This window comes from Acipenser ruthenus, unplaced genomic scaffold (assembly GCF_902713425.1).
Source record: "Acipenser ruthenus unplaced genomic scaffold, fAciRut3.2 maternal haplotype, whole genome shotgun sequence".
NCBI classification, from domain to species: Eukaryota; Metazoa; Chordata; class Actinopteri; order Acipenseriformes; family Acipenseridae; genus Acipenser; species Acipenser ruthenus.
The window spans coordinates 67,135-139,223 of record NW_026708142.1 but is presented as its reverse complement, the minus strand read 5'-3'; the positions used below and the strand labels follow the sequence as shown (position 1 = coordinate 139,223).

General features: G+C 43.5%; 1 long non-coding RNA gene across 1 annotated transcript; it reads right to left on the bottom strand.

Moving 5' to 3' along the window:
* Positions 1-34,130: 34,130 nt before the first annotated feature.
* On the bottom strand, positions 34,131-59,809 carry LOC131729785 (uncharacterized). The gene is made up of 4 exons (XR_009323718.1): positions 59,668-59,809; positions 47,673-47,785; positions 36,053-36,113; positions 34,131-34,936 (listed from the first exon to the last, which is right to left on the bottom strand). It is a non-coding gene; the product is annotated as an uncharacterized LOC131729785 (long non-coding RNA).
* Positions 59,810-72,089: the final 12,280 nt, after the last annotated feature.

Sequence of the window (72,089 nt, the reverse complement as noted above, 5' to 3'; positions counted from 1 at the left end):
GGCATGTTACGCCCAGTTCTTTAACGTCTGTTTCAGTGCCAGTGGTCGATGTAACTTTCGGGGTGGGGCCACATTTGTATGTTCGCTATGAGTGATTTCGATGACGGTGCAGATCGGGGTGACTGCGTTTCAATCTAACCAGGTGAGGGGAGGTTTATTTGAAACACAGGCGCTGTCGACCCTCCTGATCTGCTGGCAGCTTCTGACTCCCACTCTTTCTTCATTGGTCAGCGCTAACAGAATTCCACCAGTGCCAGCCAGCTCAAACTTCCTTCAAAATCACAGCATGAAGGGGATGCGCAATCCAGGGCAAATGTAAAGCACTTTGCCCTTATGTTTGCCTTATAGCAAGTTTCCTCAAAATTGGACCCTCAATCGTAAACTGTGATATTGAATTATAATACCTACAGTGATAAGCCACCCTGGATTTTATTAAAGCACTGTACAGCACTGGGGATCCCCCTGGATTGCATCATTGATTTTATTAGAGCATGGCACAGCACTGGGGATCCCCCTGGATTGCATCATTGATTTTATTAGAGCATGGTACAGCACTGGGGATCCCCCTGGATTGCATCATTGATTTTTAGGGATAATCCCGGGATAAGCACAGATAGGTAATGGATGCAATCCTGGGGGATTCCCCAGGGCTGTGAAATCCTCCTTTAAAATCCAACCGTAGTTTATCAGGGTACAGGTTAATCAAAATGACCCCTATATCTAGTTACAGTGATGAAGGCAGTAGCTGAACCATTGGTCTACTTGACTTGAGTTTCTGTTTTGTCTTTTATAGTTTTGCTTTTTTGTTTTTTTGTTTTTTTTTTATAAATGTAGATTGCCTGTGAGACGTGAGAGAGATAGGAGTTGCAATGCTGCACAGGTGCCCAGGATTTATTTACAGTGATTCACCATTTAACTAAATTACAGGTAAAGGCCAGCAATGGAGCCCTAGCCATGGTCAATGCACACGTGGAGCGGATACACAAACACGGCGTGTGAAAATGAACACAAAAAAATCAAAACATAGCGAAAAAACACAGGTAATAAAACAAACTTTGGCCAATGCAGGTGACCATGCAGAGTCCGTGCAGAGACTTTTGGGCTCATCAGCCCCTAGGGTATGCCAGCAGCTTCCTTTTATAATGAGACGCTCTGCTGAGACACGACACTGTCCGGTCAGGGATCTGCAGCCGACTGACTGCCATTCCCTGTAAACTCACACAGCCAGCAGCACATCTCAGTCAGAGCGTCTGGCTTCCTCCTGCAGATAGAAGCTAAGGATAGCACGGTGTCCCTGTTACAGTGTTCAATTCGTTTATCCATGATTTTCACTCCAATTTAAGATGTCCAATTACGCTCCCTCACCGCAGCAATTCTCCACAACAGCTCAGCAGAAGTGGAGGTGTCCTCCCATCTCACCAAGCCAATTCCCCTTTACACCCAGGAGTTTGAGAGCGGATGTCAGTGAGCTACTGGCCTCTGGTGAACAGGACAGCCCTGCAGGTGTGTGATTGAGCTCACTAAGTGCCTGGCCAGTAGGGTCCGTTGCAGCACAATGATTATTTTAAATCTACCTCTGAAATCCCCAACAAAGACCAGTGACTTCTCAACCCCCTGCTAGCGTGATTTATGATTCACCCTGCACACCATGCGGCTGTGCTTTTACAAGGTGAGCCACACAGTGTCCCCTCATTGATAGTTTTAAAAGTTATTACAGCCAGGTGTCATTCATCCTTGCTCACTCCAGTGGCATTCTGGGGGATGTAGGACCTGAAGGACTACATCTTTCTTGCCCCTACTCTGCCACAATAGTTACAATGTACTTAATGTGTACATCTTTTTGCACGATATAACTCTAACCCTAAAGTGTTACCCTTTCTATTTATGTATTTTGTTGTTCCTTTCTGGGGGTTTTCTGTCCATATATCTAAGTTTGTTAGCCAATCAGAACACTGCCCAAGTATTTTTGTTTACAATCACTTGACACAAAACAGTATCAACCCGTTTCAGAAGCCAGTGTTTGAACTGAAAATCCCATAACAAAACGAAAGGAATAAACACCTACAGCAGATTTCAATATAGTCAAACCCTATCACTTCAAAGGACTGAGAGTAAATGGGGACAATAAGTGCTGTTGACTTCACTTCACCAGTAACCAATATTGCAATTATGCTGTGTAACTGAAATATATTACTATACAATACTGTTCATTATTAAAGTGTCTTCTCAACCCCTAGTCTGTTAAACAGTACATGTGTAGCACATTCTACTAATTAAAAACAAAAGAAAGCTTTAAACATGTGCATCACAGTGTTCTGTGTGCTATACTGTGCTACCATACATTTAAATCAGAGCATTGCAATACTGTACTGCAACATGTAAATACAATCACCCACCCCCATAATGAGCAATTAAAACATGGTGCTAAAGGCATTAAGATGAGCTCAGATATGCCCCCCGCCCTCCCCCCAAAATGAAGTCAAATGTATTTCCTGTGCACCCCCTCCCTACTTGTTGGTTGATGGATCCTGTCCAGGCTACTAAATGGCGCAACAAAGCACTATACCAAGCTTGGCTGCTGGTAAATGAGCAAGTCAAAATACATCTGTAGAATTACATAATCATAATACCCTTTAAAACCATGTGACCAGCAGAGAGGAGGACACCAGAGTGAAAGCAGAGGTAAGCATGTTAAAGTACAAAAGGTACATCATATATGGTAGGGCTGGTAGAAGCATGGGAAAACTGCAAAATTCACAGCACGGTTACTATGGGACACTTTTCATGAGACTGCAACAGCTTACAATCTAGCAGACTTTAAACATGTTATTCATAATCATTTGAAAAGCTTGAAATAAAAAATCAAATAAATGTAAATTTAAAAAAAGTTGTTTTGAAGTTGTGTTGGTCCAAATGAAAAGAGCCATGCTGTCTTGAAGTCTGTGCTTTAAACTTGCTTGTTGAAAACCTTTACTCAAGATGAAAACAAATTCCAGCACTGTGATATTTCTTAAAATTGTGAAAGTGTTTCAAAGCTACAATCCTGTGTGCAATCTGTATGGAACTGTACCTGATTGTTATGGTATTTCAGGCTGGTATGTACCTGAAGAGATTGCATTTTCTATTGTGGATTCTTACCTGTTCATTCTACATTGTGCACATGGCAGTGTTTGTAACTTACACAGAGTGTTATTGCAGACAAGTACCTGATGCAAGTCCCTGATGCATTGCAGTACCCTTCAGTTAAGAGGTGAGGGTTATCCAGCTTGTTGGAGTATTGTTGAACACAATGGGGCTGATACGATCTGTTTGCAGAGTGAGAAAGCAGCTGACGGCAGACTTGATAAAGTTCAGTTGAAGTTGCAATAATGTAGAGAGGCTAATGTGCAAGTAAGAGCAGCCAAATCCTAAATGATCATTTCAATTGACTTTTCACAGTTGGGGAATTTTCACATGAACCACTAGCATAAAAATGAATAAACATAAAAAAATGTGATTGTAGCTGAAAAAATAATTGCATACATTTCCCACACCATGGACACCCATTTACAAATAGATCTCATATGTTTTAGCAAACACATCTTTTCATTTTAAAGAATCAGGTACTACACTAGGCTATATAAATCTGTTTGCAGCAGTGCTGTTGTCAAGGGTATATGCAGGTAAACAGCGTTTACCCACTTCTCATATAAGGGATACAGAGTTTACTTCTACTCTCCTATGATATGCAGATCCTGGGTCAAAGACAAGATATTTTAACAGTGCGCGTCTGTGTTGTGTCGCTGCGCGCGAGACTGACAACTGAAAGCACCAGTCAGAACAGTGGTGTGACCACTGGACTGCGTGTTCTGTTTGTGTGTGTGTGTGTTCTGTGATTGGTTGTTTATGTTCTGTTAATGTTCTTAGGCACACTGGACCTGCAGGGCGGTGCTAGTAGCCTTCATCCTCACCCATGAAAGGACGCTCACAGAACTGTTTACGTTCACTGTTCACACATGAACACCTGAGAGGGGAAATAACTGTATGGGGGGCTCTGGCTAGCTGACAGCCAATAACAATATACAGTAGATTCCCGTTAATCCGTGTTTCAATAATTTGTGTTTCGATAATCCATGCGGTTTAATACAGTACATTATCAAAATGTATCAGTGCAGAATTTATCTGTGCAGAAACAGGTATTGTGGAAATCAGCGTATCTGTACGAAAGCGGACGGTCATCATTTAATTTAATTCAATTAAACTGAGTACAGTCAGTGCAAGCCAACGGACAGTGTTGTAGTGTAGTTACTGAAACCAGTGACAAGCGAGCAGAAAGCAGACTTCAGCCTCTCTTAGCCTCTCTTAGCCTGGCAGTCTGCATATGAAGAGTAGTTATGACAATTAAAGACTCCAAGCACTCATATGACATTGTGGGAGGGTGCTCTGCCCTGTGTGGATATATATATATATATATATATATATATATATATATATATATATATATATATATATATATATATATACAGACGTGCTCAAATTTGTTGGTACCCCTCCACAAAAAACGAAGAATGCACAATTTTCTCTGAAATAACTTGAAACTGACAAAAGTAATTGGCATCCACCATTGTTTATTCCATATTTAATAGAAATCAGACTTTGCTTTTGATTTTTTATTCAACATAATATTGTAAATAATAAAACAAATGAAAATGGCATGGACAAAAATGATGGGACCGCTAACCTAATATTTTGTTGCACAACCTTTAAAGGCAATCACTGCAATCAAACGTTTTCTGTAGCTCTCAATGAGACTTCTGCACCTGTTAACAGGTAGTTTGGCCAACTCTTCCTGAGCAAACTGCTCCAGCTGTCTCAGGTTTGATGGGTGCCTTCTCCAGACTGCAAGTTTCAGCTCTTTCCATAGATGTTCGATAGGATTCAGATCAGGACTCATAGAAGGCCACTTCAGAATAGTCCAATGTTTTGTTCTTATCCATTCTTGGGTGCTTTTAGCTGTGTGTTTTGGGTCATTATCCTGTTGGAGGACCCATGACCTGTGACTGAGACAGAGCTTTCTGACACTGGGCAGTACGTTTCGCTCCAGAATGCCTTGATAGTCTTGAGATTTCATTGTGCCCTGCACAGATTCAAGGCACCCTGTGCCAGGCGCAGCAAAGCAGCCCCAAAACATAACCGAGTCTCCTCCATGTTTCACTGTAGGTATGGTGTTCTTTTCTTTGAAAGCTTCATTTTTTCGTCTGTGAACATAGAGCTGATGTGACTTGCCAAAAAGCTCCAGTTTTGACTCATCTATCCAAAGGACATTCTCCCAGAAGGATTATTGCTTGTCAATATGCATTTTAGCAAATTGCAGTCTGGCTTTTTTATGTTTTTCTTTCAAAAGTGGAGTCCTCCTGGGTCTTCTTCCATGGAGCCCACTTTCGCTCAAAAAGCGACGGATGGTGCGATCAGAAACTGACGTACCTTCACCTCGGAGTTCAGCTTGTATCTCTTTGGCAGTTATCCTTGGTTCTTTTTCTACCATTCGCACTATCCTTCTGTTCACTCTGGGGTCGATTTTCCTCTTGCGGCCGCACCCAGGGAGGTTGGCTACAGTTCCATGGACCTTAAACTTCTTAATATTTGCAACTGTTATCACAGGAACATCAAGCTGCTTGGAGATGGTCTTGTAGCCTTTACCTTTACCATGCTTGTCTATTATTTTCTTTCTGATCTCCTCAGACAACTCTCTCCTTTGCTTTCTCTGGTCCATGTTCAGTGTGGTACACACAATGATACCAAACAGCACAGTGACTACTTTTATCCATTTAAATAGGCTGAATGACTGATTACAAGATTGGAGACATGTGTGATACTAATTAAAGAAACTAATTGGTTTGAAATATCACTATAATCCAATTATTTATTATCTTTTCTAAGGGGTACTGTCACAAAGACGGCCGGAGTGGGTGGCGTCAGACCAGAAGCAGGAAATAAACAGACAGAGAGGTGTGGTTTGGTGAAGCTGAGCGAATGCTTTCGCTCAGCATTTAATTAAACAGAACAGAAAATAAAAGGTTTTAAACACAAAACAGGACACGGCACTTCACGCCAAAATAAAGAGACAAACAAAACGGACTATACAGTGCACGGACAGACACACAAACAAACACGGTGAGTTTTAAATAAACAAGTATCGTGCTGGTCATACCAGCACGTAATAGCAATTGATATTTAAACTTATTTCTCCTTCTCTCTCACCTGTTCTCCACTCTCGAAACACCCAACCACGAGTGAAAGAAAATGTGTCTATATATACTGTTGTGCTGGGATTCAATTAGTAATTAATTATTCACTTGAATCCCAGCACGTTAATTAATTCTGTGCAACCCCGTGCTTCCATATTACATTTAACCAGCACGTGAAGTGATTTGTGCTCTCCTCGTGCCTAAATACAAATCTACACTTTTTAAATACACATGAAACACAGACCCGTTTATATCCCGTGTACCAATGACTATACACCAACATTAACACACGCACGCAACATACAACACATAATATGCACAGAGGGGCAGGGCACATTGCCACAGGTACCAACAAATGTGTCCAGGCCATTTTAGAATATCTTTGTAGAATAAGCAATAATTAATCTCTTTTCACAGCTTCTTTGCTTTATTCTATGACATACCAAAGGCATGCAAGTGTTACGGGTCTCGGGCAGAGAGTCCATAAACAGAAGATAAAGTGTTTAATCTGTTAAAATAGGAAAAGTAAAGACAGGACTAAATCAGTTGTTGCTTGCAGTCTCTCGGTTTTACTACTGAAAAGTTTAAAAACATAAAACAATCCATTACTTCATTGAAGAAGTGCAGAGAATAACAATAATAATCATAACAAATAACAAGCCTTTTGAGATAGTCTTCATATTGGTATTCAATAGCTATCTCAGCTGTAGTCTATTAAAATAAAACATGACAATCACAACAAAGAAGCATTCCACAATGGATAGTCTGTGTCATTTCTATAGTTATGCATTCTCCATATACATATTATATAACTAGCATCACTATTTTAACACGTTCAGACTACTTCCATGGCAATGTTGCACTATTATTAATCATCAGTTCAACTACAAATATCATTCAAGTCTAAGCATTCTGAACGCAGTGTTAATAATAGTACATACAACTCACAATAAGGTATAGGTCTTAGTAATTCAACACATGTATTTACATCACGTTATACTATGCCTAAATTCTACCTTTTATTAATTAGCAAAACGAAACACAGAATAACAAACATCACAGAAATATCAGTTTACATTTATTATTGGCATCAGGATAATATGAGCTTAAATTTATTATCAGAACACCTTCAAACGTAGTATTTCACAAGCATTTTATATATCTTTTAAACCAGTTTGTTTCACTTTGAAAACATAATCGCCATCTTGTCTTCACTGACTAACACTATCTGCATTATTATCCCCACGTGGTAATCTCCACTATAACGGCCGATTCAAAATGTGCACTTTTATATAATAAAAATACATATTTAAACCACCAAAATAATGTACCAAACCCACAGAATAATAATCTACAGCATTTAACCTTGTGATTTATGGCGTTTTAATGTTATATTGACTCTTACTAACCTGTTAAAATAGGAAAAGTAAAGACAGGACTAAATCAGTTGTTGCTTGCAGTCTCTCGGTTTTACTACTGAAAGAAAGCACGATATCACTACTAACTGATAGCGCTGTCCTGCATTTAGACTGCTCCACCTAGTGGCTGTATCAAATAGTGCAGTTTACTAGGCTTTTCCTTTAGGTTCAAGGAGGACTTGACGTGTTCCTATTTTAAAGGTACAGGTAAGTGAAAAAAAAATAAAGTGTCCATACTTTTTCATGTATGAATTCTCACTTTTTGTGTGCGTCACACGCTCCCTGACAAAAATAAATGGCTCCTGACATTACTGAACAGTTTTAACTTATTTACAAATCTTATAGTGAAAAAGAGAAACTGAAAATTGCTGATGCTTTTAGCTTACTTTAGTATACACTAATAGGAAATGGAACTGATACCAGTGTATTGTAATAGCGTGTTTGGTATGGTGCAGTTCCCCAAACAGGTAAGGGTGGAACAGTGTAGTGAGCTAGACCCATGGCATTAACCATGGTTTGTGGCTGAAATGATGGCTGTCCCAAATGATTGTAAGTGAAGACTTGTCTAGGTCTTCTTTCCCTAGTGGATCTTCTTACTTGATCAGTTGGACAATTTCCATGTGGAGACAATGGCACTGGTCTGCTTTGCCTGTCTTCTGGGGACTTGGGCCTTCCCTCGTGATCATGGTCACTTCCTGCATCTAACAGTTCAGGTTGAGCTGGGAAGTCCTCTCCATCAGACTGTCCTTCCTGTTCTGGTTCTGCCTCTTTCATCTCTGCATTGTACCTTTCTTGTAATGACGCTCTCCTCACCAGGTTTTCTCTGGACATGATGCTTCCATGTTCATTCATTTTCTGAGTCCTATTACCTTGCGGTGCTTGATCTCTTCGAAACCTCAGCCAGTATTGAGTGTTCGTGTCTTCCTCATCATCAGATTGCCTTGCGGGTGATATGGTGTTGTTCTTGAATGTCCCACACCGGAAAGCTGACGTAAAGTTCGGAATAGTTCATTTTCAAACTCACGTCCCTGGTCGTGGTGTAATTTAGATGGATATCCAAAGCGTGGAATAAAGTCACTGAAAATTCTCTCTGCTGCAGTTTTGCCTGACTTGTTTTTAGTAGGATAAGCCTGTGCAAATCGCGTAAAGTGATCCACTACTACCAAGATGTATTCAAACCCTCCTTTGCTAGGTTCTAAGTGGAGGTAATCAATCGAAACAAGCTCGAAGGGTGAAGTGGTAGTGATACTTCTCATAGGTGCTTTCACATGGGTGGTAGGCTTTTTCTGTTTAATACAGGAACATCTTCTTGTCACATACTCTTCAATGTCATTCTTCATATATGGCCAATAGAACCTGTCCCTGGCCAGACTTATGACCCTTTCTGTCCCGACATGACCCATGTCATCATGAAGATGCTTCAAGACCATCTGTTTGAACCTTCCTGGCAAGACTAGTTGTTTTCTCAGGTTGGTCTTTCGATATAAAAGTCCGTCTTCAATGTGGAGCTTGCCCCACTCATGCAAGAGTTTCTTAGTAGTGCTGCTCACACCACGTCTTGCTTCACCCATCAGAGTCCTGCTTGTCTCTTTGAGCCGGAGTACTTCTCCAATAGCAGTATCTTCTCTCTGGGTAGTTCTCAGTTCACCTGGATCGATGGCTGACAGTGATCCACTGATACAGGGTCCTTCAGGTTGACTTGGGGATGTCATATTAATGACTGCAACCCACGGGACTTCCTTCCCTTGTGCCATGTGATGCCCTTGCCATGCTGCATGGATGACTTCAGGTGATAGCTCCTCTGTACATCCTGCCACATACCTGTTTATATCAAGAGGACACCGGGACAGTGTGTCTGCATCCACATTGACTTTTCCAGGGCGATATTTTATGTCAAATCTAAAATCAGCTAACTCCCCTACCCAGCGGTGACCAACAGCATTTAGCTTTGCTGTGCTTAGGATGTAGGTTAAGGGGTTATTATCGGTATAGATAGTGAAGTGGGGAGCATAAAACAAGTAGTCCCTGAATTTCTCACAGACCGCCCACTTCAAAGCTAGGAACTCAAGTTTTCCTGAGTGGAGGTGGTAGTTTTTTTCGGCTGGTGTTAGCGTCCGAGACCCATAGATGATGACCCTCAACTTCCCGTTTTTCCGTTGGTATAGCACAGCTCCCAGACCGTCATTTGATGCATCGGTGTGCAATACGAAAGGCAAGCTGAAGTCTGGATATGCCAAAATAGGAGAGTTGACTAACATATCTACCAATCTTTCCACCACACTCTGATGTTCTTCGACCCATCCAACAGGGGCTCTTGATGAGAATTGGCTTCCTTTCTTCTTTCCTTGGAGAGAGCCTCTTGTTGGAGTTTCAGGCTTGGTTGTTTTCACTTGAAGTAGTTCATACAGTGGTTTTGCAATTTTGGAGAAGTCTTGAATATAGGTACGGTAGTAACTCAGAAACCCAAGGAGCTGGCGGACTTCACCTACTGTGCTGGGCCTCTTATCTTTCAAACTAAGAACCGCTTCCAGATCTTTAGGGTCTATCCGTACTCCCTCCGCTGAGACTAACCGTCCTACATATCGAATTTCTCGCTTGAACAGCTCACATTTTGTTGGCCTCAGCTTGACACCATGGCTCATCAGTGATTTCAGCACCCGACGAACTCCAGCCACGTGATCTTCAAAACTTTTGGCATAACACAGAACATCATCCAGGTAGGGTAAGCTACACTCATCCCGTAAAGTGCTGAGCATCTCCTCCATGCCCCTCTGAAATGCCGCTGGAGCATTAGTCAATCCAAAGGGGATCCTTATCCACTCATACAGCCCCCAAGGAGTGATGAATGCGGTCAGGTGTCGAGAGCCCTCCACCATGAATCCCTGGTGGTAGGCTTTGCCCTGGTCTAAGATAGAAAACCAGCTGTAACCGCCTAAGGTGTCCGTAAGATCCTGAATCCGAGGCAGTGGATGTCGATCTGGCACCGTCTTCTGATTTAGCTGCCTGTAATCAATACATAGCCTCAACGTTCCGTCCTTCTTACGGACGCAGACAACTGGAGATGAATAAGAAGATTTGGACTTGACTATCTACCCTCTTGCCAACAGATCCTGTATGTAATCCTTCACTTCTTTATAAAGTGGTTTTGGTATGGATGCATACGTTCGCTGCACAGGGATGTCATCCTTCAAGTTGATCTCCATCTGTAAGCTTGGTATACATCCAATGTCATCTTCACGTGCAAAGGCTGCAGATTCCTCATACAGCATTTGGCGGACCATTTCTTTCTGTTCTTCGTCGAGGTGACTTAGATCTACAGGAGGGTTCCATAGAGTCATTGCTGAAACAGTGTCATCATCCCCAAAATTTGCTTTTGAGTCCATACCAATGGTATTTACATCAGCTTTGCAATCATTAACCTGGGCATCGGTCTGAGGCAGCATAGAGATAGGCTGGATACACCCAATTACTGTTCGGCGAGGCAATGTTATATCGTGTCTAGTATAGTTGCCAATTGGCACCTCAATATAGGGGGCTTCTACATTGTGGATTTCAACAAGACCATCAACAATGTCTAATTGTTCTAGATGCATACCCTCGTCTTTAGGCTCAAACAACACGGCAGTCTTGTCGGTCTCTGGCTTAAAAGGCACTCTGCATTTAACATAGACAACTTGGCCTTGTGGAATCACAACATTCTGTCTCCCTATTTTTACCAAAGCGCACTCCTCATCTACAGTGCACCTGTTCTGTACAACATTTACTATAACACTGGCTGCTGCTTCTTGAATTCCCATAGCTCTGCTAAGGAGGTTGGCTAGCATTGTCATGGCTTTCTGTGTTCCCCCTGCATGTCTTCTAATCACTTCCTCGATTACATTTGAATCCTAACAGTGGCCTTTCTAGCACCATGCGACTCACTAGAAAAGGTACCCGAATTGACGGATTGGAGTGGCCATCTCCTGGCAGGTCCACTTGCACCTCGATCCAACCATCAAACGGTATCACTTCCCTGTTCACAGCAACCACATCAAGGCCTCTCTCGGCTCCCATCAGTTCCACCAATGGTCTTACTTTATGGTTAGGCAGGTATCTCTCCCTCCACGCATGATCCAGAATGCTAACTTGGGCCCCTGTATCAAGTAATACACTTACAGCATAGCCATTCATGTAGCATTTTAGCAGACATTTGCCACCAACAAGTTGAGCTATACTGTCAGGACACATCTGTGCTTCTACTGGGAAGACTTCAGCTACAGTATTACCACAGACTTGGTCATGTGTCCAAGCATAAGCACGTTCACACTGGAAAGAGCAATAAAGCAAAACCTTACACCTGGGGCACACCTTCAGCCTTGGTTGGGACTGACAGAAAACACACAGCTGGGACTTCTCAACTATTCCGATCACTGTTTGTCCCGCCGCAGTGACCGGCTCCCGTTTCCCGATTTGCCTGGTGATTTGAGGCAACCAACCGCTCTGTGTCCCTCTTCTCCACAGGCGAAACAGTGGTTACAATTAGTGGTGCCTTGTTTCACACAATTTGGACAAACTCTACGGCTCTCCTTCTTCAGGGTTTGTAAAGTACTGGCGTTACACTGACATGAGTGTCCCAATTGTTGTGAATTTTTCAAGGTGTCTATCATGCTTGACAAGGCTGCGACCTGAGCACTCAATTCTTCAATAGTTCTACAGGTCCTTTTGGAATCTACAGCTTCCTTCCCTACCGTCTCAGCATTACCCTCTAATTGAGCACTATGTGCATGTGCCATCTTGTTGCGAGAGACTTGGCCAAGCCTCCGCTGCCTTTCACTTTCCTCACTTGTAATCTTAATTACATGCCTCAATAGTGCTTCATCAGCAACGGCAACATCAGACAGAAGAGGTTTTAAATCTCTTCGTATATCGTTATGTTTTGTACCCAGCCCCTGGTAGATAGTGTGCAAAAACACGCCCTGGACTGTGGTGTTATCATACCTAATGTCTGTGTCAGCTTGTCTGGAAGCGAAAATGATCTTTTGTTTCAACCCAATCATTCTGTACAGAAATTGTTGGGGAGTTTCATGGTCATACTGCTTAGCGCACATCAGCTCCTGGAAAAGTTCAGTGCTATTCTTTTCCCTTAAGTGTGATAGGAGAAAGCTTTTCAGTTCAGTAAGTGTCATGTCATCTTTGTTTATCAGCATGTCTTTAAAGTTTCCTGGTTTGATAATACGAAAGACACTCCTAATGATCTCACTCTCACTGTAATGCTCTTTAACGCCCTCTCCTATTTGTTTACATAAGTTGTTGAAACTAATATCAAAGGTAGTGTCACCTATTTGACCCCCGTGTATCTTAAATTCCCTACGCTGCAGGAATGGGACCTCTTTTGCATACACAGTATTTTCACTCCTAGTATGTTGGTAATGTTCATTGCTGGGACTACTATCCATACTAGTGCGCTCCCTTGTAGTAGGGCGAACTGTTGTGAGTGTTGCTGTAGTAGTTTTGTACTGCTCCAATTTTCTACCTAGTTCTTCATAACTAGCTACCATTTGTTGAAGCTCAACACCATGAGACATTTCAGTGGCATCGCCAGCTAGATCAATTGGTAAGGATGGCATTTGCTGGTTTTCGTTTAGCCCCTCAATCTCTTTAGTAGGTTGGATAATTTCTGGGCTTTTCTCACGGTTTGCGATCAAATCATGTATCAAATCTTTTAGAAAAAGCAATTGTGCCACTCCTTGATCCTCTTGGTCTAGCAATGCTTTGCTACATACATGACCATACACATATTCCAAACAACTTTCCTCATTGTTTTTATCTAGCTCATACAGGTTTCTGTCTGGTACCTGACCAATGTTTTCTGCAAGCTGATAGAGTTCATTGGCAGTCAGTCTGTGTAAGTCCTTCCGGATCGTCCACACCAACTCTTTTCTTTCAGGATCAGCCATGTTGTGGTTCTTCAATGGCTTGGGTCTAGTAGCAGCGCTGCGTCTCTGGAGCCAGGGTCCCCTTTCACCTCGACGTTCTGCCAGTCAGGTCTTGATTGGTCCCCCCCTCGCCGTCTGGATGCACACTGCTGCCACCCGCGTTGGTCTCGCTGTCTCGGTTTCTTCAAATCACTGAATCAGTTCCGCAAGGCGTTGGAGACTGATCCCGGACGAGCCCCCATGATTCTGTTACGGGTCTCGGGCAGAGAGTCCATAAACAGAAGATAAAGTGTTTAATCTGTTAAAATAGGAAAAGTAAAGACAGGACTAAATCAGTTGTTGCTTGCAGTCTCTCGGTTTTACTACTGAAAAGTTTAAAAACATAAAACAATCCATTACTTCATTGAAGAAGTGCAGAGAATAACAATAATAATCATAACAAATAACAAGCCTTTTGAGATAGTCTTCATATTGGTATTCAATAGCTATCTCAGCTGTAGTCTATTAAAATAAAACATGACAATCACAACAAAGAAGCATTCCACAATGGATAGTCTGTGTCATTTCTATAGTTATGCATTCTCCATATACATATTATATAACTAGCATCACTATTTTAACACGTTCAGACTACTTCCATGGCAATGTTGCACTATTATTAATCATCAGTTCAACTACAAATATCATTCAAGTCTAAGCATTCTGAACGCAGTGTTAATAATAGTACATACAACTCACAATAAGGTATAGGTCTTAGTAATTCAACACATGTATTTACATCACGTTATACTATGCCTAAATTCTACCTTTTATTAATTAGCAAAACGAAACACAGAATAACAAACATCACAGAAATATCAGTTTACATTTATTATTGGCATCAGGATAATATGAGCTTAAATTTATTATCAGAACACCTTCAAACGTAGTATTTCACAAGCATTTTATATATCTTTTAAACCAGTTTGTTTCACTTTGAAAACATAATCGCCATCTTGTCTTCACTGACTAACACTATCTGCATTATTATCCCCACGTGGTAATCTCCACTATAACGGCCGATTCAAAATGTGCACTTTTATATATTAAAAATACATATTTAAACCACCAAAATAATGCACCAAACCCACAGAATAATAATCTACAGCATTTAACCTTGTGATTTATGGCGTTTTAATGTTATATTGACTCTTACTAACCTGTTAAAATAGGAAAAGTAAAGACAGGACTAAATCAGTTGTTGCTTGCAGTCTCTCGGTTTTACTACTGAAAGAAAGCACGATATCACTACTAACTGATAGCGCTGTCCTGCATTTAGACTGCTCCACCTAGTGGCTGTATCAAATAGTGCAGTTTACTAGGCTTTTCCTTTAGGTTCAAGGAGGACTTGACGTGTTCCTATTTTAAAGGTACAGGTAAGTGAAAAAAAAATAAAGTGTCCATACTTTTTCATGTATGAATTCTCACTTTTTGTGTGCGTCACACAAGTATACATGATAAAATAGCTTTTAATTTCATCACTTTTCAGCAGGAATGAAGCATTATTTCAATGAGCTGTAAGGGTACCAACAAATTTGAGCACGTCTGTATATATATATATATATATATATATATATATATATATATATATATATGTGTGTGTGTGTGGTGTTATAATTTATTATTACTGTTATTATATGATGGCAAAAAGCTCATATTATTATTGTTATAATGTGTTATGTATTATTTACAGAGTGGATGAAAAGCTGTCCACCATTATCTGTTCTTGTTTAGTGTTTGTGTAGCCTGCTCTCGTGCGAATGCGTGACTCATCAGCTACTGATTATTGAATTAGCTGACAGTCACGCATTTAGATTTAAACTAGTGCAAAGTGTGGTCGAGATGTTAATAAGAACTAGTTAACCCCTCGAGCACTACTATAAGAACCTACCGTTCAGTGCACGGTTGACGAGTGTCAGAGGCGGAACGACAGGTGTGTTATAGGAGAAACATAATAACAATTGCTAGATTTAGATTTATACTTGCTGATTTGTTCCGTGTTCTGTTTTGTTTTGGCCCTTGTGCCCTTTTGTTTGTGTTTGTTAAAAGTCTGTGTTTGTTTCACCGTCCGTTTATTCTTTAATAAATACTGAGCGCAGCCATTGTGACTCAGCTTCACCCCATATTCACTGTGTGTTTGTGGCAAAGTGGTTTGCAGTGCACAGATGTAGAGGTGATGCAGTGCTCAAGACAATGACAAACAACACAGTACTGGTGAAATGATGGTTTATTTATAATCTGTCTGATGACAACAGTAAAGAAATGGAGGGCTGTCAATACACAGCGATGTGTATTGCACAGTTCAATAAACAACGGCTTGCAGTCCCGAAATAACAGACACAGTTAAACACACACACAAAACACAGACACAGTCACAAGTCCAGAGTGAGTGATGTAGTGCTCGTGGTGGAATACAATTTGAATCCATGAACAATGGTGCAGTGTTGTCTGGGTTTGTGTGGCCTTAAGCGAATGCTCCAGATCGTGTTAGCCGTCTAATAAATAACAAGCAGTACAATTAGAGGGTACAAACAAACAAAACACTCACTGTTATATTTCACTTGTCCTTTAAGTTCTCTTAACTATAAACAAAGGAACAGATCACCTAGCCACATCCCCTATTTGTACCTTCAGTCACGCCCCCTTGGTTAGCGAGTGCAGTCGTTTCTCCTCCAATCCGCGGTTGCCACATCGCTTTCCCTCTGGAGTGATGACTTCATGTACCGCAGCTGTGCCCTCTTTCTAGATGGCTGACTTACACCTAACTGTGCGAATGAATTGTCAGGCCATCCAGTCCAGGGCACTCTGTTCCCTTTACACAGCAACCTGACAGGTCGGGAGAGAGATTAATCATGAAGAATCATTCTGTCTCTGTCACAGTGTTTCATTTACTTCCTGGTCTGACGTTACCCCTGCAGTTATCTTCCACAGACATACAGCACAGTCAGTGATTGGTTACCAATAAACAGCAAGGTTGCCTCTTAAAGCAGATAACACACAGGGCTTTTATTTTAGCAGTGATTGAGGAAATGTTTTGGAAATGAATAAATGTGAACTTGCATTTTGTTAGGAGGCAGTAGCTTGCTTGTTGAGATGAGGTTTTCTGCAGTGGAGTGGATTATTCATGTTTTGTAAGATGGGCCACCCCCTCCACACAATGATCATCACTGACAGGAGGTGGGCTCTCAAGCTATGTGATTGAGGCACATATCTCAGGCTTTCACAGCACTTAATCAACACCGATTAATTCTAGCTGTTGTTTTGTGTTGAGTCTTTGTCATAAACTACTGGTGACTAACCTATGTAATGATTTTATTTCCATTCCTGTGCTACGCAGACAGGTGGCAGAATGATGTATAGCCAATATTAATTGAGGATCAATCCACTGTGATGGTACTTTACAGAATTGAATGGAGCTGCTGTGTGATGCATTGCCTATGAGTATTCAGACCCATACAGATACTGTTACAATCTCTAGAACTGCTCGGTCAAACCACCCTTTAGTGCAATGCTTCTGACACTGGCTTGAGGAGGGCATGGTCGCTTGTTCAATCCCTGCCTCCACCGTTACACTACACAGGTATTTACCAGACCTCTTTGAGAGAGTGTGTTGGGGTACTGTATAGAATTTGTAAGAGTGCGGTGGGGTAGAGTCCTGCATCGGGTCGGATACCCGCAGGGCCCACGGGTGACCCGGAAAAGTGGGTCGGGTTCGGGTCGGAATGTGAACGTTTTCGCGGTTTGCGGTTTGGGGGCAGGTAAAAAATAAAATCATTTTTGGGTCTGAATTTGAATCACCAAATTTTTTTTCTGTGTACTCGTCAATCGGAGGCGATTAGGAAGGAGTCAACTGACTAAGCAGCATTGTTCTCGCTTGTTTGATACGTTGCAAGATCTTTTTATAACATCCATACAGATGACACACAAATTTATATTTCTTTTAAAACAAACTCTGATACAGCAGTTTCTGTCTTGTCACATTGTATTGCTGATATAAAATGTTGGATGCATGACAACTTCTTACAGTTAAATTCTGATAAAACAGAAGCTTTGTTGTTAGGATCTGGGAAACAATTGAGTAAAGTCCCTACACTGTTTTTAGATGGAATTACTATTAAAGCTAGTTTTACTATTAGAAATTTGGGTGTTGTTTTGGACCCTTCTCTAACCTTTGAGCTCATGTGTGCAGTGTTACTAAGACTGCTTTTTTCCACCTTCGTAATATCGTTCGTCTACGTCCTTTTTTGCAACTAGTTGCTGCCGAAAGACTAGTTCATGCATTTATTGCATCGAGATTAGATTACTGTAACGCATTGTTGTGCGTCCTTCCAAATAGTACTCTAAGAAGGCTCCAATATGTTCAAAATGCTGCTGCTCGTGTTCTAACTAGATCAAAATCCCACCACCACATGACACCCGTTCTCTCTGAACTCCATTGGCTGCCTATAAAGTTTAGAATAGATTTTAAAATTGCTCTTTTAACTTATAAAGCCTTGCATGGCATGGCACCTGCATACAATGCTGACTTGATTGTCTCCTACACCCCCTCCCGAAATGTACGTTCTTCAGAGGCTGGTTTGTTGGTTGTTCTGAAATCTAGGCTGCACACTCAAGGGGATAGGGCTTTCAGTGTCTATGCTCCCAAACTTTGGAATTCCCTCCCAGATATTGTAAGAAATTCAGACACTTTAGTGATTTTTAAAACTCGTCTTAAGACGTACTTATTTGATTTGGCTTTTGTATAACTCTCTTTTTTTTCCTCTGTGAAGTGCACTGGGATACTTGTTATGAAGGGCGCTATATAAATGAAATGTTGTTGTTGATACATGACAACAGTCCCTATATGGTTGGGACTGTCCCGATTTCCTAGCAAATGTCCGGTGTCCCAATGCATAGGAAGAAAGCCCCGATATTTACCCATAGAAAAATCATTCTGCACAGTAGATTTAGTGAAAACCACACGCTGTGCTCTTTGTGCGGCTGACACATCTGCTGATCACTAACTTACCGGTATACAAACGTAAGAACACTTCATTGTGTCTATGTTTACTGTCATGCTGGTCGTGTGGTGTTGAGTTGAGGGGATACATCTATTATTATATGATAGAGTGTTTTTTTCGTATGACCCCTCCCATGTGTATGATGCGTATAACCCCCCCCCCCAACCCCAGGGGACTAGCGTCCTGCTGAACAGTTTCCAAATGTTGGCAAGTATCCACATCTGCTTGGTGACATTAAAAATGTTTGTGAACGAGTTGAAACAAGGGTTTATATCATGTAGTGTGAGAGGTAAATCAGTGTGGAATTATTTTGGAATCACAGCAAATGAAAATAACAAACATGTGACTGGATCCGTTGCTTGTAAAACCTGTCATTATGTTTTTGTGAACGACAGGCACAAAACTGGAACATCTCTGCGAAAGCACAGGTGTAGCTCCCTTTCAACTGGTGGCACGAAAGGAATAGACAGGTATTTTATAGTAAAGTAAGTAGAGATAGTTAATATGTTACAATGTTAAAATATACCCAGACCACTAGAGAAAGCTACCACGCTGTATAGCCTATTGCGTAAACTCAATCTGTGGAGAATGGTAGAGATATCTGTGTGTGAATGTGAGAGCGTGAGAGAGTCAGTCGACGCAGGCAGTAGGTAAAGGACAAACACTTGCGGGTTTGGGGCGGGTTGCAGGTCTTATTAAAGCGGGTCCGTTCGGGTCGCGGGTAAGAAGGTGTTGCAGCGGGTTGGGTCCCGTAGTAGTGGGTCCGGGTCAGAAACGGGTCTTAAAAATGGGACCCGTGCAGGACTCTATGTTGGGGTACTGTATATAATGTCTACATAGCAAACAGGCGATCAATAGGACATGCGCCTCAACACCACATCCCTGTTTCATCTCTTTGCAGCTTTATTATAATTATCTAAAACTGAAGCAGGTCTTTATTCTGGCGCCCTCAAACTCTCTAATGTATCTGATTAAGAAAACCCTTTTAAACAAAGAAAGTCTTGCAGTCAAAGTTTGGTGTAAAGCTCATACAGTCTGCCATGGTTGCTTGCATTGAAGTTTCATCTACAAATGCAGCTACCAATCACCTAAGCAGCACTCAATCGGAATATTTAGATGGTCTGTCTTGCCCATCATAACTGAAACAGACATTTTACAAAAGGCCAGTTTGGGTTTTCTGTTGTACAGAGTCAATTCCAGAATTAAAAAGGTAATGTTCTAGGAATCCATGTGCCCAGAGATGAATAAGCTGTTACCTGCTCTGATTCATACGTGGTGTCTGGTTATTACCTTGGCTATTTCCCTGCACTCCAGAGTGCTATTTCCCTGCAGTACAGAGTGATATTTCACTGTAGTACAGAGTGCTATTTCCCTGCACTACAGAGTGCTATTTCCCTGCACTACAGAGTGCTATTTCCCTGCACTACAGAGTGATATTTCACTGTAGTACAGTGCTATTTCCCTGCAGTACAGAGTGCTAATTCCCTGCAGTACAGAGTGCTATTTCACTGTAGTACAGAGTGCTATTTCCCTGCAGTGCAGAGTGCTAATTCCCTGCAGTGCAGTGCTATTTCCCTGCACTACAGAGTGCTATTTCACTGCAGTACAGAGTGCTATTTCCCTGCAGTACAGAGTGCTATTTTCCTGCAGTACAGTGCTATTTCCCTGCAGTAAAGAGTGCTATTTCCCTGCACTACAGAGTGCTATTTCACTGCACTACAGAGTGATATTTCACTGTAGTACAGTGCTATTGCCCTGCAGTACAGAGTGCTATTTCACTGTAGTACAGAGTGCTATTTCCCTGCAGTGCAGAGTGCTATTTCCCTGCAGTGCAGTGCTATTTCCCTGCACTACAGAGTGCTATTTCACTGCAGTACAGAGTGCTATTTCCCTGCAGTACAGAGTGCTATTTTCCTGCAGTACAGTGCTATTTCCCTGCAGTACAGAGTGCTATTTCCCTGCAGTACAGAGTGCTATTTCCCTGCAGTACAGAGTGCTATTTCACTGTAGTACAGAGTGCTATTTCACTGTAGTACAGAGTGCTATTTCATTGTAGTACAGAGCGCTATTTCATAGTAGTACAGAGCGCTATTTCATTGTAGTACAGAGTGCTATTTCACTGTAGTACAGAGTGCTATTTCCCTGCAGTATCTGAAGTTTACGCATGCTGCCCACACATTCATTAATAGAGGATCAGTTCCTCCAAAAGAAATCACAGAGCTGTTCAGGATTGTTATCAGTGTAATCATTTACTGATTACTGTTTGAAAACCCCTAAATGTTATTGTTTTCATTTCCAATCAGTGCTTAAGAGGTCACAATGTTTGGTTAAGGTCTGTGTGAAAGCTAAGGCCTGGATGAAGCCTGTGGGGACAGGCCTACAGAAAGGTATTTGATACTTTGATGGTATTTGGTCACTGGTAAACGGCGAAGCAGTCCGGTTCATTAGTTAAAAACTTGTCAAATTAGAACTTTTTAGTGGAGTTAGGATATAGTTTTGTTTTTGTGTTGTGTGAATAAATATACAGGCACCGCCCTGTTTACACCCTATCTGTCGTTGGAGTTCCTATTTTAGTTCCTAAGACAGTGATAAAGGTCCCTGAACGTGGCAAAGCACACCCACTTTGCCACACTATGCATAATAACATTGTAAGGATGTGTAAGTACACATGTATTTACTAAGTAACTGCTGTGTAAATACATAGTGATTAGAGACACTTCATGGAAAGTGTTATCATAAAAAGCTGCGTCTGCCTATAAAAGGAAGCTCAGTCTGGTTAAGTGTCCAACTCTCAGAGCCCTCGTCTGCAGCTGCTGATCTCTGTCTAGTTCAGTAAGGCTGGAGATGTCCTAATAGGACAGATTGAAGGCCTGCCTAGTGCTGCTGGCTTGTGTTGCTGTTTGTTGAAAGTAATCTACACTGAATAAAAATATAAACGCAACATGTAAAGTGTTGGTCCCATGTTTCATGAGCTGAAATAAAAGATCCCAGAAATTTTCCATACGCACAAAAAGCTTATTTCTCTCAAATTTTGTGCACAAATTTGTTTACATCCCTGTTAGTGAGCATTTCTCCTTTGCCAAGATAATCCATCCACCTGACAGGTGCGGCATATCAAGAAGCTGATTAAACAGCATGATCATTACACAGGTGCACCTTGTGCTGGGGACAATAAAAGGCCACTAAAAAATGTGAAGTTTTATCACACAACACAATGCCACAGATGTCTCAAGTTTTGAGGGAGCGTGCAATTGGCATGCTGACTGCAGGAATGTCCACCAGAGCTGTTGCCAGAGAATTGAATGTTCATTTCTCTACCATAAGCCGCCTCCAACGTCATTTTAGAGAATTTGGCAGTACGTCAAACCGGCCTCACAACCGCAGACCACGTGTAACCACGCAAGCCCAGGACCTCCACATCCGGCTTCTTCACCTGCGGGATCATCTGAGACCAGCCACTCGGACAGCTGATGAAACTGTGGGTTTGCACAACTGAAGAATTTCTCCACAAACTGTGAGAAACTGTCTCAGGGAAGCTGTGACAGGATGGCTGCAGTGGTGACGTCACACCCAGAAGAAGACGTAAACACACAGCAGCTGCGGGTTAAAAGCCGAGACGTGATTGCACTTGGTTTCTTTATTAAATAATAATGAAATCAAAGGTTTTTACACAAACCACAAAACAAACAGGCACAAGGGACAAACAAACCAGACAGACAAACAAGTAAGTGTCGTGCTGGCTAATCCAGCACGTTTTAGCAATTGTTATTTTTAAATTCTGTCTCCTCTCTATCTCCCCGTACCTCCTCTCTGTACACCCAACCCCGAGTGGGTGAAAACATGCTGCTTTTATGCAGCTGTACCGAGACTCAATTGCTAATCAATCATTCAATTGGAATCTCGGTACAACTGCACATGAATTAATTAAGTGCAATCCTGTGACACACAGTATACACATTTTATCTGCACGTGAAGTGATGTGCAATCCTCGTGCCTAAATACAAATCTACATTTGAAATCACTTGTGTTACACAGACCCATTTATATCCAGTGTACCAATGACTATACACCATTTAACACACTACATGCAACATATAAACAAACAATATGCACAAGGCGGGGTCACTCTGCCATAGAAGCTCATCTGCATGCTTATCGTCCTCACCAGGGTCTTGACCCGACTGCAGTTCGGCGTCGTAACCGACTTCAGTGGGCAAATGCTCACCTTCGATGGCCACTGACACTCTGGAGAAGTGTGCTCTTCACGGATGAATCCCGGTTTCGACTGTACCGGGCAGATGGCAGACAGCGTGGTCCGTAGCATAAGCTATGGACAACGAACACAATTGCATTTTATCGATGGCAATTTGAATGCACACAGATATCGTGACGAGATCCTGAGGCCCATTGTCGTGCCATTCATCCGCCGCCATCACCTCACGTTTCAGCATGATAATGCACGGCCCCATGTCGCAAGGATCTGTACACAATTTCTGGAAGTTGGAAATGTCCCAGTTCTTCCACGGCCTGCATACTCACCAGACATGTCACCCATTGAGCATGTTTGGGATGCTCTGGATCAACGTGTAAGACAGCGTGTTCCAGTTCCCGCCAATATCCAGCAACTTCGCACAGTCATTGAAGAGGAGTGGGGCAACATTCCACAGGCCTCAATCAACAGCCTGATCAACTCTATGCGAAGGAGATGTGTCGCGCTGCATGAGGCAAATGGTGGTCACACCAGATACTGACTGGTTTTCTGATCCACACCCCTACCTTTATTTTAAGGTCTGTGACCAACAGATGCATATCTGTATTCCCAGTCATGTGAAATCCATAGATTAGGGCCTAATGAATTCATTTCAATTGACTCATTTCCTTATATGAACTGTAACTCAGTAAAATCTTTGAAATTGTTGCATGTTGCGTTTATATTTTTGTTCAGTGTAGTTTGTGTAATCTTTGTAATGCCAGGTGCATCGCCACCTACTCCTGTACCACTGCAATAGGAATCCTTGCGAGTGTTTAAAGCTGTCTCCACTGCTGATGGAGTCTGGGCAGGGTGAGGGACAGAGGCAGGGGAAGAGGTCCTAGAATAGGACTTTGTGAAAAAATATTCACTAGTTTTAAAATGCTACTTATTTTCAAAGATCATTTTATTAACCAGTTCCAAATGTCACATTTAGGTTTCACATAATATTTTGGTAAGGCATATTTTGGTATATGCAGCTCAAGTACAGTGCCTTGCGAAAGTATTCGGCCCCCTTGAACTTTGCGACCTTTTGCCACATTTCAGGCTTCAAACATAAAGATATGAAACTGTAATTTTTTGTGAAGAATCAACAACAAGTGGGACACAATCATGAAGTGGAACGAAATTTATTGGATATTTCAAACTTTTTTAACAAATAAGAAACTGAAAAATTGGGCGTGCAAAATTATTCAGCCCCCTTAAGTTAATACTTTGTAGCGCCACCTTTTGCTGCGATTACAGCTGTAAGTCGCTTGGGGTATGTCTCTATCAGTTTTGCACATCGAGAGACTGACATTTTTGCCCATTCCTCCTTGCAAAACAGCTCGAGCTCAGTGAGGTTGGATGGAGAGCATTTGTGAACAGCAGTTTTCAGTTCTTTCCACAGATTCTCGATTGGATTCAGGTCTGGACTTTGACTTGGCCATTCTAACACCTGGATATGTTTATTTGTGAACCATTCCATTGTAGATTTTGCTTTATGTTTTGGATCATTGTCTTGTTGGAAGACAAATCTCCGTCCCAGTCTCAGGTCTTTTGCAGACTCCATCAGGTTTTCTTCCAGAATGGTCCTGTATTTGGCTCCATCCATCTTCCCATCAATTTTAACCATCTTCCCTGTCCCTGCTGAAGAAAAGCAGGCCCAAACCATGATGCTGCCACCACCATGTTTGACAGTGGGGATGGTGTGTTCAGGGTGATGAGCTGTGTTGCTTTTACGCCAAACATAACGTTTTGCATTGTTGCCAAAAAGTTCGATTTTGGTTTCATCTGACCAGAGCACCTTCTTCCACATGTTTGGTGTGTCTCCCAGGTGGCTTGTGGCAAACTGTAAACGACACTTTTTATGGATATCTTTAAGAAATGGCTTTCTTCTTGCCACTCTTCCATAAAGGCCAGGTTTGTGCAGTATACGACTGATTGTTGTCCTATGGACAGAGTCTCCCACCTCAGCTGTAGATCTCTGCAGTTCATCCAGAGTGATCATGGGCCTCTTGGCTGCATCTCTGATCAGTCTTCTCCTTGTATGAGCTGAAAGTTTAGAGGGACGGCCAGGTCTTCCATTTCAATATTATCGCTTGCACAGTGCTCCTTGGGATGTTTAAAGCTTGGGAAATCTTTTTGTATCCAAATCCGGCTTTAAACTTCTCCACAACAGTATCTCGGACCTGCCTGGTGTGTTCCTTGTTCTTCATGATGCTCTCTGCGCTTTAAACGGACCTCTGAGACTATCACAGTGCAGGTGCATTTATACGGAGACTTGATTACACACAGGTGGATTCTATTTATCATCATTAGTCATTTAGGTCAACATTGGATCATTCAGAGATCCTCACTGAACTTCTGGAGAGAGTTTGCTGCACTGAAAGTAAAGGGGCTGAATAATTTTGCACGCCCAATTTTTCAGTTTTTTATTTGTTAAAAAAGTTTGAAATATCCAATAAATTTCGTTCCACTTCATGATTGTGTCCCACTTGTTGTTGATTCTTCACAAAAAATTACAGTTTCATATCTTTATGTTTGAAGCCTGAAATGTGGCAAAAGGTCGCAAAGTTCAAGGGGGCCGAATACTTTCGCAAGGCACTGTATATATGTATACTGGATCTATACTAATGAAGAACCTCAAACAAACAGAACGTTGTAGCATACACAATTCAGATTAATACATTATTCACTCGCTGTATCTATTACCACCTTTTCTTTTTATGGCAAAAACAACAACAAGAAACTACTCATCAATATAGCTCTGAACTGGAACAAAGTCTGTTTCTTACTGGTCTCAAAAATATGTGTTTGCCTCAAACTACTAAGAACATAAGAAAGCTTACAAATGAGAGGCCATTCGGCCCATCTTGCTCGTTTGGTTGTTAGTAGCTTATTGATCCCAGAATCTCATCAAGCAGCTTCTTGAAGGATCCCAGGGTGTCAGCTTCAACAACATTACTGGGGAGTTGGTTCCAGACCCTCACAACTCTCTGTGTAAAAAAGTGCCTCCTATTTTCTGTTCTGATTGCCCCTTGTTTCTTTTTTCAGGTCAAAAAAGTCCCCTGGGTCGACATTGTCAATACCTTTTAGAATTTTGAATGCTTGAATCAGATCACAGTGTAGTCGTTGTTCAAGTCTGAATAGATTCAATTATTTTAGCTTGTCTGCATATGACATGCCTTTTAAACCAGGAACAATTCTGGTCAATCTTCTTTGCACTCTTTCCAGAGCAGCAATATCCTTTTTGTAGAAAGGTGACCAGAACTGAACACAATATTCTAGATGAGGTCTTACTAATGCATTGTAAAGTTTTAACATTACTTCCCTTGATTTAAATTCAACACTTTTCACTATATATATCCAAGCATTTTATTGGGCTTTTTTATAGCTTCCCCACATTGTCTAGATGAAGACATTTCTGAGTCAACATAAACTCCTAGGTCTTTTTCATAGATTCCTTCTTCAATTTCAGTATCTCCCATATGATATTTATAATGGACATTTTTATTCCCTGCATGCAGTATCTTACACTTTTCTCTATTAAATGTCATTTGCCATGTGTCTGCCCAGTTCTGAATGCTGACTAGATCATTTTGAATAACCTTTGCTGCTGTATACTCCTGACTCTCATCTATCCAGTAAATGCAGAGGCTGCTCCAATCTATTCATAGACATCAATGCGTCATTAGAAAAACAGGAGAAAAAAAAAACTACTGGTCTCCATGGCACTGGCCTTTCATTGAGAAACCCTGCTGCAGCTTTGAAACTCTTAACAAAAATGAATGAGAGCATCTGGTATCTTTTCAAACATGTTCCAGTAACCGGCCTGGTCTGTCCTGCTCATAACATGTAGTGTGTTTCAGCTCCTAGACCTCAGGCTCTATTTAAAGTCCTGTGAAATGATAAAGTCATTGTTCTCCACTCTGAAATGAATGTATTGCAGTTTCTAGCAGGGAGTCGGTATTTGTTCGTTCTTTGCTAGTCAGCAGCTCACCAGCAGAGGCAGGGACATTCCGGAGGGGAGAGCTTAAACAAAATCACTTCTCATACTAAACAGAAACTATTCATTTGCATATCTGATTGTGTATTCAATGTAATCTGACCATGTTAACAGAAAGTTTAATTAGACACCCACCGCTATTAAATAAGTGTTTAGAGTTCAATTGCTGTACTGTAATAAACAGCATGCTGGAACTCTCGTTTGAGTTCAACTGCTGTACTGTAATAAACAGCATGCTGGAACTCTCGTTTGAGTTCAACTGCTGTACTGTAATTAACATCATGCTGGGTCTCTCCTTTGAGTTCAATTGCTGTACTGTAATTAACAGCATGCTGGGACTCTCCTTTGAGTTCAATTGCTGTACTGTAATTAACAGCATGCTGGGACTCTCCTTTGAGTTCAATTGCTGTATTGTAATTAACAGCATGCTGGGTTCCTTTGAGTTCATTTATTTGCTAAAGTTACTGTACATGTCGAATGTTCTTTGTAGTAAACACTTCCCTCATTTCTACAAAATATGTTTATTTATATTATATTTGTGTTTATATGTGGTGATAAACAATCTATTAAATGTTAGTGTTGATCGATTAAAAATTGTTAATGAAATCTGGCTGAATTTCTCAATGAAATATAGATTCCTAAATACACAAAGCAGCCAGTACTCCTCACACAGGTTCAGATTGCTGAGAGCCTGGGTCCTGGTATTCTGTACTGAATGCTTGGGGTAGATTAATACAATCTCCTATCAAGGGGCTTTTACGATATCTAATCATTTCATTACTAATTGTTCACATGCTCTGGATAATCAATGTCAAACTCAATATGAATAAGGTACATCTTTGGTTAAATGTTGTGGGTTAAAACAGTTCAGATTTTCATTTAATTTACTGTTTAAAAGTCTTAACCATGTATTCTGGATTAGTCAATGGATTAGTAATAAAATATTGCTTTGAAAACATACCGATCCTAACCTTAAATCTGTACAGCAAATTGCTCATTTGATGCTATATATTTTACAGACCTGTGGTTGTTATATGTCATAGTTTATTGATCTGTCTGCTAGTCCACCCACTGTATAAGCACCTGTCAGCCATGTACAGTATTACACTAAAGTGACAGACAAAGAATGGAAGCCCTATGTAACGAGCAGCATACTAGCAATGTTAATTTCACTGCTGTCTCACTAAAAACCTGTATACAAATTCACTCAAAACATAAACAAATCCAATATAGTAATATGTTGTACATCTATTTATCTTTCAGTATAAGACACTAAACCTATTTAATTAGTAATCCTAGGGTAGACTTTCTGTAAATGTCCTTCATACTGAGAGAGTTAAAACTATGATTTCTTCTCATTAAAGTCTACACCTCAGACTTGGTCATATGTACTGTAAAGGAGATTGAGATGCACTCAACAGTTTGTACTAAAGAATGTCTTTAGCAAGTTTCTTCACAATTGGACAAGCAGTTCATTAGATATATGCAAAACTGTCCAATGCCATACAGAAGGACAGAAGGACAGACAGACATTCCATGACTTGTGCTTCAGAAGGTTCTGAGCACATTTTCTCAGAATATTTCCTCTCTGATATCTGCACAACCTCAGAGTGTGACATACGTGTGTACATCCTTCTGCACTACAGCCTCTGGAGGGGGTAACAAGACTCCTAATGACAAGCCTCTGTAGATTTAGTGGTGCCTGTTGCTTCAGATAATCAACGATTTAGCTGTCAGTGTATGGCTAATTCAATACTTATATTAAATACTTTCAATGACGTGACTGTCAATGCCTATTTCTTTTTCCACATTTGTCCAAAAAAAAAAAAGTTTTGACCATTTATTGAATCTTCATTAAAGAGTATGACTATGAGCTGCTAGATGAACTCAACATGAATCCATCCTGAACATAAACTAAGAAAACCAGCACCAACAAAATAAATGATTATCAAGGAAGGAAATGGAACTAAATACTCCAAACTTGTATGAAGAAAGGAGTACAGAAAGCGAGGAGCTGCTCTCCCTGCCTACCTTCCAGGTGTTTGTTGAGCAGCACCAGAATCAGCAGCCAGGTGAAGAGAAGCACGATGATGCCCTCAATCATGCCCTTGCAGCAGAAGATAAACACAGACTGGCAGAGGCTCTGCCCAGGGTACTCCGTGTCCCAGTACGGCATCCTGCAGACAAGACACACTCCTACCTCCTGCTCTTTACTATCTCACCACATCTCCCCTTTCTTTGACTGTCTTCTCTATCACTAACTCACTGGGTCTGACTCCTCTCACTCTGTGATTTGGTTTTTCTCTCCTCCCTCAGTATTTTTTCAATCCCCTTGTCTGCCTGCCCCCCCTCCTTTTTCTGTGTCCCCCTCTTTCTTTATTTCCCTTCCTCAGTGGAACACCTTAAGAAGCTTTCCTCGTCAGCTTCATCCCGCTATGTCTGTTGTTTTAAACCAGATGTGACGACAGCTTATAGTCACAACAAGCAGCGGATGTCTTGCTCCCTGTCTGTGACTAAAGCTGACCGCTACTGGCAGAACACGTTGAGCTCAGCTTGAACCCTGCAGTTCTGTTCCTTCTACTCTCCCAGTCTCACGCCCACTAGATCCAGTATCATTAGCCAGTTAAAGTTCCAGGGACAAAAGCTAGACTCGACCTGGTGGCTTGTCCAGCATTCAGTAATTCATTTTAGTTTTTTTCCTTCCCTGGCAGTCTGAGCGTGCTGGTGAGACAGAAAGCTCTGCAGGGTTTCCCCCCTTTGCTACGCAGTTTCCTGCAGTTGCAATGATGCATTCACATCAGCCTGTCCTGTCTGTATCTGTGATCAGCAGTGCATTTCCCTCTCCCTGCAGCCCTCCCTCTCACTGGAGCAGCTGTCATTTTGGTTGCAGGTTCCTGATCCGTCAAACATGTCCAGCCAAGGCTTTTCACAACCCAGCCAAAAGAATCCCCTGAACCCCTAATCCCACAATGAGGCCTGAGTAGCAGAGTGCTGCTGAACGGGTTGCTCTGCTGCTGCTGCTGCTGCTGTAAGCAATGCCTGCAAAGTGACATTACGTGATTCCAGTAGAAGTCATTTAACAGCTCTTAACAGACACCGTTTTAGATTTGGCTGCTTGCTATTAAATGAACACACAGCAAACATCATGTTTCTTAATCATTTGATAAGGGCAGCAGTGTGGAGTAGTGGTTAGGGCTCTGGACTCTTGACCGGAGGGTCGTGGGTTCAATCCCAGGTGGGGGATACTGCTGCTGTACCCTTGAGCAAGGTACTTTACCTAGATTGCTCCAGTAAAAACCCAACTGTATAAATTGGTAACTGTATGTAAAAATAATGTGATATCTTGTAACAATTGTAAGTCTCCCTAGATAAGGGCGTCTGCTAAGAAATAAATAATAATTATAAGTGATTATTCAGATATATGTAACAATGTAGGTCTTACATACACATGGATGGACAGACGGACAGACATTTCCCTATACCCCCACAATCTGATAGCATCAATCACTGATGCTAAACAATCCGAATGCCAAGTTTCCTGACATTGGGATAAGCGTTTTCCAGGACCATAACATTTGTCAATTGAGAGTCATCTACAGTATTTGTTTTTGAACTGTAGAATCCCACCTGCCAGGTACCATGCTTCTAGCATTGGGTAGAAAATATATAAACATCAAGCCAGTGGAATAATAACATGAGTGTGTAGTTCAGAAACTAGTATGGTGACCACTTTGCACATGGGACTGTAAATAGACATTCATGTTTAAATGAGTCTCGTCTGGGATTTTCAATGTCTTGCGAATGTTTTAAAGGTGGTGAAATCAGACGTGACTCACGTCAACAAGTCTGACTCTGACTTAACCATATTAAAAAAAAATAAACTAATGTTTAAAGCTAAAATTACAAACAACTAACCAATGTTTTCAAACTATTAAAATCATCAATAATTTTTAATAGCTAGAAAAAAAACCCCAGGAATTTCTTCTGCCTGGGTGTTATTAGCTATTATTATTATTTATTATTATTATTTATTTCTTAGCAGACGCCCTTATCCAGGGCGACTTACAATCGTAAGCAAATACATTAAGTGTTACAATACAAGTAATACAATAAGAGCAAGAAATACTTTTGTTCAAGCAAAGTACAAGTGTCATAACTATTTATGACTATTGCGACAGGCGCAACACTTTAGTACATCTACCCCATAGTGTGTGTATCTCATTCAGATGATTAGTCACAGAAAATGATACACAGCATGTAATAATACATTTTACATTACTGTTGTTTGAAAGTAACAGAAATTCAAATACTTGTCTTACAGACATCAAGCATTGTCACAGAATTTTCTAATTTTGAATTCAGATAAAATCGAGGTTATGCTAGTGGGAGCACAGAACCAGCTAAAAGGAAATGTGGGATTACATGAGTTCGACCCTTGCAGTCTCATCGAAACTTAAACTAGAAGTTAAGTTTGGGGGTCATCTTTGATCCTGATCTCTCATTTGAGACTCATATTAGGGAAGTTAGTAAAGTATATTTTTACCATTTGAGAAATATAGCCAAACAGAGCAGTTACGTCTGTATCGGATGCCGAGAGACAATGCATGCCTTTGTTTCATCTAGAATTGATTATTGTAATGCACTTTTTTTTTCTGGTGTCCAAAACGTGTGTTATGCTGCTTGCAGTTTGTTCAGAATACCGCTGCTAGAATTCTGACACTGAGATCACAGGATGCAGGGCTGCTGGTTATTCCTAGCGTCAACAAAAGCAACATGGGAGGAGGCAGGGCTTTTTCTTATAGAGCTCCTAAATTATGGAATGCTCTGCCTTCGTTTGTCAGGGAAGCTGGGACCGTTACAGTTTTCAAGCCAAGACTAAAAACTCACTTTTATGAAATGGCTTTCTTATCTTAGTGGGTTTTAATGTAACTTTAAAATGGCTGCTTTTGTATTATGTGTATACTGTTATTTAAATGGTCTGACTTGGCAGTTATATGTGTGACATGCTATACAAATGTATGTTGGTTTGTTCTTTTTTTCTACTATGTAGTGTACAGTGCTTTGCGATACTTTTGTATAAAAAGCGCTATATAAATGCAATATATATATATATATATATATATATATATATATATATATATAAAACTCAAGGAAACATGCCAGTGTTGACTGATCTAACCAGTAATCTGGACTAGACCCCTGCCTGCTACGTCGATGAATCAAACACAATTGTGAAGATTCAAGTGCTCAACACAGCCAGGTGGCACCACCTTGTGGCTGACCCAAAATAAGAACAGTCAAGCCTAGTGCAGTGAAACCTCACTTTTAATCCGTCAATCAAATCAATCTTATTAAGCCATGATAACCGGACAATTGTGAATGGAAAGCGCAGTACCTTATCGCTAACAAGGTAATCACTTGTCCAGTGAACATCAGGATGATTCAGATCTTACCTGATCCATTACCTCCCTGCCCATGGCTTTCCTGCAAATCAGACTCTCCACTTATCAGAGGAAGAATTTATGGGCAGGGGTCCCCTGGGGCGAGGCCAAAGATGCATTATATGTTAAATGTGTTATCTTGTCTAATCTGTAATACATATTTTATCTATCGCATGGGTTCCCCGACTGAACTAGATGCCCCAGTTTCAACTTAAATGGGTTTAAATATGGTCATGTACAACAACAATAAAACCCAACATTTGTGAGTCAGATTGCATTATGGGTGAAATGGGAGCCACGACCTTACCGTGTTATAAGCGATTCCGCACTATAATGGGTCACGTTACAATGGGGTAGCAGTGTATATAAGAATGCAGTGTGCTCAGTCTGTGCTTCATTAATGATGCTGCTTTATGAACTTGGTGCTGGTAAGAATGCAGTGTGCTCAGACTATGCTTCATTAATGATGCATTGTTGCATGATAAAGAGCCAGTAGCTTCAAGTGGCATTTTGGGCACAGTCATGAAATCCACTAACTGGAAAGAGAAATCAGAAATTCTGGCAACTTGATACATTTGAAAACAGTTCAATGCCCTGACTCCCAGGTCATAGAAAAAAAAAGAAAAAAGAAAACGAATAAAGTTCAATATTTGAGCAAGGGTACTCAGCACTACTGCAAGGGCCGTAGGAATTGGTACGACTGTTTGTCCATTTTAAAAATAGTTGTATGTTAGTTATTGCACTTAAAACTTGCAACGCATTGATCCAGTGGAGGAACGAAAGTTCAGCGAGCAGGTTAAGGTTTGGATTAAGTTGATAATTGCGATACCTGCCACAAATACAGTCAGCGAACAACCTTTCAGTGCGCAGTCCGCTTTTTCTTGTGCGCTGCATGTTGTGCTCAATGCATTTGAAAACAAATTTCTCTGACATTTCTGGTGCCACTAATCCCTCCAGCTAATTCTGAGCATCTGTATAAGACCATGATCTATTGTGTGTTAATTGTCTAGGCTATTAAGCAGTGCCAGTTACAAATAATAATAATAATAATAATAATAATAATAATAATAATAATAATAAACGCTAAAATCATTTAGTTTCAATTTAAAATAATCTTTCATTTGCATTGTATACCAATGTGTAGAATGCAGCAGCATGGTTTATTTTGTGTTACCGTTAAGCCAAAGTGAAAAGTGCATTAGGTATTCATTTGATTTTACTATTGTACTGTATAGGCCTACTGTACAGCTTTAGATTTTCACATAATGTAATGTGTAGCCTACCCAAAACACATTTGTGTTATTTCAGCGCAATTATTTATATTTAAAATGCATTATTATAATAGGTAAAATGAAGACAGAACAGATGACATTTACATTTAACAAAAACAATGTTATTTTGATTCTTGCACCCTTGCATGTATAGACGTTCTCCTTCGGGCACCCTCTGCTGCAGCAAACCACAACTCAACTCCTGCTATTTATCTGCATATCCAATTTCCCTCCTTAATACAGATCTCAAGATACTAACCACTATTTTAGCTAGTAGAGTGGAGGAGGTTATCTGGGAGATTATACACCCAGACCAGGCAGTAATTATTATTGGATGTTATTCTGTAGACTCCTTAATATTATGTCACATGCCCAGGGCCTGAGGACAGGAACTATAGCATTAGCATTAGATGCTGAAAAAGTGTTTGATAGGGTGTTGTGGCCATATCTATTTCAGGTCCTAGGCAGATTTAGATTTGGCCAGTGGATAGATACATTCATTTCAAGCCCTGCAAGTCATATTCAATGAACACCAAAACAAAGGACTTCACGATCAAAGACTTTTTATTACTGATTGGGGTAGTGAAGTATCACAATTACAGTGAAGAAAGTACAAGCGGAAAATGACAAAATGAAGCTTAGAGGCCCTTAGAGTTATTACAAACAGGATCGTTTTCTAGAAAGGTATTGCATGCTATTATAGAATAAAGACTGGTAATGAATTAAGGAATCATTATTACTTGTTTGGTAAATTGCAATTTGAAGCATTGGCTTAAACTTACAAGCAGAAATTATTATTGGCGTCACAAGGAATGCAATTTACACTATTAGCATCCTTATAACATTTGCTGTTATCAAGCCTTGTGAAGCCCTCTTTAATACTAACAAGATTCCTACTATCTCTTCCAAACACCTTGGTGTAAATGAAATACTTGTGAATGGGCCTATTGATATTGGAATTGCCCCAGTTAGAGAATGGCTGTGCGAGTAATGGGCTGACAATGTCACAGTCCTGCTTGCCACTGAAACACTTCTCCAGGCAGGGGGTGTTTGTGGTGAAAAACAACACACACCCACCAGCACTCAGGATTTTGTCTGCGTTATTTGCAAAATTTTGAGCAGGGCTAGGCTGGTTTTGATCCTGTGAGAAAAGAATCTTCTTCTCGGAGCACACGTTTCCTATGTAAGGATAGACAGCCATATAGTTTAAATCTGGAACATTTGTAAAAAAGTTAGGGCTTCCTGTTACATGAACATGAGTGTTCTGATTAAAAGGCCTGTACCGCACTCTACTGTCACCGGTACACTGCTTTGGTGTTAAAGCCATCAGGAATCCAAACTGCTTCAACTGATGGTCACTAGGTCTTAGTCCTGCTGCAGTGGCAAACCTGGTAAAAAAAAAAAAAAGAAATCCAGGGACTACAATCCTGTTACACCATTTCCATTTAAAAACTATGGGACGTAAGCTGTTGCAATGATGTGCAAAGATTTCAGGATACTAGTACCACCAAAATGCATACTTATGTACTGCTCATCATGTTTCATTATTGGATATTTCGATAGTATAATAAATGCGATGACTGGCTGTACAGTTTCTTAACAGCACAGAATGTTGGCTTGTGACAGGAGCAGAGGGGCTGGACAGCATGAAGACACCAAAGGTTTGGGGCTGAAACGCCGGTTTGGGACAGTTCTATTGATTACAGACTGAACACGATTAGAAATTGTCCATCTCAAATTGTTTTCTTTGTTTTCTCTTTTCCCCGCTTTTGTTTCACAATAAAGGAATGATTTTTTTCTTTAACAAACAAAAATAACAGAAAACAGTAACAGTGAAAAACACAATAAAACTATGATGAATGTGACTTGGCTTAAACATGGCAACCACCCCACACAATACCTATAGCCATTTCCCTCACTATATTTGTTTTATCTTCACTAGGCTTTCCCTAAGTACCTTCACAGCATTATTTTACTACAACAGTAACACAATTTGTTCAGTTTTAATTCTCCACTACCAGAGTCACTCACTCCTTTCAACAAAATGGCCCCTCAGATCTGCCTGAGCAGAATTTTTATATCCATGTGGCAAAGTGGTAAGTGGAACGTGCAGGTGCAGGGGTGATGCAGTGCAGTAATGAAACAGACAGAGTTATAATACAGTTTGGAACCGTTTTTAATTGTATCCAGGTCTGGTGACCAAACAATAACCCCCCGGCAATACACACCAATGTGTAGAGCACGGCAGGAAACAATAATAACTGGTTTTGCAAACCAAATAATAGTACACGTTATCTGCCCCACAATACAATACAATACCCCAGTCCGGGTGCGTGCAGTAGTGTTGGTGGTGGGTGATAACAATGTAAACAGTGACTGTAGTGCAGTGCTGTTTCGTGTAGTGCTGGCCCAAGGCGACAGCTCCAGAGACGTGTTAGCCGCCTAGTGAATTTACAAAACAAAAGACAATTACTAACAGCAACAAAAACAATCACAACACTCACGAATACTGCTCCCAATAATTCACAGGGGATTTCTCCCGGTCCTTCCAGTTTCGTATCCGCTCTGAAACCAAGTGAAGGAAAAGATTTACGATTCTCCGGCCCCTTTATGCCATTACGCATGACCCCTTGGTAAAGGATTGCAGCTGTCTTTACTGTCTGCAGCTGCTACATAGTTTCCCTTCCGGGTCAATACGTTCCTGCAACAGAGTCTCGTCTTCTTCCAGACTGACCGACTTCCCGTCCCAGGAAAAGAACTGTCAGGCAAACCTGTCCGAAGCCTTTCCCTTTCGATGCTCAGCGCCCTCACAGGGAGATTTACAAGAGAGAGGGAGATTTACAACCAAAACTCATTATATTTGTCACAATCCTCCAACCTGATGATCGATTAATTGAATTCCCCACCTTTCCTACTGAAAGCATGATCTTTCCAGAATTTACAATTACACAGTTACCCAATTAACCAATTACCAATTAACCTGAACACATTTCTTTTTAACCCTGAGCTTGAGGAGCTGGCACACCCACAATTTTTGGAAGTTTACACCCCTAACAGACAGAAAGCCACCAGGGAGAGAAACATCCTCAAACACAACCACCAGAAATTAATACATCAAACAAATTTGAGCCACTTCAAAATTTAGATAATCAAAACCAACATCAAGAGAACGAAAGGAACAACATCCAGGACCCTGTAAACAGTGCTGGCCAGGCAGCAAAAAGAAGGGAGGTCATGATTGTTGGGGACTCTATATTGAGAAACACACCAAGTTCAGTTCGCAGTTTGGACCCCCTTACTACAACAGTGTGCTGCCTTTCAGGAGCCTCTGTCAAGCACATCACTGAGAACGTGGACAGGCTCCTAGAACGAACAGGAGACGACCCGGTAGTAGTCGTCCACATCGGTACAAACAACATTGGAAGAGACAGATAAAGATCCCTGCAAAACCAATTCAGAGAGCTAGGAAGGACATTAAAAGACAAGATCAAAACTGTGGTATTTTCTGGGATACTGCTGGCACCTTGCAAAGGACCATACAGGCAGCTGGAAATAAATAATCTAAATGCATGGCTGAAATCGTGGTGCACACAGGAAGGCTTCACCTTCCTTGAACACTGGACCACATTCTGCAACAAGGACTATCTATATAGGTGGGATGGACTGCACTTAAATAAAAGGGGAACCAATCTACTCGGAGAAAGGATCCTCGAGGAGGTTCAGAAGCATTTAAACTAGAAAGGATGGGGGTAGATATCAACAAAAAAACAGAAGGGAGACTACATCAAAACAAGGGCAACAACTCAGGTAAGACAGCCATTAAATGTATTTATCTAAATGCTAGAAGTCTCAAAAACAAAAATGTTAGAACTTGAAGCTACTGCACTAACAAGTAACTAGGTGTTACAGATTCTTGGTTAACCCTTTGCGGTCCCATGTCGGACCAGATCTGACATTACAATTTTCCCATTCCTGTCCAATGTCGGACTCTGTCCGACATCATCAAAAAGACATAAAACACAGGTCTCTAGTTGTTTTTTCTCAGGAAAAAGCAGAGAAAACCATTCAATGGCCGAGTGAGACCGATAGGAGCCGAGAGAAGCCGGAAAAAAAGGGGCGGATCTGAGCAATACACATCGCCCCGGCACCACAGAGATAACACGGCCATAAACAAACAAGATAGCTGCTTCTGCATCCAGCGCTCAAAGAATATCACTGACATTTGCAGAGCTTTTTGAGATGTTATAGAAATAAAATAATGACTTGGATCGCATTATTGAGGAGTTTGGTGATAAAACGAGTGATCAGGAGATGATTTATCAGTATGCTAGACTATGAAGAGGTATGTGAAAAATACAGCAAACAAGGGGTGGGGCGTATCAGGCGCGTCAGGTCCAATTTATTTTCACACGCGCAGTTAATTTTAGACGCGCTGTTTAAAAGTATTTTTTTTCCACAGTCAAACGGGTTTAAAAGGCCCTGCATATCAACAAAGCACTCACTAGGCATCTCCAGCCCCGCCCCACCCTTTCGTTCGCTATAGCTTTCACATATGCTAATAAATAAATAATAATAATAATAATAATAGTCGTACATACCGATCAATCATCTCCTGATCACTCGTTTTATCACCAAACGCCTCAATAATGCGATCCAAGTCATTATTTTATTACTATAACATCTGAAAAAAGCTCTGCAAATGTCCGTGATATTCTCAGAACGCTGATTCAGCATCAGCCAGCTTGTTTCCTTATGGCCGCCGTTATCTGATGCCAGGGGCAAGTATGACTATTCATGAGATACGCCCTTTTTTTCCGGCTTGTCTCGGCTCCTGTCGCTCCCACTCGGCCATTGAATGGTTTTCTCTGCTTTTTCCGGAGAAAAAATGACTAAAAACCAGTTTTTTGCGTCTTTTTGATGATGTCGGACAGGGTCCGACATTGGACCGGATAGGAATAATTGAAATGTTGGACCAGGTCCGACATAGGACCGCAAAGGGTTAAACCTGTTTTACTGTGAAAAAAAATACTTTTAAACAGCACGTCTAAAATAAACTGCGCGTGTGAAAATAAATTGGCCCTGACGCGCCTGAGATGCGCTGAATTACTTTTCACAAGTTTTTACAAAGGAAGATACGGACAACATGCCTCACATGTTGACCTGTTCCTATCCAATTTTAAATAACTTTAGCATAACAGAGGCAGAAGTGCCGGATGAGATCCTCCCAATAGTACTTTTGTAAGTTATTTACAAACCACTAACCAAAATCATGAAACAGTCTCTTGACACAGGGGTTGTACATACAGACTGGAGAATTGCAAATGTAATACTGATCCACAAAAAGGGAGACAAAACCGAACCAGGTAACTACAGACCAATAAGCCTGACTTCTATTATATGTAAACTTATGGAAACTATAATAAGATAAAAAATGGAAAATGATCTATATGGTAACATTATCCTGATAGACAGTCAGCATGGTTTTAGGAAAGGGAGATCGTGTCTAACTAACCTGCTTGATTTTTTTGAGGATGCAACATCGACAATGGATAATTGCAAAGAATATGACATGGTTTATTTAGATTTCCAGAAAGCTTTTGACAAAGTCCCGCATAAAAGATTAATTCTCAAACTGAACGCAGCAGGGATTCAAGAAAATGCATGCACATGGATTAAGGAGTGGTTAACATGTGGAAAACAGAAAGTACTGATTATTATTATTACTTATTAGCAAACACCCTTATCCAGGGCAACTTACAAGATATCACATTATTTTTACATACAATTACCAATTTATACAGTTGGGTTTTTACTGGAGCAATCTAGGTAAAATAACTTGCTCAAGGGTACAGCAGCAGTGTCCTCCACCTGGGATTGAACCCACGACCCTCCGGTCAAGAGTCCAGAGCCCTAACCACTACTCCACACTGCTGCCACACTGATTAGAGGAGTGTGGCAAAGTGGTTAAGTGGGTACAGATGCAGGAGTGATGCTGTGTGATAAAACAGACAGAGTTATAATCCACTTGGAAAGGGATTTTATTGTATCCAGGTCTGGTGACTAAATAATAAGACCCCGGCAATACACAACAATGTGTGCTGCGTGGCGTAAATAACAACGGGTTGCAATCCCAAATAATAAACTGAAATATATCTGCCCCACAATAATACTAACACGGTCACCAGTCCTGGGTGCATGCAGTAATGCTTGTGGTGGGTGATACAGTTTATTAGTGACAATCGTGCAGTGCTGTTCCAGGTTAGTGCTGGCCCTTGGCGACAGCTCCGGAACTGTATTAGCTGTCTAGTAATGTACAAGACAAGACAAAACAAGACAATTACAAACAAACAAACAAAACACTCACGGTACTTTTTACGTGCAACGGGGTCTTTCATAGTCCTTCCTAGTTTATTTCCACCTGACCTCGTGGCCGCCACACCACACCGCCCAAGAGAGCTGTTCTAATCAAGGTTTGTGCACACCCTGTGTCCACTAATGCGTGGGTTTTCACATTTCTTAAAACCACATCAATCATACAAGGCCCCTCCCTTACCTATCTCAGGTGCCCAATTACACGCGGCCAAGTCACACTCCATGGCAGAGGGGCATGACCTGGCCAGATGTCCCACCTAAAACACGTTGGCGGGACAGGAGCGGCATTGGTTAGATATCTGTCCCATTGTTGGTATGGCAACGGGGCAAGGGCAGCACCTCTACCCCAGCTGGGGGCCAACCTTGGTCTCCATGAAGGGGAGGCAATGGGGGCCCATTGGGGTAGGCGGTCTCGGAGGTCTGGGTACCGGGGCTGATGGTGGTGGTGGTGGTGGTGGAGGACAGAGAGGAGGGGCTCGGCTGCTCCGAAGGGCGGAAACCGACAGTATCCCTGTCCGGGCGAAGGAAGTCCTCATAATACTCGGCCAGTTTCATGCAGTCTTCCAGGGTGTGGGGGTTGTAGCGCTGTATCCAGGCTTGGGTATCAGCGCCGACCACAAGGCAGAATTGCTCCACAACCACTGCTTCCCCCATTTGCAGGTTTGTTTTCTTCTTGGGGGTCAGCCAGTGTACCATGTGGTCACACAACCACTCCGCAACCACCCTGGGGCGTGTCTCCGGGGATCTTCGGTTCTCCCTGAACCGTACCCGTTGAGTCTCTGCCGTAATGTTGAGGTGACGGAGGATAGCCAGCTTGACCAGGTCGTAACTGGCAGTGTTGAGGTTGCTCATAGCCTGGTAGGCTGCCTGAGCCTCCCCAATCAGGCAGGGTCCCAGCTGACTCGCACAGAACTCCCGCGGCCACGACGCAGTGGTGGCCAGCTGCTCAAACGCGACCAGGTACGCCTCTGGATCATCCTCCGCCGACATCTTCATTGCCCGAGCCTTCGGTGCCGACATCGTTGGTGTTCCTGTAGGGGTTGGTGTTGTGGAAAACGCCAGCCCTACCTGTTCAATGAGCGCAGTGTAGCGCTCCTCCCTCCTTCTCTCCTCTGTGTCCCGTCTGCTGTCCAGACCCTACAGCAGCTCCGCCAATGCGTGACGATCCATGTCCCGTGTCTGACACCACGTGTGGCAAAGTGGTTAAGTGGTGTCACACAGGGATCAGTATTAGGTCCTCTGCTCTTCCTAATCTACATTAATGACTTAGATTCTGCTATAGTAAGTAAACTTGTTAAATTTGCAGACAACACAAAAAAAGGAGGAGTGGCAAATACCGTTGCAGCAGCAAAGGTCATTCAATATGATCTAGACAGCATTCAGAATTGGGCAGATACATGGCAAATGACATTTAATAGAGAAAAGTGTAAGGTACTGCACGCCGGCAATAACAATGTGCATTATAAATACAATATGGGAGGTACTGAAATTGAAGAAGGAATCTATGAAAAAGATCTAGGAGTTTATGTTGTCTCAGAAATGTCTTCATCAAGACAATGTGGGGAAGCTATAAAAAAGGCCAACAAAATGCTTGGCTATATAGTTAAAAGTGTTGAATTTAAATCAAGGGAAGTAATGTTAAAACTCTACAATGCATTAGTAAGACCTCACCTAGAATATTGTGTTCAGTTCTGGTCACCTTGTTACAAAAAGGATATTGCTGCTCTAGAAAGAGTGCAAAGAAGAGCAACCAGAATTATCCCACGTTTAAAAGGCATGTCGAATGCAGACAGGCTAAAAGAATCTAATCTATTCAGTCTTGAACAAAGAAGACTACGCGGCGATCTGATTCAAACATTCAAAATCCTAAAAGGTATAGACAATGTTGACCCAGGGGACTTTTTTGACCTGAAAAAAGAAACAAGGACCAGGGGTCACAAATGGAGATTAGATAAAGGGGCATTCAGAACAGAAAATAGGAGGCACATTTTTACACAGAGAATTGTGAGGGTCTGGAACCAACTTCCCAGTAATGTTGTTGAAGCTGACACCCTGGGATCCTTCAAGAAGCTACTTGATGAGATTCTGGGATCAATAAGCTACTAACAACCAAACGAGCAAGATGGGCCGAATGGCTTCCTCTCATTTGTAAACTTTCTTATGTTCTTTCTCATGTTCTTATGTTCATGGTCCGCTTTGTTTACCCTGCAATAACCACTGCCTGCCCTACTGTTACACAGCCCCAGAAGGCATTCTTCTACTTTTTTGGGGGGGGTTATTTTGGAGGGGGTGGGGATGTAAAAAGGTACTGTATTAGAGAGTGTGATAGGGAGCATGATAGGGAGTGTGATAGGTACAGTAATAGGTACTGTGACAGGGAATGTGACAGAGAGTGTAATAGGGAGTGTGATAGGGAGTGAGATAGGGAGTGAAATAGGCACAGTAATAGGGAGTGTGACAGGGAGTGTGATAGGGAGTGAGATAGGTACTGTAATCGAGAGTGTGACAGGGAGTGTGATAGGTACAGTAATAGGGAGTGTGACAGGGAGTGTGATAGAGAGTGAGATAGGTACTGTAATAGAGAGTGACAGGGAGTGTGATAGGTACTGTAATCGAGAGTGTGACAGGGAGTGTGATAGGTACAGTAATAGGGAGTGTGACAGGGAGTGTGATAGGGAGTGAGATAGTTACTGTAATAGAGTGTGACAGGGAGTGTGATAGGTACTGTAATAGGGAGTGTGACAGGGAGTGTGATAGGAAGTGAGATAGGTACTGTAATAGAGAGTGTGACAGGGAGTGTGATAGGGAGTGTGATAGTGTGACAGGGGGTGTGACAGGGAGTGTGATAGGAAGTGAGATAGGTACTGTAATAGGGAATGTGACAGGGAGTGTGATAGGGAGTGTGATAGGTACAGTAATAGGGAGTGTGACAGGGAGTGTGATAGGGAGTGAGATAGGTACTGTAATAGAGTGTGTGACAGGGAGTGTGATAGGTACAGTAATAGGGAGTGTGACAGGGAGTGTGATAGGTGCTGTAATAGGGAGTATGAAAGGGAATGTGATATTGTCATTGGACAACTATAAAATCTAAATACATGTTTATATTAAGTAACCTATCATATTAAATCCGGTACATACCTCCCGGTCCTGGTGTATGCTCTGCTACATGAAGTCTTATAAATAATGTAGTACAGAGTAGATGTTAAATCATTGAATGCCATTAACTAAAACTCAAGTTAAACTTTTTTTTATTATTTTTAAATTGCAAGCTGCACTGGTTCGTTGTGATTGGCCGGGACTTCTGCTGCTCGTGCAAAGGCATACCCTCAGCAGACCTGCCAACCTTGACATTGTTTTTTTGAGTAGCACTCTTTCGTGCAGACATCTCGGGGGGTCCGGGGGGCTTCCCCCCAGAATTGTTTTAGAGTATGAAACAGCTAAATGCTACACTCTGGTGAGTTTTGAGTATGAATTTTTCAGTAAAAAAATAATGAGATTAGCTATGATTGTTTCAGTTTAAATTTAATTTTGTTTACCTTAGTATAGATGAAACCTATTTAATGTATACCAACTTAAAATTATTTCAAGTACAGAAAATAGCCATTTTTGTAGTATGTTTGTATTTTATTTACTGTCAAAACATAACACATTGAAATGTATAAGCTTCTAAAACAGAGAAACAAAGCACTTTCAAAAAAGGAAAAAAACTTGTAAATAGTCACTGAGTCAGCAACAAAAGTAATAGCTATCCACAAAGTGAGTTGTTTGGAACAGAAAGGAATCCAACAGGTCAAACTGCACTTTCAGATCTTGAATGTTTAGCTTAGGTGGCTGACTTGGCTTTCCTGAGCAAGGTGTCACTAAAGGTTTGTGTGTGACACACTTGCTGCTTCGCTGACATCATGACTTTGGGCATTATCAGTGAACTTAGCATGTCTGTGCTCAGGCTGGCTCTGTTTTGGGTTTTGTTTTTGGTCACCATTACTGTGGAAGATGACCAAAATGCCTAGCGCGGTAACATTACAGTAATGCCTGATTCTTTTGTTCTGGACAGAAATATAAAGTTTCCTTCTACAGGATTCCTGCTGATCCAGAAAGGAGGGTAAAATGGATTTCAGCGATTAAAAGAGAAAAAAAAAACGAAAAAGACTGGACCCATTCGTTTGTAGTGAGCGCTTCATAAAAAGTTAATATCAGTAAGCATACACTGGCTCTCAAAAGTATTCACCCCCCTTGGACTTTTCCACATTTTATTGTGTTACAACATGGAATCAAAATGGATTTAATTAGGAGTTTCTGCCACTGATCAACACAAAAAAGTCCATAATGTCATAGTGAAAAATAAAATTTACAAATTGTTCTAAATTAATTACAAATACAAAACAGAAAATAATTGATTGCATAAGTATTCACCCCCTTGAGTCAATATTTGGTAGAAGCACCTTTGGCAGCAATTACAGCCATGAGTCTATTTGGATAAGTCTCTACCAGCTTTGCACATCTGCAATTTTTGCCCATTCTTCTTTGCAAAATTGCTCAAGCTCCGTCAAGTTAGACGGGGACCTTTCAACTCTTTCCACATATTCTCAATTGGATTGAGGTCCAGGCTTTGACTGGGCCACTCCAGGACACTAACCTTTTTGTTTTTAAGCCTCTCCACTGTGGCATTGGCTGTATGTTTGGGGTCATAGTCCTGCTGGAAGATGAATCTTCTCCCAAGTCCCAGGTCTCTTGCAGACTTCAGCAGGTTTACCTCCAGAATTTCTCTGTACTTTGCTGCATCCATTTTGCCCTCTATCTTCACAAGCTTTCCAGGCCCTGACGCAGAGAAGCATCCCCATAGCATGATGCTGCCACCACCATGCCCACGGTAGGGATGGTGTTCTCAGGATGATGTGCGTTGTTAGGCTTGCGCAAAACATAACGTTTAGCATTAAGGCCAAAAAGCTCTATTTTGGTCTCATCAGACCATAGAATCTTCTTCCACTTGGTCTCAGAGTCTCCCACATGCCTTCTGGCAAACTCTAGCCAAGATTTGATGTGAGTTTTTTTCAACAATGGCTTTCTTTTTGCCACTCTCCCATAAAGGTCAGTTTTGTGAAGCACCCGGGCTATTGTTGCCATATGCACAGTGTCTCCCAGCTGAGCCGTGGAAGACTGTGACTCCTTTAGAGTTGCCATAGGCCTCTTGGTGGCCTCCCTGACTAGTGCCCTTCTCGCCCGGATTTTTGAGGACGGCCTGTTCTACACAGATTCACAGTTGTGCCATATTCTCTCCATTTCTTAATAATGGACTTTACTGTGCTCCGGGGGATATTCAATGCCTTGGAAATGTTCTTATATCCTACTCCTGATTGGTGCTTTTGAAGAATCTTATTCCGGATTTGCTTTGAATGTTCCTTCGTCTTCATGATGTAGTTTTTGTTAGGAAATGTACTAACCAACTGTGGGACCTCCCAGAGACAGGTGTATTTAACCTGAAATCATGTGAAACACCTTAATTGCACACAGCTGGACTTCATTCAACTAATTATGTGACTTCTAAAGATAATTGGTTGCACCAGAGCTTATTTAGGTGTGTCATAGCAAAGGGGGTGAATACTTATGCAATCAATTATTTTCTGTTTTATATTTGTAATTAATTTAGAACAATTTGTAGATTTTATTTTCCACTTTGACATTATGGACTTTTTTTGTGTTGATCAGTGGCAAAAACTCCTAATTAAATCCATTTTGATTCCATGTTGTAACACAATAAAATGTGGAAAAGTCCAAGGGGGGTGAATACTTTTGAGAACCACTGTATATTGGTAGTTCTGATATTACGTTATTATTATTAGTAGTAGTAGTATTAAGTCCCACTTTAACACGCTTACTTGTATGGCCATTTTTTTCATAAATAATTAGCTACAAATTTAAACAGGATTACACTTATGCGGGTCGGTGATTTCCAGTCCTTACATAAAAAAATATTTTACCGTTAACAAAATCCATAATGTTACATTAATGATCTTACTGAACTTCAATATAAAATCACAAACCAGCCGTTTATGACTTGTTTAAAGCACAATGAAACTGCATTTATCTACAGTGTAATTGTACGCTACTTGCAAAGTAAACAGAAGCCTTACGTACCTTAACCACATTAACAATGTTAATGCTGCGCTCATTTTTATGAAATCGAATTTTACTGACATCCCTGTGTGGTAACAGGCATTTGTGAAAAACGGGACAACAAGCCAAAAACAGAATATTAAACTTAAATATTGTACTATATTATTATAATAAATGTTTGTACTTACTCCCTCGACATTCTTGTAAAATCCTCATTCAGCTGTATTTTCTTTTCATGTGATGCAGTTATCTAAATCGAGCACGTTTTTTTTAAAAACGCAAGTGGGTTTTTCCCCCCAGACAAAAATGAATGCATAACTAATGCATTCATTAAAAAACAAAGGTACTGTAGCCAGTTTGAAATAAATAATTTCCTCACAAGTCACAGTACTTCACACTCCCTCCAGTGTGTCCGAAACTGGCAGTTGAAACACAAGCGAGTCAGCTCAACAAAGCCTGATAGGCTACAGTAGAATGGCAGTGATTATACAAAGAAACTGGGTGGTAGGAATTTCTGTCAGTCAACCCATGATAACTTTTTTTGTTTTTGTTTTTAAACGGAGGTTGGATCGTCAACTAAACTCACAAGCTGATTGGTTATTCTATTACGTAACTAAACTCAAAACCTGATTGGTTAATCTATCTTGCTTGCCTTGCCCTAAAGCCGGCCCTGACTATAGATGCAACACTTTCTCTAACTACAGGCAACATCATAGAATATGATCGAAATATGGATTACGTATTATTGCGTATCATCTCTGATAAAAGTATTCCCGCATATTACCAACTCAAAATGCGTAGCGGATAAGCAAAGTGCGTAGAGGTTAGCAGGTCTGTCTCAGTCTCGCAGTCAGCAGAGCCTGAGGCTTGTGGCTGGGCCTCTCTCTACAGGTAGGTGGATACATGCTTGTATCGTAGCTGGTTTAACACTGTCCCTATGCTATTCATGTAGCTCAGTCTTTCATTGCAAAGTGTGAATTTTACTGTTTTAGTGTCTACTTTGGTAAAATGCCCCAAAAAAACCTTTTTGGAATCTTTCAAAAGTTGGCTGCAATTTCACTCATGTTCTGTTTGGTATCGATTTGCTTATTAATATTAACCACGGTGGTTTCAGTATAAATAATTATACCATGACCACCGACAATACCGCATTGTATGGTATCTCGTTTTTTTTGTAAAATGCCTCTATTTTGTAGTCTCTTGTATTAATTAGATTGAATAACTGAATATGTCCCAGACAGAGCGTCCCAGACGTTGTAACAATGACTCTTGTAACATTGTGCCAAACAACTGAATTGAGTCCAAATTCTGGTACCTATTTATACAGTTCTTACACCACTCTCTCTTTCTGTTTCATATTTGTATCCCTTCCTCCAGCAGTAAGTAAGCTCCTTCACATGCTGTCAATAGAATAAATACAGTGTGCAACTTCAGAGCTGCTGCCACCCACAATCTGTATGCGAATTCGAATTTTTCCGAACGGTATTTTTGTTTCTCATTAGTTAGTAAATAGGGCAGGACACTTAGGGGAATACCATGCCCAGTCATCTCAATTTTCCTCCAGCAATTCTGGCCAAATTACCGCTGCTTAGTAAATGAGGCCCATAGACTTTTATTTCTTACTAAGTATTTACTTACGTGCCCACAATTTCTTCCAGCACATGTAGATTTAACTCGGTGCCATCTAATGGTGCTGCACACAACAGAAGTGGGAGGAATAAACAGCAGGATCTCATGACTGAATGTTTAGCCTGAAAGAGATAACATCTTGAGTCAATCTGTAGCCTTTTTTCCATCCAAGCTTTGATCAAAAGCAAAATCGGCCAAAAAATGATAAGGAAACCCGTTTTATTCAACTTGTTACTCACATGACTACCTCGCTCAGCAAAGGTTATGTTTTGTTTGCAGCAACATTTTATTCTACATTCACATGGACGACTGTAGCGAGCGTATTTCTGTGCCTAGCAACCATCCTTAGCCATTCATTTGATGTCAAACTGTCTAATGTGCACGGTCTGATCCCTGAGTTTCTGTAGGTTATCTGCTGTGCCTCATCTGCTTATGTAAGTTGTGCCGGACGTAGATGAAAGGGGGGACAGTTGTAATGCTTACGCCAAATTTTGCAGCAATAACTATACTCACAACAGCTGGCGAGCTTGTACAATGCAAAGGCCTGCCTTTTCTGTGTGTCTACAGTCTCACAAAGGTAGCTTGCTATCAATTGGCACAGCCGCTCGAATATTGGTCTTATCATGCGGAAAGTGCTGAGCCAGTGTGTGGATGTGAAGTGTTGTTGCACATCTACCTCCCACCACCTCTGACAGTGCTGCCATGTGTCAGGTGGGGACCGGCAGGGTACAGCCACCACCTGTGACAGTGCTGCCATGTGTCAGGTGGGGACCGGCAGGGTACAGCCACCACCTGTGACAGTGCTGCCATGTGTCGGGGGGGGGCGGCACCTGTGACAGTGCTGCCATGTGTCGGGGGGGGCGGCACCTGTGACAGTGCTGCCATGTGTCGGGGGGGGCGGCACCTGTGACAGTGCTGCCATGTGTCGGGGGGGGCGGCACCTGTGACAGTGCTGCCATGTGTCAGGTGGGGACCGGCAGGGTACAGCCACCACCTGTGACAGTGCTGCCACAGGTGGTGGCTGTACCCTGCCGGTGAGACTGTAGCACAAAAACAAACAAAGGCAGACAGGCTTCCCAGCGACAGCGTGTGGAAGCGACATCGTGTGAGAAGTACGAGTGGACAAGTACAACGTAGTTAGAAGCAGAAAGGAGGAATTACATCTTTAGATTTGGAGTTGCTTTAATCAGAAAACATTGCAGCTTAAAGCCTTGCAGCTGCGTGTATTTTTCTGATAAGCTGAAACTCGGAGCAGCTGATTCAAATCCCGCGGCGTTCTGGGACACGGGGGAGGAGCGGAGCACGCAGCACAAAAACAAACAAAGGCAGACAGGCTTCCCAGCGACAGCGTGTGGAAGCGACATCGTGTGAGAAGTACGAGTGGAGAGACAGCCAGCATGGTTTTAGGAAAGAGAGATCATGTCTAACTAACCTACTTGACTTTTTTGAGGATGCAACATGATTTCCATTACACGAGAGTAGATGTTAAAACTTCATGCTGATTTGAACTCGGCTCTCGCCAAGATAAGCACCAACTAAGACGTAGCTTTACAGTAAACTAATGTGATCCATATGTGTCTCCCTCCATTTACGTTTCCTTCCATATGATGATGTAGATATCCTTCTGTCTGGTGTTAATGGCTGAAGTGTAATGCTGGCTCCAGGGATCAGCTTATTTTGCCTCCCTGGCGCATCAGCACACACAACGGCTGCGATGCTGGCTCCGGGGATCAACCAAAGTGCGGCCTCCCCAGCGCATCAGCATGACAACCGTCTGGATTGAGCTAAGTAGGGTACATCTCTGGGGTTTTCAAGTGGGCACCTTCCATCCTCAGTGTTTCGTCGACTAGCCCACGACACCTCAAGAGGGCTCGACGGTGATTCTGGCGTCCCAGCATCACCCCCCTCCGTCCCCCGCTCAACTCAGCCCAGCTTACTTACCTGTCCCCAGCCAGAATCTTTCCGTCTCAACCACAGCCAGTTGCTGCTCCTCTCTGCTGCTTCAGATAAGTTCTTCACTGTGCGACGCAACTCTTGGCCACTGAATCCGACGTCTCTGAGAAACCGGGTTGTAGAGTGTGCCACAAATCCTCGACAACCCACTTCCACTGGGTGAACCCGAACTCTCCATCCTCGCTGTTCCGCTTCAGTGGCTAGTTGAGCATACCGCAGTTTCTTCCTCTCATACGCCTCATCTACAGCATCCTCCCATGGCACTGTTAACTCTACCAGGTGAACAAGGCGTGCTGATCCAGACCACAAGACAATATCTGGTCGAAGGTTAGTGGTGGCAATCTCAGGTGGAAAAATAAGCCGTTGACCAACATCTGCCAGCATATTCCAGTCTCTAGCAGCTTCCAGTTGTCCTGGGAGAGGATTGGTTTTAACACCTTTTCTTGGTGGTTGCTCTCCTGGGCGGAGGAATGTTGTCTTTTGTGTGTAATGTTTTGATGGAACAGTTGGCAACTTATTGGTCATGTTACGCTTGTCTTCCAATGCTAAGGCCAAACATCGCAGCACCTGGTCATGGCGCCAAGTAAACCGTCCTTGGCTAAGAGCCACCTTACATCCTGTCAAAATGTGCCTTAATGTTGCAGGTGATGAACACAAAGGACATGAGGGATCCTCTCCTACCCAGAGGTTTAGGTTCTGTGGTGATGGGAGAACCATCACCACAGTTGACCTGATGAGGAAACTGATCCTGCTCTGTTCCATTGACCATAGGTCTTGCCAGCCAATCTTGCGTTGTTCCACACTCTCCCATCTCATCCATTCTCCCTGTTTGGCCTGGGAAATGGCCTTTATACACCTCATCCTCTCCTCCTGCTTTTGCACCTCGTTGACTACCAGCTTCCTCCTTTGAGCTGGGGCCGCCTTGTGCCATGTAGGAGGAGTTGAACTGAAACCAAGACCCCCTCTTCCATGCTGAACTTGCCCCATGATATCACCAATTCGAAGGGGAGCCTTTGCATCTTCCACAGCTTTCTTTGCCGCCCACTTTCTTCCAGTTTTCAACACAGGTGCTGCCTCCCTTACGCATTTATCGCGTGACTCTACTAATGTCATTTCCCGTCTGACCTTGGCGCACTTAAACTCCTCGGTTAGAGCAGAGACTGGTAGCTGCAGTATTCCTTTACCATAAAGTCCCACTCTGCTGAGGCAGCGTGGAACTCCCAACCATTTCCTGATGTATGAACTGATTAAAGCTTCCAGCTTCTCTACTGTTGTCGAAGAAACCTCGTACACAGTCAGTGGCCACAGCAACCTCGGCAGTAGACCAAACTGAAAGCACCAGAGTTTTAGTTTACCTGGTAGAGCGCAGCTGTCTATGCTCTTCAACCCTTCCACTGCTTGTTGTCTAACTTCTCCCACACGAACTGTGTCCTTTAGATCCCCGTCGTACCATCTCCCAAGACTCTTCACTGGCTTCTCAGACACTGTTGGTATTGCCTCACCATTAATGAAGAATGTTTTATCTACTACTTTGCCTTTAATTATAGAGATGCTCCTTGATTTAGTGGGCTTGAATTGCATTCGTGCCCATTCAATGTTATTGGTTAATTTGCCCAATAATCGATTAGTGCAGGCTACTGTTGTAGTCATGGTTGTCATGTCATCCATGTATGCTCGAATTGGTGGTAGTCGCATTCCAGAAGCCAAGCGCTCTCCTCCTACTACCCATTTTGATGCCCTAATGATTACTTCCATTGCCATGGTAAAAGCCAGTGGAGAAATGGTGCATCCTGCCATTATTCCAACCTCTAGGCATTGCCATGTAGTGCTGAATTCTGAAGTTGAAAAACTGAATTGCAACTCTCCAAAATAGGCTTTCACTAAATTTGTTATTGTCATCGGTACACTGAAAAAATCAAATGCTGCCCAAAGTAGTTCATGTGGCACTGAACCATATGCATTAGCCAAATCCAGGAATGTCACATGGAGCTCCTTCCTCTCCTTTTTAGCTGATTGAATTTGTTGCCAGATCACATTGATGTGTTCTAAGCAACCTGGGAAACCTGGAATGCCCGCTTTTTGTATTGAAGTGTCAATGAAGCAGTTCTTTAATAGGTAAGCTGACAATCTCTGAGCAATAATGCTGAAGAAAATCTTGCCTTCTACGTTTAATAGGGAAATGGGACGAAACTGACTGATGCTTGTAGAATCTTTTTCTTTAGGTATAAAGACTCCACCTGCTCGGCGCCATGCTCTTGGTACAACCTGTTTTTCCCATGCCACTTTCATCAATTTCCACAGAATTCGTAGAACTCCTGAAGCACTCTTGTACACTCTGTACGGAACTCCATTAGGCCCTGGAGATGATGAAGCCCTTGCTTTTTTCACAGCTTGCTCTATTTCTTTCCACTTAGGTGCACAGTCCTCCATTTGATATTCTGGTGGATTGATAGGTGGGATGTCTGACGGAACTGACATAGGCTCCTGCCTTTTTGAATCTGTATGTGTTTCCTCCAAATATCTCTCCAGCTCAACCTTAGATGCTTTTAGTGTGCCATTCTTCTCACTGGTGAATAACTTCTTTACAAATTTGAATGGGTCTTTATAAAAGTTTGCTCTCGCACGCTCCTTCTTTTTGTAGCGTTTCCGTAGGCGCTCAGCTCTGCGCAATGTTGCAAGCTTATCTTTTATGACCCTTTGTAAGAGATTGAGTCCCTCCTTCTGACTTTGTTCTGCTCTTCTCCATTGGTTCCTCAGCTGTCTCCTTTCTCTAACTAAACGTTCAATCTCCTGCTGCCGTCTAGACTTTCCAGGAATAGTTTGTACTTTTTCCTTCCTTTTTTCAACTCCAAACCTCTCACTTCCATATGCGTAGATGATGTCCCCAAATTGAAAATGGATAACTGCAAAGCATACGACATGGTCTATTTAGATTTCCAGGAAGCTTTTGACAAAGTCCCGCATAAAAGATTAATTCTCAAACTGAATGCAGTAGGGATTCAAGGAAATGCATGCACATGGATTAGGGAGTGGTTAACAGGTAGAAAACAGAAAGTACTGATTAGAGAAGAAACCTCAAAATGGAGTGAGGTAACCAGTGGTGTACCACAGGGATCAGTATTAGGTCCTCTGCTATTCCTAATCTACATTAATGATTTAGATTCTGGTGTAGTAAGCAAACTCACTTGCAGACGACACAAAAATAGGAGGAGTGGCAAACACTGTTGAAGCAGCAAAGGTCATTCAAAATGATCTAGACAGCATTCAGAATTGGGCAGACACATGGCAAATGAAATTTAATAGAGTAAAGTGTAAAGTATTGCATGCGGGCAATAAAAATGTGCATTATAAATATCATATGGGAGATAGTGAAATTGAAGAAGGGAACTATGAAAAAGACCTACAGTGCCTTACGAAAGTATTCGGCCCCCTTGAACTTTGCGACCTTTTGCCACATTTCAGGCTTCAAACATAAAGATATGAAACTGTAATTTTTTGTGAAGAATCAACAACAAGTGGGACACAATCATGAAGTGGAATGAAATTTATTGGATATTTCAAACTTTTTTAACAAATAAAAAACTGAAAAATTGGGCATGCAAAATTATTCAGCCCCTTTACTTTCAGTGCAGCAAACTCTCTCCAGAAGTTCAGTGAGGATCTCTGAATGATCCAATGTTGACCTAAATGACTAATGATGATAAATAGAATCCACCTGTGTGTAATCAAGTCTCCGTATAAATGCACCTGCACTGTGATAGTCTCAGAGGTCCGTTTAAAGCGCAGAGAGCATCATGATGAACAAGGAACACACCAGGCAGGTCCGAGATACTGTTGTGGAGAAGTTTAAAGCCGGATTTGGATACAAAAAGATTTCCCAAGCTTTAAACATCCCAAGGAGCACTGTGCAAGCGATAATATTGAAATGGAAGGAGTATCAGACCACTGCAAATCTACCAAGACCTGGCCGTCCCTCTAAACTTTCAGCTCATACAAGGAGAAGACTGATCAGAGATGCAGCCAAGAGGCCCATGATCACTCTGGATGAACTGCAGAGATCTACAGCTGAGGTGGGAGACTCTGTCCATAGGACAACAATCAGTCGTATACTGCACAAACCTGGCCTTTATGGAAGAGTGGCAAGAAGAAAGCCATTTCTTAAAGATATCCATAAAAAGTGTCGTTTACAGTTTGCCACAAGCCACCTGGGAGACACACCAAACATGTGGAAGAAGGTGCTCTGGTCAGATGAAACCAAAATCGAACTTTTTGGCAACAATGCAAAACGTTATGTTTGGCGTAAAAGCAACACAGCTCATCACCCAAAGTGCAAAGAAGAGCAACCAGAATTACCCCAGGTATAAAAGGCATGTCGTATGCAGACAGGCTAAAAGAATTGAATCTATTCAGTCTTGAACAAAGAAGACTACGCGGCGATCTGATTCAAACATTCAAAATCCTAAAAGGTATAGACAATGTTGACCCAGGGGACTTTTCTGACCTGAAAAAAGAAACAAGGACGAGGGGTCACAAATGGAGATTAGATAAAGGGGCATTCAGAACAGAAAATAGGAGGCACATTTTTACACAGAGAATTGTGAGGGTCTGGAACCAACTTCCCAGTAATGTTGTTGAAGCTGACACCCTGGGATCCTTCAGAAGCTGCTTGATGAGATTCTGGGATCAATAAGCTACTAACAACCAAACGAGCAAGATGGGCCAAATGGCTTCCTCTCATTTGTTATGTTCTTTCTTATGTTCTTATGTTCTTATGTGTCAGGGGGGGGCCAGCACCTGTGACAGAGCTGCCATGTGTCAGGTGGGGACCGGCACCTGTGACAATGCTGCCATGTGTCAGGTGGGGACCGGCACCTGTGATAGTGCTGCCATGTGTCGGGGGGGGGCGGCACCTGTGACAGTGCTGCCATGTGTCAGGGGGGGGCCAGCACCTGTGACAGTGCTGCCATGTGTCAGGGGGGGGCCAGCACCTGTGACAGTGCTGCCATGTGTCGGGGGGGGCGGCACCTGTGACAGTGCTGCCATGTGTCGGGGGGGGGGGGGCGGCACCTGTGACAGTGCTGCCATGTGTCGGGGGGGGGGGGCGGCACCTGTGACAGTGCTGCCATGTGTCGGGGGGGGCGGCACCTGTGACAGTGCTGCCATGTGTCGGGGGGGGCGGCACCTGTGACAGTGCTGCCATGTGTCAGGGGGGGGCCAGCACCTGTGACAGTGCTGCCATGTGTCGGGGGGGCGGCACCTGTGACAGTGCTGCCATGTGTCAGGGGGGGGCCAGCACCTGTGACAGTGCTGCCATGTGTCGGGGGGGGCCAGCACCTGTGACAGTGCTGCCATGTGTCAGGTGGCGGCCGGCAGGGTACAGCCACCACCTCTGAGTGAGTACAATTTTTTTATGGAATTTCATCTAGTGAATATATTTAATTTGAGTCAGCCAAAAACATTGCAACTCCCTATTACTCTGCAGAATACGCATTGGTTGGAAAAACACAGTGAACAAACTTGTGCTCTTTAGTTTGTGTTTGATTTCAAATTTTAGGGAATATACTGTATTGTGTCTAGTACAAGGTCATATAAAATATGTGATGACCGTGATGAAGCCACCTCCCTCTGAAGAGAGGAACTGATCTGTCAATGCCAGGTCAGCAGGGTGGACCGTGATAAAGCCACCTCCCTCTGAAGAGAGGAACTGATCTGTCAATGCCAGGTCAATAGAGTGGACCATAATGAAGCTACCTCCCTCTGAAGAGAGGAACTGATCTGTCAATGCCAGGTCAATAGAGTGGACCATAATGAAGCTACCTCCCTCTGAAGAGAGGAACTGATCTGTCAATGCCAGGTCAATAGAGTGGACCATAATGAAGCTACCTCCCTCTGAAGAGAGGAACTGATCTGTCAATGCCAGGTCAATAGAGTGGACCATAATGAAGCTACCTCCCTCTGAAGAGAGGAACTGATCTGTCGATGGCAGGTCAGCAGGGTAGACCATGATGAAGCCACACCCTTCCCCCCGACAAGGGGACTGTCTGCATTAAGGTGGAAGTTGGGGAGGTGGAGGGTAGGATTACAACTGGATTGCAATGGCCAAGGTAAGTTTATCGGAGATGTATATAGCATGCAAGGAAGTGATCTAGTGAATTATTCAATAACCCTAAAGGGAGAGCAATCATTCGACAATCCCTCCCCCCGAATGTCAGCCTAAGCTTCTAATTTGACTTATAATATGTTTAAGTGTTCACTGGCCACATTTAATCAGGCTAAAAGTTAAAGTTTGAGGAGGGTGAGTGGTAGCAGACCTGGGATAGATATTGATTTTATTAAAATATTTTCAAATTTCTTTGATATGATTCTAAATAATTAAATATTTCAAATAATGTTATGAATATTTATAAATATTCAACTATTTCAATTTGTGCTTCAAATGTATTTATAAATGTGTTACAATGATGTGGAACATAACACATTAAGTTTTATATGAACATCTATTTAGTTTTATATTAAAATATTTTCAAAAAAATATTTGAGTATGGACAAAATCTTGAAATATTTGATATTTATAAATTCAATCTAAAATATAAAGGTCTGGTGTGTAATAGTATGACCGCTAGAAAATGTTTAAATTAATCACGTTTTATGAAAAAAGCATGTTAAAACACACAGCGCCACACAGAGGACATTTAAAAAAAAATGTTGCAGCTTTATTTTTTTCTGAGTAGAAGTAGGGGGGGGGGGCAAACCCATTGGCCCCATTGGCCCCCAAGTTGGCGGCGCCTCTGAAATGATTACCAGTCTCACAGCAAGGTGCTCAAGGTGTTCAACATTAACACACCAGAAGATCATTGACAGAATTCTTTTGAGTTTTCAGGAGCTATTATTATTAGTGATGGGCACCAATATCAATATTATCATACAAAATATATTCATAATAACTTCCATACTGCGATATCGTGGGATTTAAAAGAAGATTCTCATACGGAAAGTTCGCAGACATACTTGTTATTGCTAATACTGCTAAAATAAAGCACAGTGTAACCCAGTTTATTTTATATGAAGATACAATACACTCCAGACATACCACTCATTGTCAGTGTCATAGGCAAACACCACACACTAAAGTATTATTTAATCATTTTATTCCATTGATTTGCATTTAGGTGCCAAACACTATTTGCATGCTGCATTACGTTTGGCACAATTGACCGTCTGTAAAGTGTTGACGGGGTCGTGCCGAATTCTGCACCATGCCTTATTTTGAGATCTGCACATGCGTTAGATTTTCATTTAGTTTTGTCTGTGTGTTTCCTTACACTATTATTCATTGTGTGTTTACTTACACTATTATTCATTGTGTTTCCTTACACTATTATTCATTGTGTGTTTCCTTACACTATTATTCATTGTGTGTTTCCTTACACTATTCATTTATTCATTGACGTGAACTTTCAGTATTGTAAGCGAGATGTATTTTTTAGTCAAAACACATCTCAAAATAAGAACATAAGAAAGTTTATAACCGAGAGGTGGCCGTTCGGCCCATCTTGCACAATCCCGCATGGCACCATGCTTAATACTTTTAAATGTGTCGTGAGTCAGCATGTGCATGCAGAGCAGCTTCAGGTACAATTACTTCCAGAGCAGCTAGAAAATGAACAACCCTGAAGTCTGTGCGCAGTGATTTAATCAGGGGTGCAGATTTTGTGCTGGGGTGTTAGATTCTAGCGCCAGGGTACCTCATACAGCGTCAGCATTTTTACAAACCATAAATATTAAATTAAGAGCTGATGAGTGTTTTCATGGCTTCTAGTTAAGTGAATCAGAAACTATTTACAAACGAAACCTTTTTTTCACATATCCCAATTATATCATATGATTCTAAGCACACAGCTTTGGCCAAAAGTTTTGCATCACCCTACAGAATTAACACATTTTGCTTCATAAAGTCTAATGAAACCATGGATGTCAAGTCTCAAGGTTTACCCGGTTTTTCACAATTTTCAGAGTCTCACGGCCGTGCAATGGATTCTCACGTTTGTGCATAAGTTTGTTATTGTTTGCGAGGCTGCAAAACCCTTTATACTAGATACAGCGGTAAATCCAATACAACTGTCCAAGCGTATTATTTCATTTTTTTTTTGGTGGGGGGGGGGGGGTGGTGCACCATGAAGAGGTAGATGTACATTACCATTCTATATTCCTGTAGCTGCTACGCAAACTCCCCCCTTACTCCAAAGATAGAATTGCCTTGTTGTCTCAAAACTGTAACTGTTTCATTCACGTAGAAATTACCACAGAAATAAAAGAGAAATGGACATTAATGGGAATGTAATTATTAAAGTCGAAAAATATCATGTTCTTTATGATGTCAGTGTCAGTGGTTATAAAGACAATACAAAGAAAGATGCCATATGGTAAGAAATAATAGAAAAATTGGAAATTGATGGTATGTCTATCTCTTTATTTCACCTAAATTTTGATCAAAGTGACGGGGAGCGCCACACACTGGTTTTGTTTCTCTGTAAAATAACGCTTCTTTGTTTTAATAATGTTGACCAATAATAATAATAATAATAATAATAATAATAATAATAATAATAATAATAATAATAATAATAATAATATTCTCACACTAACTGAAGATTTTATTAAAACTGAAAATCAATAAAAAAAAGTATATTACATGAATTCTCAGTATTTATAAAGAAATATGTGTAGATGTATTCTTTTTGAATGATTTACATGTTAAACCAGATCACATTCACTGTTAAATGTCATTTTTTTAGTGTGTGGTGTACCCAGACTATTTCTTTTTTTTATTTCGTCTCCACAAAAGGAGCAAAAGCAGATGTATTTTCTTTTCATGACTAGCTACAGTTTTTTTTTTTTTTTTTTTTTTTTTTTTAAAGGTTTTTCATCAATCCCAAGGTTTTTCAGCAGGGGTCTCACTGGAGTGAACACTTAGGGGTTGACATGTCTTTGAAACCTACTGAATAATATTATGTTAATATATTGAATTACGTACCGCTTTGTAGTTTTCCATTTACTGAAAAACTTAATTTTTTTTAGTTTTTTGAACATGAAATACTTTTATATATTTTGGCTTCTTGTAGACTTTTGCAGTATCATTTTGTAGTATATCTTAGAATCTTTGCTACAGCTGATTCAGTAGTTTTGGGAGTTGGCAAGTTCCAGGGCCTCAAGAAGAGGTTCCATATATACTGTAAATATAAAGGAACTCATATTAAAATCCTCCATTTAAATGATGCATTATCAACAAAGTGATAGAGTACAATAACGTGAACTTCATGGACCAATTCCATAAACTTTATGGACCAATTCCATGGACCAATATCTGGCTTTAATCAAGAGGCAAAACAAAAGCTTGCATGCAAAACTCCCTCTAGTTCTAGATCAGATTCTCACTGAATGTTGCAATCAGTCTTATTGAACAGTCTTTAGTCTTATGGAAATATAGAAAAAACAGGAAACAGTAACAGTAACAATAACAATAACAATAACAATAATATACCATATATATATATATATATATATATATATATATATATATATATATATATATATATATATATATAGATATATATATATATGTGTGTGTGTGTGTGTGTGTGTGTGTGTGTATGTGTGTGTGGTGACGTTACCTGTGCATATATTAAATATCTTTGAAATTAGTTTGACAACAATATTATTTTCTTACATACTTACTCAGGAAAGCTGTACAATGTGTTGGTAGTTCCAAAAACACCTCTTCTACAAATGCAACTGCTTTTTGAAAATCAGAAAGTAAAAGAAAAATGGAGATACCTACCCTCGAAAATCAATTCAACTTTTGTAAAGTCGAATTTCCGTGAATTGAACTGATCCCTATATCTAAGATTATAGCTATAGTATAGCTTCGGGTCCCTTGGCTTTTTAAGATACAGTATTTGCAGTTGAACTGAGTAATGTGTGCCGTAGCTCAAACCTTGATTGTTTTCATATGGGGAAAGCATTTTCAAACAGAAATAGTAGTTGTACTTACTTATCAAATGTGCGGTTACTTCTGAAGGAGGCGATAATAACGCTGGTCAGACAATCGTCTTTTTACAGGCAAGTGTAAGTTAAGATTGCTTAAGCCAGGGAGTAGGTAGTTCTCTTTCAAGTCGAAAATAACCATCAAGGTATGGGACATTGCCGTCAGGCAGTAGGGATTGGCTGAGCTTTATGTCAAAGCTGCCGATAGGCCTCCGCGCAAGCTGCCGTGTAAGCCCGCCCCCCTGGGAGCTTACTATACGCAGCGCGCGGAGAGTCACTTCCTCTTTTGCCTTCAGCCTCAGTAGCGGTAGGACTTAAAGCTGTACACTGATTGTACTCCATAAGCTTAGGCTTGAGAAGCTGGTTTTTCCCCTTCTCTGAGTTTATTTCAGTGTTTTATTATTATTATTATTATTATTATTATTATTATTATTATTATTATTATTATTATTGTTATTATTATTGTTAGATATATATTGTTTTTTCTATATATATCTTTCTCGCTTTGCTTTTGCATCGCGTTTCTTCGTGGTCTCTCCGTCTTTCCTCTGTTCTTATAATTATTATTGTGTTGGGTTTTTTGTATTTTATTGTGTATATATATATATTTTGTTATATATATTGTGTATATATATTGTTGTTCGGACGCGTGTTGCATTGGCCTTGGCCCACGTGCAGTTTGCATCCTCGGTCTAGCTTAGGCTAGACCGTGTGTGTGCGTGTAGTCTGCTCTGCAGTGTTCCTCCCCACCGCGGCGCATTCCCGCCACATGGTATTGTACTACACCCTCTTACCTTCTGCAGCGTCCTCACTATACAGAGGAAGACAACCACCAACGTGCAAAATCCCCAGCACCATCAGGTAGGTATTGCACAGCATCAGACGCCGTACCAGCACTTAGCGTCTCCGCTTGGCGGGTCAGCTGACGCTTAGGCGTCTGTGCTAGCGTTCCGCGCTTGGTATTCGTGCTTCGGCGCTCGCGCTCCGGCGCTTTTGGTGTCAGCGCTTGTGCGCTTGGTGCAGCGCTTCGGCGCTTTGTGCAGCGCTTCTGCGCTTGGTGCTTAGTGCTTCTGCACTTGGGGCTCAGTGCTCGACGCTCGACGCTTCGGCGCTCGACGCTCGGTGCACGTTCCATCAGAGCTTGGTGCTCAGTGCTCGATGCTCGGTGCTCGACGCTCGACGCTCGGTGCTCGACGCTCGACGCTTCAGCGCTCGACGCTCGACGCTCGGTGCTCGGCGCTTGGCGCCTCGACGCACGCACCCTCGACGCTCGACGCACGCACCTCGGTGCTCCGTGCTTTGGTGCTCGACGCTCTACGCTTAGGCGCTCGACGCTCGGTGCTCGGCGCTTGGCGCCTCGACGCACGCACCCTCGACGCACTCACCTCGGTGCTCGACGCTCGACGCTCGACGCTTCGGCGCCTCGACGCGCGCACCCTCGACGCTCGACGCACGCACCTCGGTGCTCGACGCTTCGGCGCTCGGTGCTCGACGCACGCACCCTCGACGCTCGACGCACGCACCTCGGCGCTTGACGCGGCGGCGCTCGACGCACGCACTTCAGGTGCTCGACGCTTGGTGTCCGACGCTTCGGCGTTCGACGCGCGCACCTCGCTGTTTGACGCGACAGTGCTCCACGCACACTCTTTGGTGCTTGACGTCAATACTAGACGCTTCGGCGTTCTACCATGTCTGGGTTCCACCGTTGCGTGACCTGCCAGGCCAAGTTGCCTGCCAGCGACCCTCATGAGGACTGCGTCGCATGCTTGGGGCCGGACCATGCCGCATCTGCCCTGGCAGATAGGGCATACTGCCAGCTATGTGCGGGGTTTCAGACACGCACCCTTCGCCAGAGAGCTAGGAAGGCGGTTGGAGGTCGTTCCCCATCCTCGGGCTCGTCCCACACTGTCTCATCTGTCGTGTCGCTGCCGGCGATGTCTCAGCTCCCTCTGAGCCCATCTTCCCAGCTTACAGCTGGTCAGAGGTCTCCAGTCAGACGTGCTCGGGAACGTTCCCGCAGTCCCTCCTCTCGCGGGGCTCGCCCCCGTCGGGAGTCTCGATCCAGGTCTCGATCGCCTTGCCGGAGAAGGCACTCTCTTGCTCCCCTCGAAAGGGTAGGCATTATCAGGACACATCTGGGGTGGCTGAGCTCACCTCCAAGATGTCACAGTTTATGGAGCTCATGATGGGACAACAATCCCTCCTCATGACCCTAGCAAATGTGGCGCCTCGGGCCCCAGAGCTAGTAACCGGACCCAGCGCTAGTCAGCCGATGGTTCCTCCACCAGTGCCCCAGGAAGTAGAATGGGACACCGATGCTGTCTCAAGGGACACCGATGCTGTCTGAAGACACAGAGCCTGAGGTGGCATCCCAGCACTCTGGGCAGGACGACCCTGAAGTGCTGGATACTAATGACCCTATCTGGTCAGTGGTGGAGAGGGCAGCCCGTCACTTAGGCTTGGACTGGCCTGCGTTAGAACCAACACGACGCTCTCTATTTGAGTTACCATCGGCTCCGCCCCTTCAGTCCAGGATGCTCCCGGCATTCCCGGATTTTATTAAGGAGGTGCAGTCCACCTGGGGAGCCCCGGCCTCCGCCCCTGCGACTTCTCGCAAGGCTTCGGCTTTCACCATGCACGGGGCGAGCGAAGCTGGGTTAGCGTCTTTTCCACCAGTGGGCGCCGCATTCGCCGCGCTAGTAAAGGCGCCGACATTATCGGGGCTGGCTAAGGACCCTTCCTGCCCTAACAGGCAGTGTAGGACTACGGAGGCCCACCTGAAAAAGGGTTATGCCGCGGCTACAGAGGCAGTTAGGCTGTCTAACGTGGCCAGCCTCCTGACAGTCTACCAGACGGCGCTGATTCGCAATCTACCTGAGTCCCCATCCGTCGGACTTAGAACCGAGCTGGGTGCAATTGCGCAGCTTTTGGTTAAGCTGGCTCAGCTGAATGCGCGAGCACAGGGCAGGAGCATTGCTTCCCTTGTGGTGGCAAGGAGGCAGCTCTGGCTTTCACAGGCCAGGGTACAGGAGCCTGATAAGGCCCCATTGCTAGATGCTCCTATATCCCCGGGGCACACGTTTGGCCCAGCGGTGGAGGAGATGCTGCAACGCTCCGTCAAGGCGCGTGAGGCGTCGCAGCAGTTGGCTAAGATGTGGCCAAGCAAGCCCTTCCAGCCAAGGCGGCCGCAGGAGCGCCAATGGTGCAGGGCACCGCCGCAGCAGCAAGCGCACCCACAGGGCAGTAAAACCGCCCCTTTGGGGGTTTCAGCACGCAGCCAACCCGCGTTTGCAAGACCGCAGCGCGAAGGGTGGCGCCCCAGAGGAGGTAGCAGACCACGTCCTCGTGGCTCTGGCCAGGGCCCTCGTGAGCGAGCGCAGCCTAAGCAGCCCTGAGAAACCCCCGCAGCCGTTAACCCACCCCTACACTGTTCCACAGCTCCTGTTCTGGCAACAATGAACCAACGACATTTGGGTGCACAAAACTATACTCACCGGGTACACCCTTCAATTCCGGTTAAACCCCCCCCCCCTTCAGGGGAGTGGTGGTAACTGCAGTGAAGGACTCGGTTCAGTCCTCAGCTCTAAATGCAGAAATACAGGCATTGCTCAAGAAGCGCGCCATTCAACTAGTAGACCCTGCTCTGACCGACCAGGGGTTCTACTCCAAGTACTTCCTAGTGCCAAAAAAGGACGGCGGGCTCCGTCCTATTTTAGATCTGCGACTACTGAACAAATACCTATGGGTGTTGTCGTTCAAGATGCTTACGCACAGGCACATTGTCCAGTCCGTCCGGCAAGGCGACTGGTTTACCACCGTAGACCTCACAGATGCATACTTTCACGTTCCCATCTGTCCGGGTCACAGGAAGTACCTACGATTCGCATTTCAGAGCAGGGTCTACGAGTTTTGTGTCCTGCCATTCGGCCTGTCTCTAGCTCCTCGAACCTTTTCGAAGTGTATGGATGCCATTTTAGCCCCCTTGCGGGCTCAAGGCGTCCGACTGCTGAACTATCTGGACGACTGGCTCGTCTGCGCGCAGTCAAAGGAGCAGTTGGCACAGCACACAGTGATGGTTACAGACCATCTTCAGCGGCTAGGTCTGAAGGTCAATTCAGAAAAGAGCCGCCTCGTGCCGAGCCAACAGACCGAATTCTTGGGTCTGCATCTGGACTCTGTGTCCATGGAAGCGACCCTGTCGACACAAAGAGTTGCCTCACTGGAGCGGTGTCTCTCCCTATTCAGGTTGAGAGAAACAGTCAGCATGGAGCTGTGTCAGCGCATGCTGGGGTTGATGGCTGCCGCCTCGCAAGCCCTTCCTTTGGGCTTACTACACCAGAGACCTCTGCAGGCCTGGTTCAATGCCTTCGCGTTGCATCCGCGGAGAGACAAACACCGCAGGTTGAGGGTATCCCGAGCCTGCTGGGAAGCACTGCACTGGTGGAAAGTTCCGTCGGACATCCGCCAGGGCGTACGCTTGGGTCCCATCTTCCGAAGGGAGGTTATTACGACCGACGCTTCCAACCAGGGTTGGGGAGCAGTCTGGAACGGGTCGGGGACTCGCGGAGTGTGGTCAGGACCCTGGAGGTCGGCCCACATCAATGCTCTGGAACTCAGAGCGGTGGACCTCGCCCTTCGGCACTTCTTGCCAGTGCTTCTAGGCAAGCACGTGTTAGTGCGGTCAGACAACACCACGGTAGTGGCGTATATCAACCACCAGGGCGGCTTGCGGTCCCCCGGTCTTCACCGGATGGTAACACGGCTGTTGCTTTGGGCTCAACCGCGTTTAGCCTCTCTGCGTGCGGTTCACCTACCGGGCAGAGTCAATTACGCAGCGGATCTCCTGTCCAGAGGAGGTCCTCTTGCAGGCGAATGGCGTCTTCACCCTCGGGTGGTGGAGCGCATTTGGGACTGGTTCGGCACAGCGCAAGTCGATCTCTTCGCTTCGCGAGAGACCACGCACTGTCCCCTATGGTTCTCGGTGAAGGACCTCGACAGCCCCCTAGGAGTCGATGCACTGGCTCACGAATGGCCGCCAGGGCTCCTGTACGCATTTCCACCAATTCCGATGCTCCCCGGCTTCTTGGAGAAGGTCAGGGTAGAGCAAGCGACAGTGATCCTGATCGCTCCTCGGTGGCCTCGGAGGATATGGTTCCCGAGTCTAGTGCAGTTGTTGCACGGTCACCCGAGGGAGCTCCCTCTGCGAGCGGACCTGTTGTCCCAAGCCCAAGGAGGGCTATGGCACCCAAACCCCAAACTCATGCAGTTATGGGCTTGGCCCCTGAGCGGGAGCGTCTGTCAGCCTTAGGGCTTTCGACGGCGGTTATATCCACCATTCAGAGTGCGAGAGCGCCCTCTACTCGGTCACAATATGCGTATAAGTGGCAATTGTTTCAGAGTTGGTGTCTGGCTGAGGGCCATGACCCGGTCTCCTGCCCTATGGCAGTGATATTACAGTTTCTGCAGAAGCTGTTAGATGAGGGAAAGTCTCCCTCTACACTTAAAGTGTATTTGGCCGCTATTTCGGCTTGCCATGTACGCATTGACGGGTTATCACCAGGTTGCCATTTCCTGGCATTTCAGTTCCTAAAGGGCGCAAGACGCTTGCGGCCTCCAAGGTCGACCAGTTTACCGTCATGGAGCCTTGATGTGGTGCTAGAAGCCCTTACCAAGGCACCGTTCGAGCCTCTCCACAGTGTGGATATGAAGTTCGTGTCTATTAAGACTGCGTTTTTGCTGTCAGTGGTATCAGCAAAACGTGTGGGCGAGTTACATGCACTCTCGGTGCATCCATCATGTACTTGTTTCGCAGGAGACGGTTCTAAGGTCTCCATGCGTCCAAATCCGGCCTTTTTACCCAAGGTCATATCCCCGTTTCATATGAACCAACCAGTCGAGTTGATGGCGTTCCATCCTCCTCCTTTTTCTTCCCCAGAGGAAGAGCGGTTACACATGCTCTGCCCTGTGCGGGCATTGCGGTGTTATAGTGATCGCACAAAGACTGTGAGGCAAACAGAACAGCTGTTCATATGCCATGGTTCTAAGACTTTGGGTCAGCCGTTGTCTAAGCAACGCCTTTCTCATTGGATAGTGGATGCTATTCAGTTAGCATATGATTCTATGGGCCTTCCGCCACCAGGGCAGTTGAAGGCACATTCCACTAGGGGTATGGCAACATCCTGGGCCCTCTTTAGAGGGGTGCCGATGTCTGACATTTGCGCTGCAGCCAGTTGGGTTACACCGCATACATTTACAAGGTTCTACCGGTTGAATGTACTGGAATCCTCTGCTCCGTCATTTGGAGCATCTGTGTTGCACTCTATGACGCCTCAGGTTGCGGACGTCTAGAGTGGTTGACAATATGGTGTGACTATTCCACCTTAGGACAGGTGTCATTGCGAGCATAGACGCTGAGGCGCAGCTCCGCATATGTGTAGATGTACTGCCTACGCAGTTGCGTTATGACGTAAGGCTGTCCTACTGCCGAGAATCCTCCCTCGCGACGGCTTGGGTACACTGTTCCCATACCTTGATGGTTATTTTCGACTTGAAAGGGAACGATCAACCCCGGTTCCCTGAAAGAGAAAATAACCATCAAGCCGCGAGGTCGCTCTGGAGGCCTTCACGGCCTGAAGGGCAAAAGAGGAAGTGACTCTCCGCGCGCTGCATATAGTAAGCTCCCAGGGGGGCGGGCTTACACGGCAGCTTGTGCGGAGGCCTATCGGCAGCTTTGACATAAAGCTCAGCCAATCCCTACTGCCTGACGGCAATGTCCCATACCTTGATGGTTATTTTCTCTTTCAGGGAACCGGGGTTGCATCCGCAACCTATCGTTCTCCGCTGAGGCACGGAAGTTGTAACAAGATACTTAACTCCGCCGTACTTCAATCACACTGCGTGCCAAGAGAGATGAGCTCAGGAGACAAAATTCTATTGAGAGGCAATGGAGCCGTGGCATATTTCACTGATTTTGGCAGATTTTCAAATTTAAATTCTGCCAAGCTCTCTTGAAGAAAACGGCAACATTGGCAAATTATGACAGTACGTAATTATTATGAAAAATTGTATTTCCTCAGCACAGTTGCGTATTCTGGCGCATGCGCAGAAAAATAAACGCCATCATGTTTTAGCAGTGTTTCAATAATAAAATAACCACACACCATACAGATAGGGATGCCTAATAATGACCTGCTTCGTCCCAATAGCTATATTTTTGTGGGTATTCATATTTTTTATGTTATGTATTTCCAATGGGGTACAATTGTTTTTTTTCCAGCATTTATTTCGGTGTTTGTGCTTAGGATGGGGTGTTTTGAGATACATACATGCCAAGCAGACTCCCGATTTAGGGCATGGTTCCCCCGTCTCTCGCTTGCTTTACAGGGGAAACAGTAAAAATAACTTTTAAAAAAAGGTATTATATAACTTAATTCTGCACCTGCCGCTGCGCAATAAAATGAAAAAAGTATATATATTGTAGCGTTTCCACGCAGTGCGCAGGATAGACAAACACAACACGCCGTTTTCAAGTTCAACGCTTTATTTATGAACTTCTTTCAGAGCCCACTGCTCCAGCCACTTGCTCTGCACCGACCACAATGAGCGTGCAACACCCCGTTTTATAGCTAAGCCCCGCCCCTTTATGTTAATCGGGTGCCAGAGCGAACAGCTATCCCATTGGTCCCCAGCCGCACACCAGGACCAATGGGCACACACAACAAACAGCCTATGACAGGGGCAGCTCGCACAGCCAGACAGAGCGAACCCGCAGCTACAGGTAATACAGACGGGGGCAAAGGAACACAATACAGCGGCAGTAACAGACAATAGAAACAAGAGGTAATACAGTACACAAACACAATACACGGATCGCTACAATATATATATACACAGTATATATCCTGATTTGGTATTTTCATAAGTTGGCAGGTATGCAGATATAAGACAGTAAAATACTGTACTGTAATGTCATTTTAATTCAAAGGCCATTACACGTAACACCGCACAGCAGTTGGCACCCTCACGAGTCGATCGCTTCCCAAGTATACTTGGCGTAGGAAAAACAATTTGTACCAAGAGCATGGCGTCGAGCAGGTGGAGTCTTTATACCAAAAGGAAAAGATTCTACAAGCATCAGTCAGTTTTGCCCTATTTCCCTATTAAACGTAGAAGGCAAGCATTATTGTGCAGAGATTGTCAACTTACCTATTAAAGAACTGCTTCATTGACACTTGAGTATAAAAAGCGGGCATTCCAGGTTTCCCAGGATGCTTAGAACACATCAATGTGATCTGGCAACAAATTCAGTCAGCTAAAAGGAGAGGAAGGAGCTCCATGTGACATTCCTGGATTTGGCTAATGCATATGGTTCAGTGCCACATGAACCTCTTTGGGCAGCATTTGATTTTTTCAGTGTACCAATGTCAATAACAAATTTAGTGAAAGCCTACTTTGGAGATTTGCAATTTAGTTTTTCAACTTCACAATTCAGCACTACATAGCAATGCCTAGAAGTTGGAATAATGGCAGGATGCACCATTTCTCCACTGGCTTTTACCATGGCAATGGAAGTAATCATTAGGGCATCAAAATGGGTAGTAGGAGGAGAGCAATTGGCTTCTGGAATGCGACTACCGCCAATTCGAGATACATGGATGACATGACAACCATGAATACAACAGTAGCCTGCACTAAGCGGTTATTGGGCAAATTAACCAATAACATTGAATGGGCACGAATGCAATTCAAGCCCACTAAATCAAGGAGCATCTCTATAATCAAAGGTAAAGTAGTAGATAAAAGGTTCTACATTAATGGTGAGGCAATACCAACAGTGTCTGAGAAGCCAATGAAAAGTCTTGGGAGATGGTACGAAGAGGATCTAAAGGACACAGTTCTTGTGGGAGAAGTTAGACAACAAGCAGTGGAAGGGTTAAAGAGCATAGACAGCAGCGCTTTACCAGGTAAACTAAAACTCTGGTGCTTTCATTTTGGTCTACTGCCAAGGCTGCTGTGGCCACTGACTGTGCACAAGGTTTCTTTGACAACAGTAGAGAAGCTGGAAGCTTTAATCAGTTCATATGTCAGGAAATGGTTGGGAGTTCCACACTGCCTCAGCAGAGTGGGTATGGTAAAGAAATACTGCAGCTACCAGTCTCTGCTCCAACCGAGGAGTTTAAGTGTGCCATTAGTAGAGTCAAGCGACAAATGTATAAGGGAGGCAGCACCTGTGTTGAAAACTGGAAGAAAGTGGGCGGCAAAGAAAGCCGTGGAAGATGCAAAGGCTACCCTTCGAATCGGTGATATTACGGGGCAAGTTCAGCATGGAAGAGGAAGCCTTGGTCTCAGTTCAGCTCTTCCTACATGGTTTAAGGCAACCCCAGCTCAACGGAGGAAGCTGGTAGTCAACGACGTGCAAAAGCAGGAGTAGAGGATGAGGTGCGTAAAGGCCATTTCCCAGGCCAAGCAGGGAGAATGGATGAGATGGGAGAGTGTGGAACAACGCAAAACCGGCTGACAAGAGCTATGGACAATGGAACAGAGCACGATCAGTTTCCTCATTAACATATGATGTTCTCCCATCACTACAGAACCTAAACCTCTGGGAGGGTGAGGATCCCTCATGTCCTTTGTGTTCATCACCTGCAACATAAAGGCACATTTTGACAGGATGTAAGGTGGGTCCATGACCAGGTGCTGCGATGTTTGGCCTTTGCATTGGAAGACAAGTGTAACATGACCAATAAGTTGCCACCAGTTCCACCAAAGCATTACACACAAAAGACAATATTCCTCCGTCCAGGAGAGCAACCACCAAGAAAAGGTGTTAAAACCAAGCCTCGCCCAGGACAACTGGAAGCTGCTAGAAACTGGAAAATGCTGGCAGATGTTGGTCAATGGCTTATTATTCCACCTGAGATTGCCACCAATAACCTTCGACCAGACATTGTCTTGTGGTCTGGATCATCACGTCTTGTTCATCTGGTAGAGTTAACAGTGCCATGGGAGGATGCTGTAGATGAGGCGTATGAGAGGAAGAAACTTCGGTACGCTCAAGTAGGAAGTGAAACAGCGAGGGTGCAGTGTCCCAGTGGAGGTGGGTTGTCGAGGGTTTGTGGCACACTCCACAACCCGGTTTCTCAGAGACATCGGATTCAGTGGTCAAGAGTTACGTCTCACAGTGAAGAACTTATCTAAAGCAGCAGAAAGGAGCAGCAAATGGCTGTGATTGAGAAGGAAAGATCTGGGGATCTCAAGCACAATAGAAAGAAAGCAACGTTGATGTACGGGTAAGTAAGCTGGGCTGAGTTGAGTGGGGGACGGAGTGGGGTGATGCTGGGACACCAGAATCACCGTCGAGCCCTCTTGAGGTGTGTGGCAAAGTGCCCGCCCCTGTGTGTATTTTGTGTGTTATGTGTTGATGTATGCGTGCGTATGTTAATGTTGGTGTATAGTCATTGGTACATGGGATATAAACGGGTCTGTGTTTCATGTGTATTTAAATTGTAGATTTGTATTTAGGCACGGGATTGCACATCACGCACGTGCATTTAAAATATAATATGTGAACACGGGGTTTCACGTAATGAATTCACGTGCTGGGATTCAAGTGAATAATTAATTAGTAATTGAATCCCAGCACAAACAGTATAAATAGATGCACGTTTAGTCACTCGGAGTTAGGTGTTCAGAGAGTGGAGAACGGGTGAGAGAGAAGGAGTAAATCATTAAGAGCGTAAATATAGTAAGTGTTTTGTTTGTACTCACCGTGTTTGTTCGTCTGTCCTGCACCGTCTGTTTAGTGTTTAGTCCGTTTTGTCTGTCTGTTTATTTTGGCTATAGTGCCGTGTCCTGTTTTGTGCTGTTTACAACCCTTTTATTTGTTAATAAACGCTGAGTGCAGCCATTGCACTCAGCTCATCATCACCACCGTCTCTGTGTTTGAATTCCTTTCTGGTCTGACGCAACCCACTCTGGCCGTCTTTGTGACACGTGGTGTCAGAAGTGGGATAGCCGCGCCTCCAAGCGTCAGACCAGGAGGGGTCTGGATTAAAAAAAAAAAAAAAAAAAAAAAAAGTCAATGGCAGAAGACGCCATCAAACTGCGGGGCTGGTTCCTGGAGAATGCTGGGCTGGAGGCCCAGTCTCTGCCCATGGTCGTCCGGGCCCTGTGGATGATGGACAGTGAGAGATGTGAGGCCTATCAGCAGGAACACACCCCAAACACCTTGGAGGAAGGTGTGGAGTTTGTCCTCAGCTACCTGGAGGCAACCATCAACGGAACAGCAGCCCAGGTAGCAGGACCACCAGCAGAGGAGTACCTGCTGTCCCCATCTCCACCAGCAGAGGGTGAGTACCTGCTGTCCCCATCTCCACCAGCAGAGGGTGAATGCCTGCTGGTTTTGCCTCCACAGCCCAAGCAGGAGGAGCCTGAGCGTCCACAGCCCAAGCGGGAGGAGCCTGAGCGTCCACAGCCCAAGCGGGAGGAGCCTGAGCGTCCACAGCCCAAGCGGGAGGAGCCTGAGCGTCCACAGCCCAAGCGGGAGGAGCCTGAGCGTCCACAGCCCAAATGGGAGGAGCCTGAGCGTCCACAGCCCGAGCGGGAGGAGCCTGAGCATCCACAGCCCAAGCGGGAGGAGCCCGAACGTCCTACGCCTGAGTGGGAGGAGCCCGAACGTCCTACGCCTGAGTGGGAGGAGCCCGAACGTCCTACGCCTGAGTGGGAGGAGCCCGAACGTCCTACGCCTGAGTGGGGGGAGCCCGAACGTCCACAGCCCAAAAGGGAGGAGTCGGTGCGTCCACAGCCCAAAAGGGAGGAGTCGGTGCGTCCACAGCCCAAAAGGGAGGAGTCGGTGGCCGGAGCCCCAGAAAGGGGAGCTGCCGGCCACGAAGAAGGGGGAGGAGGTCTGGAGACCACCAACCCCAGCAGCAGTTTCGCTGCCGGAGATCGTGGGGGAGGTCAGGAGACCTGCTCCCACTGCAGCAGTTTCGCTGCCGGAGATCGTGGGGGAGGTCTGGAGACCTGCTCCCACTGCAGCAGTTTCGCTGCCGGAGATCGTGGGGGAGGTCCGGAGACCTGCTCCCACTGCAGCAGTTTCGCTGCCGGAGATCGTGGGGGAGGTCCAGAGACCTGCTCCCACTGCAGCTTCTTCGCTGCCGGCAGTACTGTGGTCGGAGCCCCACCAAAGGGAGCTACCGGCTACAAAGACAGGGGGAGAGGTCTGGAGACCACTTTCCCCAGCAGCAGTTTCGCTGCAGGAGTTCTTGTGGCCGGAGCCCCACAGGAGGGAGCTGCCGGCTACGAAGAAGGGGGAGGTCGGGGGACCGCCTGCCCCCGCAGCTTTTTCGCTGCAGGACGGGACCAGCATGCTGTCAGCCGTGCCACTACCGGCAGGGGAGCTGACAGCATTGCCAGCATTGGGCCCACTGA